General features: G+C 58.1%; 2 protein-coding genes and 1 long non-coding RNA gene across 3 annotated transcripts; 1 reads left to right on the top strand and 2 right to left on the bottom strand.

The window, feature by feature from the left end:
• Positions 1-27,379: 27,379 nt before the first annotated feature.
• On the bottom strand, positions 27,380-31,288 carry LOC130834905 (spondin-2-like). Its single transcript, XM_057705968.1, has 6 exons — positions 30,658-31,288; positions 30,034-30,256; positions 29,472-29,695; positions 29,211-29,402; positions 28,908-29,082; positions 27,380-27,819 (listed from the first exon to the last, which is right to left on the bottom strand). The coding sequence occupies exons 2-6, from the start codon at positions 30,251-30,253 to the stop codon at positions 27,602-27,604; spliced, it is 1,029 nt and encodes a 342-aa protein (XP_057561951.1). The 5' UTR covers positions 30,254-30,256; positions 30,658-31,288; the 3' UTR covers positions 27,380-27,601.
• Positions 31,289-34,593: 3,305 nt separating this feature from the next.
• On the top strand, positions 34,594-35,657 carry LOC130835261 (uncharacterized). Its single transcript, XR_009048852.1, has 3 exons — positions 34,594-34,744; positions 35,239-35,363; positions 35,524-35,657. It is a non-coding gene; the product is annotated as an uncharacterized LOC130835261 (long non-coding RNA).
• A 4,649-nt stretch (positions 35,658-40,306) lies between these two features.
• LOC130834529 (collagen alpha-1(III) chain-like) lies at positions 40,307-44,967 on the bottom strand. Its single transcript, XM_057704668.1, has 7 exons — positions 44,787-44,967; positions 44,301-44,574; positions 42,885-43,692; positions 42,643-42,769; positions 42,168-42,397; positions 40,673-41,007; positions 40,307-40,565 (listed from the first exon to the last, which is right to left on the bottom strand). The coding sequence occupies exons 1-7, from the start codon at positions 44,965-44,967 to the stop codon at positions 40,307-40,309; spliced, it is 2,214 nt and encodes a 737-aa protein (XP_057560651.1).
• Between the last annotated feature and the right edge of the window lie 10,014 nt (positions 44,968-54,981).

Here is a 54,981-nt window from a genome sequence, read left to right as displayed (position 1 = left end):
AGAGCAAAAGATCTAGAACAGCTAATCTAGTATGGAAGGATTAGAATAAAGTCAGGGGACTGACACTCCCGATTTCAAGACTTACTATAACCATATGGCACAGGGAATTCTACTCAGTGGCCTGTGGTGACCTAAATGGGAAGGAAATCCAAGAAAGGAGATTATGTATACGCATGGCTGATTCATTTTGCTGCACAGTAGAAACTAACACAACATTGTAAAGGAACTGTACTCCAATAAAAGTTAATTTAAAAAGACAATATAAAACTATAGTAACTGAGATAGTGTGGTATTGGTGAAAGAAAGACAAATAGATCAACAAGGCAGAATAAAGAGCCCAGAAACAGACCCATGCGAATACAGAGATCTTTGACAAGGGAGCAAAGGCAACACAGTGGGAAAAGGTGGTCTTTCCAACAGACAGTGCTGGAACAACTGGACGGCCCCGCGCAGAGAAATGAGTGTGGACGGAGACCTCACACCTTTCGCAAAGATTAGCTTAAAATGGAGCATAGGTCTAGATGTAAAATGCAAAACTGCAAAACTATTAGAAGGTAACGTAGGAGAAAGTGTAGAAGACCGTGGGTGCAGTATGAGTTTTCAGGTACAATATCAAAGGTGCAGCCCATGAAAGACTTGAGAAGCTGGACTTCATTAAACATGTAACATTAATGTCTCACAGTAAACACTGAATTTTATTAAAATTAAAAACCGCTCTGCAAAAGAGAGCTCTGTCTGTCAAAGGACTGTTATCCAAAATGTGCAAAGAATTCTGAAAACAAGGAAGTGAACAAATTAATTGAAAAATGGGTAAAAGATCTGAACAGAAACTCAGCAAAGAAAACATACAGATGGCAAATAAGCACACGAACAGATGCTCCCCATCATGGGTCATTAGGGAATTGCACATTAAAAAGAATGAGACTCTTCACACCTATGGGAATGGCAAAAATGCAGAACACTGACAGCACCACGTGCAGGCGAGGGTGTGGAGCCCAGGAACCCACGTCATTGCCGGCGGGAACACAACATGGTGCAGCCACTTTGGGAGACAGTTTGGTGGTTTCTTACCAAACTAACATACTTTTACAGTATAGTTCTGCCGTCGTACTACTTATTTACCCAAATGAGATGGAAACTTATGTCCACATGGAAACCTGCACACAAATGTTTATAGCAGCTTCATTGATAACAGCCAAAATTTGGAAGCTACCAAGATGTCCCACTGCATGTGAACGGGTCAGTAAACCATGGTTTATACTCTGACAATGGAATACTGCTCAGCGCTAAGAAGAAATGAGCTATCAAGCCATGAAAAGACAAGGAGGAAGGTTAAGTGCATGTTTGTAAGTGAAAGATGCCTGTCCGAAAAGGCTACGTACCATATGATTCCAGCTACGTGACGTTCTGGAAGAGGCAAAACTGTGGAGTCAGTAAAAGGATGAGTGCTTGGCAAAGGTTAGGGAGGGGGGAGGGATGAACAGACAGGTTCCAGAAGATTCCTACGGGAGTGAAACCCTTCTGTATTGATAGCATGATGATGGGTACATGTCATTACACGTTTTGTCAAATCCACAGAATGTACCACGCCAAGAATGAGCCCTGACGTGAACTGTGGGCTGTGAATGATGGTGACGTATCAGTGCAGGTCCTCGGTTGCAGCAGCTGCACCATCGGTGCTGCTAGCGGGAGAGGCTCTGTTTGCGTGGGGCAGAGGGCTTACGGGAACTCTGTACTTGCTGCAGAGTTTTGCTGTGAACCTAAAACTGCTTGAAAAGATAGTCTATTAAATCAGTTTAAAAACAGGTACATGTTATACATAGAACAATGCAACCAAGATTCTCCTTTTTTTTAAGTCTTTCAATTTTGATTTGGAGAAAATTAAAGGATCTTGCCATGTACTTAATTTCATTCAACAGACTGTTGATAGGGAAACTTTGTTAAATAAAACTGTATTCAAGAATCAGATTTTGCCATTGATTTCTAATTTTTTATGAATAACGGAGTACTCTTCCCTGAAAGATCCAGGGATGACTCCACACTTGGTAAATTCCGTCTCTGAGCCTCAGTCAGCACTACCCCTGACTAACACGGAGGTTGTGTCAGGCTTCTGCAGTCTGCTTCCAGTGAATGTTCAAATCAGCAAACACGTTTTGAATGACTTAATTTGGTGTGTTGGAAGAAGACATGCTTTAATTTAAACCTCTGTGTTTCCATTTGCTAATGATGTGATCTTGTGTAAGGCCTTTTACCTCTCAGGACCAGTTTTCTCTTCTACGAAATGGAGTAGGAATATTGGACACAGAATACTGGAAAATGGAATACAAAACGCGTAGTTAGAATGGTGCGTGTATGTTGTCATTGCCCTGCCTCCCCTACCAGCCACGTTATCCCCGTGGCCTGCCAACCACGGGCCATAGGATGGGACACGTGCTCACGCTACACCTGAAAGGACCCTGTGTCCCAGCACGTCGGCCCAAGGAGGAGCAGTCAGAGTGCTCGTGGGGCTGCTGACCGGGGTCTCCAGAGGGGATCTTAGCTTGTGAGAGATGGGGAAACCAGAGTCCTGTTACTTTCACTTGGAGAGGGCCTTGCTGAAAATCAGGGCTTTGGGGTGATAATTTTCTCTCTCCCAGGCCCGTGGCAAATATTTGTTGGATGTCTGCAGAATGAAAATATTTCTTCTCCCATCTAGAAAGGAGTATTGTTTCAGGTAAGTGTGATTTTTGGAGAATGAAACGGCTCTGTCTTTTAAAAACTGAACAGGTTTTTCTGTGACAGTGTTTAGCCCAACTAAAATTTGGGTTCTGGGTTTAATAAGCTGTGGAGACATTTCAGGAACGATTACAGGAAAGGACGGCAGAGAACTGTGTTTTGGTTTAACTGGGCAGGAAGCGAAGGAGGCAGGGGTGTCAGGAGGAGAAGGTAGGTGTACTAGAATTAGGAAAATGGCCCCAGTGGAACTGTTGTCACGGAGGGGCCCAGTGCACCAGGAGAAGGTTGCTACAGTGGACAGGAAGCAGGTGTCCAGCAGTCCAGTTGGAACGGCATCTCCCAGCATCTGCGTGAGTGCGGGCGTCACGTGTCTGGCTCTGGTGCAGCCCTCGTGCGGACGGAACATGGGCCCGTGTATGTGGAGCACCCACTCCTTGCTGGCTGGAGAGATGCCTGTCTGCCCTGTGAGGCTGTGCTCTGTCCTGCTACCCTTCCGAAGGGAAGCAGTTCCTGCAGTCGAGTTTGGATTATGGGGCGGAGCAGGTCACTGTACCTCGGGCTGGCCCGGTGGGGAACAGCGTCTGCTGCGACCCCTGGACGGGGAGAAAATCGAGGGCTCAAGCCACGAGACTCAGCTTGCAGGGGGCGTCTGCACTTGCACTTGGCTCCGACTCCAAGATCCAGGTTCTTTCCTTCTGACTGTGGTGGCTTTGCTACTTTGCCAGCTCCCAGTGAGGAAGCGCCCTGCGAGGCCAGACAGGCCCAGAGGCCGCCCATCCCCGCACCAGGCAGGAGGAGGGAGAGGCGGCCTGTCTGACCCCGGTTGAGGGAGGCTGCGGCGCCTGCAGAGCGGAGGCTGCCCGGCCCCCGCGAGCCCAGAGGGGTGCCCTGGCCCCGTGGCTCCCTCCTGCCCAGCGAGGCCAGCACACCCCGAGGGAGGCGAGTGCCAGGCCTGCCCTCTGTGCTGTTCCTGACCGCCACGTGGAGGGGCTCTGCTCCCCAGCTAGGCCGTAGGCGCCTCAGAGGCAGGCGCGTCCTGTGTCTCAGGGCCGTGCCTCGGCCAGGGCTGCGCACGTTAAACATGAAGTGCCGGGCAACGCGTGCTTGCGTAGAGATTTAAACAGTTTGTGGGCATACAAGACCCATGACCTCTTAGAAAATAAAAACATGTCAGTAACAAGAAGAAAGTGTGTGTTACCTCATCGTTGTAAGTTGTGACGGTCACAAACATTCCCAAACCAGGAGCAGATTCAAGGAAATCGTGTCGGCCTAAGTCCCACTGCTGTATCTTGAAAGTCCCTGTGTCAAAGATACGACGTCTTTATAAAATAAATAGTTACATATGATTATTGATAATTGATTTTTTCAAATAATCCAAATTGCAAAATACTGTTATTTTGAACAGCTTATATCCTGGTGATTAGCTCATGTAGCAGAATAAGAAGATTCTGGAATATAGATTTCTAGGTCCAGTTCTCACTCTTGTTTACAAGTCACTTCACCACTCCAAGCCTCAGCATCCTATTCAGAGAAGTAGGTGTACCACACCCCTCCTGAGCCTCAGAGGTGTGGGGACTGTTGAGAAGAATAAAAGTTAGCCGATGCCAGCCGTGCCCCTGGAATGTACGAGTCCTGTGGCAGGGGCGCGAGGCCTTTCCCCGCACTCCCCCACGGCTCTCCTGCCTTCAGCTGCTTCCTCCTGTGCCTCAGCCCTCGCGCTCCGGCACGCCCCCTTCCTGTGGAGCAGCTGTGCCCACCACCCTTGCCGTGGCTGCAGCCAGAGGCTCGCGCTGACGCGCGCACGGCTGGGAGCGTCTCCCACTTTGTCCCTTTGGGATGTGACGTGTGGCTTCACTTCCCCCTTGTGCCCTTGAAAGGTGCAGTGGGGAAGGGAAGAGGGCTAATGTTTATTGAAAATAGCTAACAGTGCCTGGGGTTGCCCTTGGCACCCAGCGTGCGTCATCTCATCTAATGTGCTCTGAGGAAGGACAGCCGACGCTTGACAAACGCAGGGGCTGGGGGCGCCAACCCCCCAGCGGTTGGAAATCCACGTGCAACTTGCCGGTGGCCCTCCGTGTCTGTGGTCCCACGTCCCCCGGCTCAAGCAGCCGTGACTCGTACAGCAGTGTCGTATTTACCATTGAAAAGAATCCCATGTCCAGTGGACCTGCGCACTTCAGACCCGTGGTGTCCGAGGGCCACCTGTATTTTACAGCTGACAGGTCATTCGACAGGTGTATAAAGGACACCTCCCGAGGGGTTAGGATAGCACAGCTTTAGGAGCTGAGGACACAGTGAAGAAAACAGTGCCTTTGTTCCCATGGAGAAACAGCGAGTAAACGTATAATGTCGAAGGTGTTAAATGTACTGTAAGAAGACGTGAGAGACAGGCAGGAGTGGTAGCGGCTTGGGACTATTAACGTGGGGAAGTCGGGGAAGGCTTCTTTGACGTTCGAGCAAAGACCTGAAAGGACAGAGGAGTAAAAAGACATGTGATTTTATAGTATTTGTGTATCACATAAATGCAAATTACATCTGTATGGATCTGTCTGTATGTCACATTCAGTGCTCATTGTGTGCCCAGCACCCTTCTAAGAAATTTACACGTATGAACTGAATTTTCATGACGATAGTGCTTTGTAGGTAGATACTGTTGTATGATGATTTTACAGATGATGAACGTGAAGCATAAGTCGTTTGCCCAAGGTCAGATACCTAGCGAGCAGCGGAGTCGAGATGCAGACCTAGGCAGTGTCGCGCCGTTTCCCTGACCCCCCCCCGCTGCCCCCGCCAGGGAAGGGTGCTTCCGCGCAGGAGCACAGGTAGAGGTCCTGGGGCGGGAGGGCGCGTGGGGCACTCGAGGGACAGCCGAGTGGCTGGAGTGAAGTGAGCAGGGGGAGAGCACGGGGGGTGAGGCTGAAGGGGTAGCAGATGCAGGAGGGCCTACAGATGCTTTGTCAGATTTGGGGGAAGCAGGGGGTGGATGAGTGGTGATGTGGCTGTCCTTGTAAAATCTTATTCACGTGGAGTGAAGAATGGGGGAGGGTCCGGAGGGGAAGCAGGGAGGCGCTCGTCCTCGTCTAGGCGGCTTGGACCGGGTGCTGGCGGCAGAGGGCGTAGAAGTGTTCGATTCTGTATGGTCCCTATTGTACAGGTTGGAAACAGAGTGTCAGAGAAGGTCACAGCCCAAAGTCACACAGCTAATAAGTTGTAGAGGTGGAACTGGAACCGAAGTCGTTGATTCTGGAGCCCAGAACTACAACTCCAGAGCCACACGGACGTCCTGGAAGGCGAGAGGGGGACAAGTCCCTGCCCGGGACCCGGCTTGGGACCTGCGTGTTGGACTCAACCCCACAGGGCAGACCTGGGGGGAGCATGTGTCTGCTGGGGTGGGCAGGAGGCAGCACCCCCAGCCCTGCCTGCACTTGGGAGTGACTCCAGTTCAGGCCTCGTTTGAACAGCCCTGGCCCCCTTGCCTTCAGAAGTTTGTTAACTACACATATAGTGTATGTTATATACTTTTTAGAATGTTCCAGCGGAAGAAGATCTTTTAAAAAGGTATCATTGATGATCCCAGAAAAGACGGAGTAAGTCCTTTGCACCCTGTTTCTCCTGCTCATGACAACAGAAAACCCTGGGGAAAATGTCTGAAGCAACTATCAGGAGACTCCGGAAGGTGGTGACTGCTGGGGACCTTGGACTCAAAGTGCGGCTCAGCTGTGGGTTCCCTGCTGGTGCCCCACCCTGAGCCCTGGCCTGGGTGCTGGAGCACACGGCAGCCCCCGCCAAGTGGAGGGACAGAGGGAGGAAGAGAGGACCTGCTCAGAGAGTTCTGTGCGAAAGGATCTGGGACAAGCGACCCCGCTGGGGGGGCCCCCCGACTACACCTGCCCTGCTCCAGACAGACCCCATGAGAGAGACTGCACCCTCTCCACGGGCTGCTGCACGTGGGGGCTGGGGTCCTGCGCTTCGTGAAGGAGAATGGAGGGGCAGGGTTGAGGAGGATGACAGAGAGCCGGGAGCTGGAGAAGGCGCCCTTCACGTCTGCACGCGGGGAGTCCTGGCCACTCCTGTGAGCAGCCTAGACACACAGCCAGCGTGGGCGTGCACGCAGCCGACCAGAGCAAACAGAGCAGATGCCTCGAGAGTCCAGCCATGGTGTGGGAAACACCCAGGTTTCAGACTGGCTTCCGGGCGGCACACAAGCAGGTCGGCCAGGATGGGAGCGCAGTCTCAGAAAAATAGTGTCAGGGTGTGTGATCTGAATCTAAATGGGTTGACTACTTGCTAAAATGGAATATTTAAATAAGAACCAGAGTTAGAACATAATACTCAAAATGTCCAGGATATATTACGAAATTATGCAGCATACCAAGAATCAAGAACACCTCAACTTGAGTGAGAAAAGGCAGCTAATAGACACCAGCACCAGGATGACACAGACATTGAAATGACCTGACAAGAGTTTTAAATTCATCATAAAAATGCCTCCGTGAGGAGTTTGAACATCCTTAAAGGAAAAAGTAGGAAGTATCAGAAAAAGAGTAGAGATACAAAAAGAAAAAAAAATGGATACATTAGAACAGGACAAGTACAATATTTGAAATTGAAAACTAACCAAATAGACTCAATAATACAAGAGAGTTGACAGAGGAAAGAGTTGGTGAACTTGAAACTAGACCAATAGAGACTTCCCTGGCGGTCCAGTATTACGACTCCACGCTTCCGCTGCTGGGGGTATGGGTTCAATCCCGGGTCGGGGAACTAAGATCCCGCATGCTGTGCGGCCAGAGCAAACAAACAAAACAACAACAAGAAAACTACAGATTAATAGAGATAATCAAATGTGGTCAATGGAGAGAAAATAGATTGAAAAAAAAAATAACCTCGTACAGCCTCATGAACCTGTGGGACAGTCGTCAAGGGCCTGTAATTTGCGAGTCCCAGAGGCGAGGAGAAAGCGTGCAGAGCTGAGCAAACACGGGAAGGAATGATGGCCAAAGACTTCCTTCCCAAACTGGGTGGGAGACATCAGCCTACAGATGGAAGCTAAGGGAACCTGCGAGGCCAGACTGCCCCAAACCCACCACCAGATACATCGTGAGTAAATTTCTCAAAACCAAAGACAAACACACAAACCAACTGTAGCAAGTAGGCAGAGAGACACGCTGCATTACTGACAGGAGAAACAAGCGGAGTAACTGTGGACTTGTCATCAGGAACATGGGGCACCTTTCCAAGTGCTGAGAGAAAAAGAATTGTCACATAGAATTCTATATCCACCAAAAATACCCTTTGAACGAAGGCAACGTATTCTTATGTCAAGGAAAGCTAGGAGGATTTTTCACTAGAACCCATGCTGTGAAACAATTGCTAACGGAACTTCTTCAAACAGAAAGAGGATGGTAAGAAGGAGACTTGGAGTAGCAGGAAGGGAGAACAATGGGAAGGTCCACACCGGAAACCACCGGAGAAACCATTCTTGTCCCCTTAAAAAAGGTTGTTTGACAGGACTTCCTAGGTGGCGCAGTGGGTAAGAATCCGCCTGCCGATGCAGGGGACATGGGTTCGATCCCTGCCCCAGGAAGATACCACATGCCGCGGAGCAACTAAGCCCGTGTGCCACAACTATTGAGCCTGCGCTCTGGAGCCCGTGAGCCACAACTATTGAGCCCATGTGACACAACTACTGAAGCCCACATGCCTAGAGCCCATGCTCTATAACAAGAGAAGCCACGCCAATGAGAAGCCTGCACACCACAATGAAGAGTAGCCCCTGCTCGCCACAACTAGAGAAAGCCCGTGTGCAGCAACAAAGACTCAACACAGCCAATAAAATTAATAAATTAATAAAAAAAAGAAATTTATGAAAAAAAAAAGGTTGTTTGACAGTTGAAGGCAAAAAATACATTGTCTGATGCCATTCTCAAAGTATGTAGAGTAATATTTACGACAACTGTATTACAGGGGCAGGGCCGAGGGACTCACGGTCATGAGGTTTCTGCATCCTCACAACATGGTGAAGTATGGATCCCTGCAGACTGTTAAGTGTGTGTATCGTAATCCCTGGAGCAACCGCTAATAAAAACTGTACAACGAAATACAGTGAAAAATGCTATAGAGAACACAAAATGGAATATTACGAAACGTTCCAGTGACCCACAGGAGGTACAAAATAGAAAACAGGAACAAAACCCAAAGGGAGTAAAAAGAAAACAAATAGTAAAATAGATCCTGACATAGTAACTACAACACGTGTAAATGGTGTAAACAGAGATGAGACAGAGATGGTCAGGATGGATTTTTTTTTTAAGTGATCCAATTATCATGCAGTCTTCGAGGCAGTCACTTTGGATGTAATGCTATAGGTGGGTTAAAAGTAAAAGGATAAAAAAGATGCACGATCCCGACAATCGAAAGGAAGCTCGCGTGGCTCTATAAATACCAGATAAAGCGGACGCCACAGCAAGGGAACTTACCCAGGACGGGTCAATTCACTACGAAGACATGACCACCCTACGTGCATCCACAGCTGCAAAACACACGCAGCAAAACTGCTGAAAGGAGACGCGGGCAGGTCCACCCGTGGTCGTCAGCCGGGGACAGGGCTGCTGGACGTGGGAGAACTGCCCGCACGGCCACCAGCAGGGCCTGCCCCCCAGACAGCAGGGTACACGTTACTTTCCAAGCGCATGTGGAACTTTCACCAAGTTGGGCAGCAGCACCTTTGCTGAAGCAGCCGATCGTTCCTGGAGAAACGTGCACAGCCAGGCAGACGGACGGCTTCCCAGGTGGACGGCTTCCAGGTTCACGGCCCCCCTGGAAGTGCCCGCCTTGTGATTCTCGTCCTCCCGGACGACTGGCACGTGCTGGGTCTCCCCGGGAGCCTCTCGCAGCCGCCTCCCCCGTCGGTGCTCACCTTGCCCGCGTGGGCGCACCCGGCGGCTGTCTTTCATCGCAGCGGTGACCCCGGCAGCTCACCGCCCTCCGCCTGCCCCCCCCTCAGCCACCCTCCCCTTTGTCTCTCTCCCTGTGCCGTCCGCGCCCTTCGGGTCCTCGTGCTGACTGTCCTAGTGCCGCCCGTCTGCGCTCTGAGGGGCTGGGGTCTGGGGACGTGCCGTGTCCTCCTCCGTGGGCCCCCCGGGCCCGGCACTGGGCGGGGTGCGGATTGTGGGGTGACTGGGGGTGTCCGCAGTGCCTGCTCAGCGAGGGGGTGTGAAAGGGTGTGCAGCACCGGGGCGCCGGGTCACCACGCCCGTGCTCCTGGCCCTCGGGGAGGCGACGTGCCCCACGCCCACCACCAGGTGGCAGGAGAGCAGCGCGGCGCCAGGGTGAGGCTGGGGACGCGGTGCCCTAGCGAGGACAGACCGCCGCGAGGGGCACGCGCGCCTGCCACGCTTCTCAGCAGGATGACAAGGGCGCGTGTCGCTTGGGGTGTGAGGACCCACCCAGCGCTCGTAGGCAGCTTAATGCGGAGCCCGGCACGTTGTAAGCGCTAGGTGAGCCCTGAAGAACCTGTCCTCACGTTATCACTGCGCTTTCAACATGCGTGTTTTCCGTCAAGGCCGTTAGGTCCTGCAGCCCTGGGAAGTCGGTAAAACAGGACCCACCTTTACAGCCCAGGAGCCTGAGGCTGGGAGGAGCCTGCAGCCGGAGAGGCTACGGCTTATCCAACACCCTCCGCATGATAAAAGGATGAAAAGTCCGCAGGCAGGAGTACAGAGTGGCCTCTTCCAGATGCTCCAGGCTCGCCAAGGACCTTGGTTTCCCTCCCACCTGTGAGCCTTTTTGAGATTCTGTGCGGAGGGAGCGCGGGAGGTGAGGTGTCCCTGGCTGGAGCTGCACTGCACTTCCTGCGCCTCACACCCCATCAGGGTACAGTCAGCGAGCAGCTGCCACCGGATCCCCAGCCAAAACAAGGTCAACGTCCTGAACGCCCCCGTGCCCCTCACCCCCCACCCCTGGAGGCAGCCAGCCCCCGACTCGTGAGGACACCGCCCTTTTGTGTCTTTGTGTTCTGTATAGCAGTGTCTGCTCGTGAGTGCCGTCGGCGTGTGTCGGGGGTGCGTCCGTGTCCCGTGCAGGTGTAGGCTGGCCGTGGTCGCTGCCGCTCTGTGTCCTGTCACACGCATAGGTGACTTTCTTTTCCATCTGTCCGTGGACGGCACCGGATGGGCCTGGTTTGGGCCATTTCCGGTCGTGCTGCTCTGAAGACCCTTGTGCAGCTGAGCATGTGTGTGCATTTCCGTGGGCGTCTCCTGCAAGTACCTGGCTCGTGGGGGGCGCCGCGTGGGGGTGAAGTCTGGTCTGGAGCCCCGGGCGGGGCGCACACCTGCCGGCACGCTCGCTGCTTCCTGCCCCTCGTTCTCTCGCTCGGTGAGTGCATGGCCGCGACTCCGCTGCTCCTGGGCTCACATCTCTGTCCCACGGTGGTGCCTTCGGGGCAGAGGCGCACGTCTTACACACGCGTTCTGGGCGTCGAAATCGTGTCACCAGGGAGCGTCTGGACGTGCAGACCCGTGTCCTTAGCATCCAGGGGCATCTGCGGAGGGAGGGCCGGGCGCGGGCGGGGTGCCCAGAGACGTCGGCACCTCCGGGGCGGGAGAAGGAGTGGCTGTGGCTCCTGTGCCGTGTGTGACTCGTGTGTCCCAGGCTGGAGCGGGCCTGGGAGGGGTCGAGAGCGGCAGGCTGTGTGGGGCCCGGCCACCGGCTGGCTCCTTTTTTGGGAAGTGGGCAAACTGTGCGGTTTCCTATCTACGAATTTTTAATGTTTTTTTTAAAAATTGTGGTAAAATATGTCACAAAATTTAACATCGTACCTGTTTTAAAGTGTGCGGTGCAGTGGCGTGAAGTCTGTTCACGGTGGCTGTGCAGCCGTCGCCGTCCGTTTCCAGAACGTCTCCACCCAGAAGCCGTGCACCTTCCCCTCCGCTCCAGCTGCCGCCCACCGCTGCTCTCATTTTTGCTTTTTGCATTTGACTCCTCTAGGGACCTTGTCCAAGCAGCACCACACAGTGTCTGTCCTCTTGTGTCCCCCAGGTTCACGCGTGCTGCGCTGGTGTCCGAATTGCCTTTCTATCCACTCCATTCCTTCGCACGCCTGGCGGACACCCCCGGGCGGCAGGCGTCCGTCTGCTGGCGGGCGTGGGTCGCGTCCTCCTTTGGCTGCCTGAACGTGGGGTCCGAGGGTCTGTGTGGGTCCCCGCCCTCGCTGCCCGGTGTCCTCTCAGTGGCGGGGGCGCTGGGTGGACGTCTGCAGTGCTGAGCCTGGGCCTCACCTGGAGGCTCCCCTCGCCCGGCCTCTCTCCCACCCTCTCCCGGGGGCGCCCCCTCAGTGAATCACTCATGCCTGAATCCTCGGCGTGGGGGGCTTCAGAGAGCCCCCGGCCCACGAGCCCCTGAGGTGCGGTGGTGAGCAGTGACCCTCGTCCAGCTTCTCTTCCTCCTCCTCCGCCTCCTGTTCCCCTTGAGGTCTGTGCTCTGAAAAAGAAAACTACGGAACCCCGGGCCTTCGGCCGCGTGCAGAGTCACATCCAAGGACCCTCGGGAGGGAGCAGCCAGGAGCGAGGTTTCACGGCTTCCAGATTCTGAGTCTCTTCTCTCAGATGCACAGCCTCCCGCGTGTGGTCGCTGGGTTCCACGGGACTTCTGCCCTTTTATAAGAACTGACAGCCTTGTTTAGAAAGTGTCTCCAAGGACCGGCAGGTAGGTGGTGGTAAAGCTCATGGCGGTGGCGGCGGCCCCTAGAGCGCCGGTGTCCCTCCCCTCCCTCGCTCCCTGTGTTCAGACAACCTGGAATTCATCGCTGAAGAGCGTGCCTAAGAAGAACTAAGAGAAACAGTGTAAAAGTGCACAGCATATTCGACGTTGACGTTTCCAAGCAAGTTTACGGAGCAGGGGTTTCTTGTCCTGTGTTTGGCTGCAGCGCCCTGGACCGGCACGGTTCACGGGTGCACAGGTGGGTTTGTCTCCTTTTCAGCCTCCAGCAGAGGGATTCCGGGCTCTTCTCTGCTTCTCAGAAAAGTCCTTCCTTTCGGGGAGGGGTTGGAGCCAGAATCGGGGCTGTATCTGCTTCTCTGGTAGCTTAGGACAGGCCCTGGGAGGCCAAGTTGACAAGGTTGGAGACAGAGTCCAAGAGGCTGGGAAGGAACTTGGACGCACACCTGCAGCTGGCCAGGGGCCCTGCCAGGTGCTGCCTCCAGCTCACGGGTAAGGATTCGGAGCTGCGTCATCACACTGCTGGCCACAGGGGCGACGGCCAGCACAGCTCTGTCCCCCTGCGGTGCCCCGAGCGGCCTCCCCTGGGGAGGGAGGCAGCCGACTCCTGAAACCCCTTGCAGCTTATTTTTAGTCCCGAGGAGCAAGAACACACTTTTGGGTAGGTTTGACCGAACGGCTGCGAGGTCATCTCTGCGGGACGTCCTAGGTGGGCTGGGTTTCCCTGGACCCGCTGGAGCTGTGAGGACAGACGGCACAGCTGCCTGCACTTTTCCCAGCCCGGGCAGCAGACACAGCCTCAGGTCCCCACAGATCCCCATGTTTTTCCATTTTAACAGTGATCTAAACATTCAATATCGCATATTCTGGGTTGGCATTTCTTAACCAAGTAGGGCTTGAGACATGCCTTTATGATCAAGGATCTCTGAGTGAGAGTCAGGGATCTGACAGGAGCCAAGGTTGAGCGGGCATTCGGCGGGGCGGGGCGGGGGCGCAGTCGCTCAGGGCGCGGGCGGCCAGGCGCGCAGAGCCCACGGCCGCGGGGAGCGCGCTCACGCTGCGAGCGGGGCGGGTGAGCCCAGGCCCTCGCCCTAGACACGGGCTTGCAACAGGCAGCGCACAAAAGGCAGAGGGCACACGTGCACTGCAACTGCCACAGACGGGGTCTGAGAGGGGGTGCCTGAGAGCCGTGTGGGCGCTGCGGCGGCTTCGCTGGCACGTTAAAGCAGTAGGTTGACGCTTAAAGATATGATCGTAATTAAAGGAAAAATAATGACAAGAATAGAGATTTAAGGGATGGTCCATCACGTTCAAGATTCTTTTAAAAGCAGTTCATAAAAGTAGGAAACACCTCCAAAACATCTTTCTGTTACTAAACCCAGCCTCAGTGATTTTTGTGTCTTTTTAACTCTGGTAGTATTTATATTCTTAAAGTCTACTTTGACGACACCAGCTTTTGTTCGGTTTATATTTACAAGGTATGTCTTTTTCCATCTTTTACCTTCAACCTTTCCTTATAGTTAAAGTGTTTTGTTTGGAAACAGCAGATAGGTGTTCTATTTTTAAGTCTAGTCTGACGATCTTTGTCTTTCCATTGGCGAGTTGTGCCCGTCTGCACTTAGTGTACTGGAAAGTGTAGTTTGAGTTAAGCCTACTGTGTTGCTATTTGTTTTTCATTTGTCCTATCTGTTCCTTGTTCCTTTATCCCTTTTTTCTTGCCTTTTGAAAAAAATTGAGTATTTTTTTCCATTTTCCTCCTTTACAAATTATATATTCTGGCACTCTAGGATCATATTCCCTTTTAAAGAAAAATTCAGATGCGTCACCTGACCTCTCTGCAGATCTTCCCTGTAGCTGCAGGAGACTAAGTAGCTGAGCCCTAACCCTGTGTAGCTGCTTGGGAGCGGTGGCCGAGGAGACCGCAGAGTCAGGGGACAGAGACAGAGGCTTGAGCAGGAGGTTGGGGGTGGGGAGCCGCGGGAGTCAGGGAGGAACCAGAGCAGGTCAAGGACGGGGGTGGACTGCAGTGTCCACAGGGGACAAGGACTCACAGAAGCTACTGACTCTGGATGGGGGGCCGACCAGAAAGCCCTGTTCCCACACAGCTGTCGGATGCCAAGGCTGCATCTGCCCTCCTGCCTCAGACCCCTGCGTTGAGTCAGGTGCTTCTTGGGCTCGTGTCAGGAGTGCGTGACAGGTCAAGTCCATCCAGCTGGTGGGCCGTGAGAGAGCGGGTGGGGTGGGCAGGCCACTCCCCCTCGTTCCCCCCCCCCCCCCCGCCCCTCACATGCAGGCTGAGAAGTTCACAGGTGACTGGGAAAATGGCCAGCTGCCACAGAGCCATCCACCCAGGGCCAGAGAGCCGGGCTCGGGGAACAGGAGCGGACACGGTGCATTCTGTGTGTCTGCCTGGGTTCTAGGAGCCTTACGCATGTTAATTCAGTCTTCATCCCACCCGAAAGGAATAGGCATTCTTATTTTTTATCCCATTTTACAAATGAAGCAGAGAGGCTAGGAGCTTGCCCAAGGCAGACAGCGATTCGCGGCAGAGCTGGGATTAGATCTGGGCGGTTTTGTTAACACTCCAGGGCCACAAACACAGCTTCTCCCTACAGCGACCGACCGCAGCGGCAGGGAGAGTCCCCTCCAGTGTCTTCTCTCCGTGCGCTCAGCCTGGGCTCTCCCAGCGCCATCTCCCCCTCCCACGCTGCTGCCCTTCCTCGAGTCTTTGCAGCAGGACGCTCAGAGGTAATGGCCAGAACAAAGTGAGAGGAGAGTCCCACACTGCTCAGCGTTAGGCCGAGCTGGGTGTGAAAACACATCATCAGCACTTACGAAACACACTACAGGACTGAGTTCCTGCTTCTTTTTTCCCCGTTTTTTCGATGAAAGCAGCCCCCAAGAGACTAAAGTTCAGAAGACACACTGGCTTCTGCTGTTTTGTCTTGTGTTACGGGACCAGTCTAGAACCCTCACTTATCTTTTGAGAATTCAGCCGCACAATTAGCACGATGAACGGCATCAGAGATTGTTTTGCTTAAGGAAACCTGACAACCGGAAACACAAATCAGGCTGGGATTCCTTGGTTTTGTGTCTGGGTTTCCTGTTTCCTGAACTATGCAATTCACTCCTACGGTTGTTTTCAAGTCAGTTTAGCGTCATTTGATAACCTGTCTCAAGAGAGAACTGTACAGTGTGATCCTCTCTGCCAAGTGACATGGACATCAAGACGGAACACAGCAGAAACCACAAGATCACATCTGAGCTCAGCAGCAGCAGGGCTCACGTCACCCACCTGTTATCAAGGTGTCACTTGGAATGTCTTCTATTATGCATTTCTCCTCTCGTTCTCCTGCGTGGAAATAAAAAGCAGTCGAAAGTGAAAAACAAAAACTTAAAAGGAATGTTAACATTTGCATTTCTGTTGCTCTAGCCACCCCTGGTACTACTTCTTCTGGAATGGATCAGTTGCAGGTGATACTGCTGACCAAGTGCTTGCGTTTCGTTGGACAGTTTTGTAACAATTTCTGTGAGAAGTGACATGTGGCGGCCACATGGGCAGGTGCTTGCAGCAAGTCCCAGGGAACAAGATAAAAGACGTCTGAACCCTGAGGCCTTGCCAAGCGTGATGACATGAGAATTCCTTCGGATCTGTTCCTTTTAAGGATTTCAAAGTGTTTCAGTGGAATGAAAGACACAGTGAGGCCAACGGACAAGCAGTGGGCACCCTGAAGTGCCACACCCAGCAGACACCTGGCGATGGCCCAGCTGTTCTCTTGGTGGGAGGTAGGGGAGAGAAACTCGAGGAGGGAGACTGGTGTGGGCAAAGGGGGCCGCGTGGGGTGTGGGGAGGAGGAAGGAGCCTGGAAAGAGGGGAGAGCCCGCGTTTAAGCGAGCCTTCACCCCAGTCGACTCTGAGTCTCTGTCTTCTCCTGAAAAGAAAGAGTGAAAGTCGCCCGCTGTGATTTATGTTCCTTTGGCTCTGGCATCCAGTGTTTTCTTCTTAAGCCTTTTACTTCACAGTATTTATGCACTCACAAAAAGTTGCAGAAACAGTGTCCATTGCCCAGCTCCCCACACAGGTGACATCCTAAGTGACCAACGGACTGCACAGCCTCCAGGGAAACCGGCATTTTGACAGAGCGCAACTAACTAGACTACAGACCTTACATGCATTTCACCAGCTTTTACACACACTCATTTTTTAAAATGTGAGTGTACTGTCAGAAGAATGCTTCAACAAGTAATTCTGAACACTCTTGAAACAAGTAGAAAAACGGGGAAAAAGTGCAGCATTGCTTTTGGATTAGGAGATTAGCGTCCTGTGACTGGGTGGCTTCACTGACCTGCTTTTCCGCTGTGAGAACGTGGACAGGCCAGCAGACCCAGGTTGTCATCTGTACAGCAAGGGGCCAGTGGGGCACCAGCCTCATGGCGAGGCGCTGGGGGCTTGGGGGCGGGCGGTAGTAGGAGGCTGCCGGGCGCAGGTCGCCTGCAGCTGTCTGCGCCTGCAACCCTGCCCTGGGCTCCTGACACCGGCACTGCCTTCTCCTTGTCGTTAGGGACCTCGCTGTCTCGGGGGCCTCAGCCTTTCCCTTCCTGTCGGCCCGTGTCCTCCACCCCCGTCTCCCTCCCTGACCACGGGTGTAGACTGGGCTGCTTCAGCCAAACTCCACAGACTGTGCAGTGCACAGACAGCAGACGTGCACAGACAGCAGATGTGCACAGACTGTGCAGTGCACAGACAGCAGACGTGCACAGACAGCAGATGTGCACAGACTGTGCAGTGCACAGACAGCAGACGTGCACAGACAGCAGATGTGCACAGACAGCGGACGCTCGTTTCTCTCGGTTCTGGAGGCTGGCTGGTTTCTGGGGAGGGCTGCTTTCAGGCTGCAGAGGCTACTCTGGCGCTGTGTCCCCACGTGGAAGACGAGGCAAGGGAGCTCTGTGGGGCCTCCTGTGAGGTACTGGTCCCATCCGTGACCTAATCAGCTCCCAGGGCCCATCTCTGTATATTCTGGATGTTACTCCCTTATCAGGTATATGGTTTGCAGATGTTTTCCCTCATTCTTTTTTATTCTGTTGCTAATGTCTTTTGATGCATAAAATTTTTAAATTTTCACGAAGTTCAGTTTGTCTGTCTTTTGCTGCCGCTGCCTGTGCCTTTGGTGTCAGAGTCAGGAGATCACTGCCACACCCAATGTTGCGAAGTGTTTCTACTACGCTTTTGTCTAAGAGTTTTATTGTTTTAGGTCTTAAATTTAGAACCTTGATCCATTTTGTATATTGTGCAGGTAAAGGTCCAGCTTCATTCTTTTGCATGTGCACGTCCAGTTTTCTCGGCACCATTTGTTGAAGAGACTGTCCTTTCCCCATTGGAGGGTCTTGGCACCCTTGTCAAAATCATTTGACCCCATATGTGAGGGTTTATTTCTGGGCCCTCTATTCTATTCCACTGGTCTATATCTCTGCCGTTATGCCAGTACCACATCGTTTTCATTACTGTAGCTTCGTGGTAAGTTTTGATGTTGGGAAGTCTGAGTCCTCTGGTTTGGGCCCTCTTTTTCAAGGTTGTTTGGACTATTCAGGCTTCCTTGAGAGTCCATATGAATTTTAGGATGGGTTTTATTATTTCTGAAAAAACATCATTGCGATTTTGATAGGGATTGCATTGAATCTTTAAAGCTTTTTTTTAAAATTAATTTATTTTGACTGTGCTGGGTCTCAGTTGCCGCACAAGGGATCTTCATTGCAGCATGTTTAGTTGTGGCATGCAGACTTCTTAGTTGCAGTATGCAGACTCCTTAGTCGCGGCATGAGAACTCTTAGTTGCAGCACGTGGGATCCAGTTCCCTGACCAGGGATGGAACCCAGACCCCTTGCATTGGGAGCACGGAGTCTTACCCACTGGACCCCCAGGGAAGTCCCTGTAGTATTGATTTTAATGTTCCTGCTTTCATTTCTTATTTTAGTAAGTTCAGTCTTCTTTCTTTTTTCATAGTCCATCTAGATAAATGTTTGTCTATTTTGTGGATATTTTCAAAGAACAAGCTTTTGGTTCATTGATTTTCTCAGTTGTTTTCCTGCTCTCTGCTTCGTTTATCTCTGCTCTAATCTTTATTGTTTCTTTCCTTCTGCCAGCTTTGGGTGTAGTTCTTTCTTCTTTTTCTAGTTCCTTAGATTGTAAAGGTAGATTGTTGACTTGAGATCTTCCCTGTTTTTAAATGGGTTTATAATTTTCCCTTCTTAGTACTACTTTCACCGTATTCCATACATGTTGTTAATGTTGTGTTTTCATTCATTCATTTCTAAGTATTTTCTAATTTCCTTGTGATTCCTTTTTTAATCCATTGGTTTAAGAGTGTGTTTAACGTCCACAAAGTTGTGAATGTTCCAGTTTTACTTCTGTTGTTGTGGTTGGAGAAGATACTTTGTATATCACCTTTTAAAATGTATTGAGACAATATGTGGCCAAAGGTATGGCCTATTCTGTAAAGTGTCCCATGTGCACTTGAGGAGAATACGTGTGCTGTTGTCATTGGGTGGAGTGTTCTGTGCACGTCTGTTAGATCTGGCAGATGTATCATGTTGGTCAAGTCCTCTATTTCCTTACTTCTGTCCTGTTGTTCTATCCACTCTTGTGAGTGGGATATTGAAGTCTCCAACTATTATAAAACTGTCTATTTCTTCCTTCAATTTTGTCAGCTTTTGCTTCATATATTTTTAAGAAGTAGTTTTTTTTTTCTTTTCTTTGCCACACTATGTGGCATGCAGGATCTTAGTTCCCCAGACCAGGGATTGAACCCACACCCCCCGCACTGAAAGCTTGGAGTCCTAACCACTGGACCACCAGGGAAGTTCCTGCTTCGTATATTTTTGATGGTTGGTCACTAGGTGTGTAAATGTTTATAATTGTTGTATTTTCTTGTAGTATTGAAAATTTTATTAATATATAATGTCCTTAGTTTCTTGTAACTATTTTTTAATATTTATTTATTTATTTATTCATTCATTCATTCATCCTTAGTTGTGGCACGTGGGATCTTTAGTTGCAGCATGTGAACTCTTAGTTGCATGTGGGATCTAGTTCCCTAACCAGGGACTGAACCTGGGCACCCCCCTGCATTGGGAGTGCAGAGTCTTATCCAATGGACCACCGGGGTAGTCCCTCTTATAACTATTTTTTATTTAAAGTTTATTTTATATGATATTAACAAAGCCACTCCTGCTCTCTTTTAGTTACTATTTGTAGGAATGTCTTTTGCTGTCCTTTCAGTTTCAATCTGAGTCTTTGGATTTAGAGTGAGTCTCCTGAGGACAGCATATAGTTGGATCATGGGTTTTTATCCATTCTGCCAATCTCTTTTGATTAGAAAACTTAATCCATTTACATGTAAAGTAATGACTGAGAGTGAAGAACTTCTGTCATGTTGGTATTTGTTTTCTATATGCCTTAGAGCTTTTTCTGGCCCTGATTTCTTGCATTACTGTCTTTTTTTGTGTTTAGTTGATTTTTCTGTGGCGAGATGTTTACATTCCTTTCTCATTTCTTTTCGTGTGTGTTTTGTGTCTGTTTTTTGTGGTTATCGTAGGGGTTACATTTAATACCCTAAAATCATAACACTCTAATTTGAATTTATACCAGCTTAACTTCAGTAACGTACAAAAACTCTGCTCCTTTACAGCCCTGTTCCCACTCTTTCAGTTTTTGATGTCACAGAATTACATCTTTACACATTGTGTGCCCCAAAACAGAAACTAATAATGATTTTAAATGCATTAGTCTCTTATTTCTATTATGTAGAAAAGACGATTTATTGTTACAAACCAAAGTTACAGTACTACTGGCTTTCACACTAATAATTTTTTTCTTTAAATGTATTAGTCTTTCAAATCATGTTGAAAACAAAAGTGCCGTCCCAAACTAGTGTTGCCATGATTCTAGCTTTTATCACGGCTCACGTATTTGCCTTTACTGGGATCTGTATATCTCCACACAGCTTTGAGGTCCTTTCATTTCACCTGCGGGACATTTCTTGCAGGGCAGGTCTAGGGGTCATGAACCCCCTCGGCTTTTGTTTTTCTGGGGATGTCTTAATTTCTCCATTGCTTCTAAAGGGAAGTGTTGCTAGATATGGGATTTGTGGTTGATAGATTTCTTCCTTTGGCACGTTTAGTATATTGGTCTTCTGCTTCCTTTTCCTTTTTGTGTGCCTTGTGGTTTCTTGCTGTTGTTGTTGAACACTTAACACCGGGCATTTGCATCTAACAACGTGGTGACTCTGGAAATCAGATTATCCACCTTCCCTGGGGTTTGCTGTTTTGCATTATTGTTGTTGTTTATAGTTGTAGGCTGTCTCTGTGCTGAAGACCAGCCTGAGGTGTAAACTTAAGGTCTTCTCAGGTCATTTCTGGGTCTTTCCCTGGGCATGCATGCAAGGTCACTTTCTGTTGGGTTGTCCAAAAAATTTGTTCAGGTTTTTGGAAAAAAAATTTTCCCTGCATTTGCAAGTTTTTGTTGTTGTTGTTTTGTTTTGTTTGTTAATGTTCCTGTCTTTAATGTTTGGTTTCCAAAAGGGAGAAAAGGTAAAAAATGAAGGGGTGGGGAAGGTTGCCAACCTTTTAAGTCCCCTGGAAGTCGCTTTATCTGGAGGGGGAGGGTCTTGCAATAATGGGGGAGGTGCAGCAACAGTGGCCGCAGCCGGTTCCTCTGCACGTCTGTGATCAGGAGCAGCAAGCATCAGTCAGAGCACAGACCCCCAATATCTGTACAGGGTCTTTTTCGCCCCCGCCCCCTGTTCCCGCAAGCTGTGTGCAGGCTGCTCCAGAAACAGGTGCATGGCCTCCTGGCCTCCTGCCTCCTGCTGGGGGTGGGTAGCTTCCACCGTGCTAAGAGCTAAAATTGACTGAAATTAACTGCAGTTCACCATCCAAGGCTTCTCCTGGAAGCTGGAGGCCTTCAACAGACTCCTGAGTTCCCAGATGGTTCCATCAGAGGGTTCTGCCCCTGCAGGTGTTGTCCAGGTGGGAGACGGATTCTCACCTCACAGGTGCTTCCTGCTCTGCCATCTTCCCCTGTCTTTTGGCTCCTGTGTCCATTGGACAGAATAATACTGGTTCTTTAATATGAAAGCATGGTGGAAAAGGTGTTTTTCTATTGGGCTGTCATTGCCTCTAAGCTTTTTCAGAGGCCAGAGCTAAGAGATACTTGTGTGCTGAAGCACATCTTTTAGAAGTTCCTTCAGTGCAGTTCTCTTGGTATTAAAGTCTCTCAGTTTTTGTTAATCTGAGAATGTATAAAAGCCCTCATTCTTGAACGTTGGTATTGCGGTCACAACTCGGGGTTGCCAGTCAGTTGCTCTCAGCGTGTGAGAAGTTCTGTCGGGCTGCATCCTGACTCCCTCTGCTGCTGCTGAGAAACTGCTGACCTTCCCCCAGACGCCCCTTTATAGGTGGTCTGTCCTCATCCTCTGGGTCCTCGGCAGGTCTTCACAGTGCTTGGTGCTCGGCGGTTTCCTGTGATGTGTGGACGTGCATTGGTTTCATTCATTTGTCTATTTGGGTTATTTTCTGCTTTCTGTTTCTGGAGATACCTTTTTATTTTAGCCGGTTCTGTAACTTCTGTACTGTTTATTCTTTAAATATTATCTCTTCTCTATTATCCCTATTATATCCTTCAGAGTGTTTGATTTAAAACATTTTGTAACTTATCATTTTATATCACCTATCTTTTTGAGTATTTCCAGCTCTTTGTCTCTATGTGCTGCATTCTGGGTGATATATCTTCCAGTTCACTAATTCTTTCCACAGCTATGCCTAGATCAGCTCTTCAACCCACTGAGGACTTGTCATTCCACGTAGTTTTTCCTTTCGAGGTTTATGTGTTTGTTTCTAGTTATCCCTTGTTGATTGGTCATTTTTTGTTGTTGTTGTAGTTGATATTTTATTTCTGACAGTTTCATTGTCTGTGTTCTTGGGTCCTTTTCTGCTGACTTTCAATTTTAGTGACTTTTTAAAAAAAATAAATTTATTTATTTATTTTATTGGCTGTGTAGGGTCTTCGTTGCTGCACACGGGCTTTCTCTAGTTGCGGCGAGCGGGGCTACTCTTCATTGTGGTGCGTGGGCTTATTGCGGTGGCCTCTCCTGTTGCAGAGCACGGGCTCTAGGCACGTGGGCTTCAGTAGCTGCGGTACATGGACTCAATAGTTGTGGCTCATGGGCTCTAGAGCGCAGGCTCAATAGTTGTGGCACACGGGCTTAGTTGCTCCGCGACATGTGGTACCCTCCTGGGGCAGGGATCGAACCCATGTCCCCTGCATTGGCAGGCGGATTCCTACCCACTGCGCCACCTAGGAAGTCCCTAGTGACTTGTTTAATTGGCAATTTTGGGGTTGCACTCACTGCTTGGCTTTGATTGGTGGGAGTTGGGAAAGCTTTCTACAGAGACGTTAGTGTCTGCTCTTCCCTTATTCAGGGGCTGCTGCTGACCTTGAGGGCTGAGCTTGGGGCGGGAGCCCGCTGCTCTTCCCGGCCCTGCTGCTGACCCAAGCTCAGCCGCAGCCCTCAGGGAGCCCTCACCCCCCTCTCACGCGCTTGTTGAATTTGGCCTAACCCCAGCGCCTCTTTGCTCCAGGCCCAGTTCAGTTTTTTTTTTAAGGACTTTTATTGAGATATAGTTGACATACAATAAACTGCATGTATTTATAGTGTACAATTTGAGTTTTTTTCTTATTAGTAATGTATATATGGGAATCCCAACCTCCCAATTCATTCCCCCCAACCGCCCCGCCCCCCGCACTTTCTCCACTTGGTGTCCATATGTTTGTTCTCTACATCTGTGTCTCTATTTCGACCCCAGTTCAGTTTTTTGTTTGCTTATTTTTGGAAGTGGAGGAGGAGGTGAGAGTTCTCTCCTACCTCTTAATGAAAAGGGCAGTGTCTCAAGTGGTGTGTCCGTCAGACCTTGGGGTCTAGCTGTGAGGTGGTGGTGGAAGAAGTCCGCTTGGGTGCAGGGCAGACCTAGCGCCCGAGGCAGGCATCTGGGTTATGCCACCTAACCGTGGAGTCTGGGTGGGAGCAGAGTTCGCAGTGAGTTTTCAGCCCACCGTCTGTGCCAGGAAGACCCCCCCCCACCGCCACTTCTCAGTGTTCTACCCTCTGCCCGCACCCCCCGCCCTCCAGGGCCACCACCGGCTCACGCCACCCCCGTCCCCTGCTGACTTTCTCACCATCTTCCCCCTCCTTCTCCAGCAGTGGACGTTCTGAGCACATCCGCCTCCCCCTCGGCGGGCCGGCTCTGGGTCCGGCCACCCACTGGGCCCAGCCAGCGGCCCCTGGAGCCCCAGCAGCTGCGTTTCTAGCCAGTGCGCGGGGCCCGCGGGCATGCGCGTGGAGGCCGGGATCGCTCTGCTCGGCCTCATCCGCTCAGCACGCGAGGCGCGGCAGCACCCGCAGGAGCCTCGGGGGGGCGCCCGTCCCGCGCGCTCTGCCCCCGGGCCGGCCGCGCCCGCCGGGGCCTCCCTGAACTCGGTGCCCTGCGGCCGGCGGGCCGCCGTGGCCGCCCGTGGGAGGCGCCGCTGGACGCCAGTCTCTGAGCCCCGCTGCGACCCTTACGTCGGCGTGACCCTGGAATCCGTCTCCTTCCTACCAGCTCCACCGCGTGCCTGCGGCCCCAACGTCCCCCTCCTCTGAGTCGGCGCGGGGGCCTCGGACTCGCGCGTGTGCTGCCTTTGCCCCCCAGGCTCCGCTCTCAGAGTGACCAGACGGCCGTTTACCACACGCCCTGGTGAGCGAGTGCCCTGCAGTGAGCCTTCCCCCTCGCCTCGCCTCGCCGGGAGCAGAGGCGCACAGCCGTGCACGCGCGCCCCCCGCCGGGCTGCCCCCGCGCGCGCCGCCCCGGCCCCGCCCCGCCCCCGCCCTGCCCCGCCCCGCCCACCATAACTCGGCCCGCCCCGCCCCCGCCCCGCCCCGCCCTGCCCCCGGCCCCGCCCCACCCCGGCCCCGGCCCCAACGTGTCTCTGCAGGGCCCCCCAGCTCCGCTCAGCGGGGCTTCTCGGCAGGGCGTCCCGCTAATGCAGGGCTCCCTCACAGGCTGGCTTCCTGCCCGTGCTTCCTTCGGTCTCGTGCCGGGACTGACGTTTCTTTTTTTTTCTTTTCTTTTATTGGCTGTGTTGGGTCTTCCTTTTGCTGTGTGCGGGCTTTCTTTTTAGTTGCGGTGAGTGGGGGCTACTCTTCGTTGTGGTGCGCAGGCTCCTCATTGCCCCGACTTCTCTTGTGCCGGAGCACGGGCTCTAGGGGCGTGGGCTTCAGCAGTTGCAGCACATGGGCTCAACGGTTGTGGCTCACGGGCTCTAAAGCGCAGGCTCAGTCGTTGTGGCGCGCGGGCTTCGTTGCTCCGAGGCACGTGGGATCTTCCTGGAGCAGGGGTCAAACCCGTGTCCCCTGCATGGGCAGGCGGATTCTCAACCACTGTGCCACCTAGGAAGCCCTGGACGGACGTTTCTGAGTCCACGGTAGGTCCTGGGCACTCTGGCCTCCGGGTGCTGGCCTCCGGGTGCTGGCTTCTGTGAAGGCACCTCCGTGTTGACATGCTCCAGGGCCTAGAGCACCCCACGTTGGCAGTAAACGTTCTGGCCCCAATGACAGCCCTCACCCTTCCCCCAGGCCCCACCCAAGCCTGCACTCCCAAAGGAGAAGGAGGCAACATGGGAGTGGCAGGGGCCTCCAGCTATCTTTCCTCAGCCTTTTCAGTGTCCTCACAGGATGTCCCCTGCCCTGTAAACGGTGCCTGGTTTGTCAGTCCAGCCTGCAGTCTGTCATTTGCCCAGAGCGTCCAGCCTGTTAATTCAGCTTTGACTCTGTAATGGCGTCACGGGCTCGGTTCAGCGCTGCGCTCGCACTGGCGTTTTGCGCTCAGGTGTGGAGGACACAGCCAGCCTGCTTCACTACATCTCACACGTGGTGCTCACAGCGTCTGAGGCTGTGTGCTCTGATGTTGGAGCTGGCCATCTCCTCCGATTTAGGGGTGTCACTGTCCTGTGTTTGGTGGGTTGGATTTGAGTTCATGTCACGGTGGGGATTTTGAGTCCTGAGTCCACAGCGGGGTCTCCAGGGAGCACCTATGCTTGTTTCTTCCAGGTGCCTCAGGCTGTTAAAGGGGGGTGGGGGCGGTTCAGATCTTTGCTGTGATCTCAGACCGCAAGCCCGTGAGAGCCTGGGCGCACATTCAGCAGGAATCGCGTCCTCTGTGCAGAGCCCCATGCTGGAGGCTGCGCCCTCACAGGGCTGGCCGTTTGCTGCGGCTGGTGCTATGAGTGCTTCAGACACCAGGCGGAGGGTTCAGAGGTCCGTGGGGCTGTTCGGGGTGGAGTCCGGCTCCTGCACCGCTGCCTGCCAGGGGCTGCTGCGGGGCCCCCAGCTCTTGCAGAAACAAAGTGTCTCTTCTGTCCTTTCAGGCGCTCAGTACCAGGACTCCTGCAGAATGGATGAAGCGAACCAAGCTCCCTGGTCACTCGGAAGTCCTCAAGCACCCGCCCTGCACCCCGGAGCCGCTCACTGGGCACCTGCAGGGCGGCTGCTGCCAGGGGCGGGAATGTCTGTGCTCTGGCCTCCCGAGGAGTCTGGCCCGGGTGGCACTCCCCCGGCAGGCCGGGTGGCAGGGGCACGGGTGCGGCGCCCGGTGCGGTCCTTCCTGGGCCCCCGGTGGGGTGCGGGCTGGCCCCCCATTGGGGAGTGTGCTACCCCAAGACCCTGTGCCCGTAAGTCCACGGAGCTCATCTGCTGGGGGCCTCGGGCAACACAGGTCTCCTCTTAGCGCACGTGCAGTCTGTCAAGCAGGGTGTCCGCTAGGCTCCCATCCCCTGACTGGGGGGACGTGGGCCACAGGCAGCTGCTTTCACACCTTCCTCCCCGAGGTCAAGGATCAGTGTGACCATGGGGAATAGAAATCTGTTGTGGAGAGGATGGGTGGGGGTGCTGGAGGTCGAGCTCATGGGGATGGGGGGTGTCAGGGAGGAGAGGGAGAGGCCAGTGGGGGACGGGGCGGGGGCCTGGGGGTCAAGGGCACGTGGGGGTGAGGGACAGGAGCAAGGCCATGGGCCCCCAGGGGCAGCGACGCAGTGGACAGGGCCCCGGGCAGCAGGGAGGGGGCGGGCAGCCGGAGCGACTGCCAGGAGGGGTGGGCGTTGGCAGACGCGTGAGAGCCCTTCCTAGGCGTGTCTGCAGACGGGCAAGGGAGCTGGTGGGGGGCAAGAGCGCCGTCTCCTCCGGCGAGAGGGGCAGCACGTCTGCTGGTGTGGGCACTGGTGACGGGGCCCCACGGCCGGTGCGCAGGACCGCGGCGGGGGCCCTGAGGAAGCCTCGTGGAGGGGACACGGAGGGTCACCTGTGATGATTCGTGGGAGGACTGAGGCTTCAGGGAGCCAGTGTGGCCACCCAGAGCGACCTTCGGGTAGCCGAGGTGACCCTAAGGAAATTGGAGAGGGCGGGTGAGAGGGTCTCCGTGTGGGGGAGGGGGGTGTGAGAACCGGCAGAGCAGACGACGGGCGGCCGTGGCGTCCGAGCCTAAGGAGCCCGGGCAGGAGGAGGAGCCGTCTGGGGCGCCAGGGGAGCGGGGAGCAGGCCTTCCCCAAGGGACCAGCCGGGATCCACGCCGGGAGGAGGGCGTCATGAACCCTGACCTGCGACCGGGGTCGGGGCAGGTCAACGGTGAGGCCTCGGGGCCTCCTGCGAGGTCAGGGGCCTGGGTGGTCAGGGGCCTGGAGAGGGTGTGGCTGACCTCGTGCTGCTGGTCCTCGGAGCGCCCCGTGTGCCGCGTGTGTGTGTGCCGCGTGTGTGCCGCGTGTGTGCGTGGCCCCCTGGCTGCTCCCTGGGGGTGACACCTGCCCCCCTGCTGCCCCGCCCGTGCCCGGCGCCCGCCCAGGATGCAAAGACCGCCGCACAGGTGATGGAAACGCTGGTCTTTATTCAAGAGCTGGGATGGGAGCGCCACGCAGGTGTGGGTCTCGCGCCAGTGACCCGGCGGCCCCGGGCGGCTGCCCGGCGACCAGGTCTGAGGTATTTCACGGCCGGCGTGTGGCTCTCCAGCAGCTGCGCCGGGCCGGGCCAGTCTGTGCGCAGAGGTCCCGGCGGCGGGCTCGGGGACGAGGAGGCCCCGGGCGCCGGCATCAGACGCAGTTGTCGGGGATGCACGCGGCCTCCTCCTCCAGCGGCGGGCAGGGCGCCCCGTGGTTGGCGGGCTGCACGCGGATGTAGCGTGTCCTGCTCTTGGTGCCCGGTGGCCCGCACGGGCCCGCGCACAGCCCCCAGGATGACCACAGTGACACCTCGCAATCCAGCGGTGTCTCTGGGTCTGGGGGCGCGAGCAGGGCGGTGAGGGGCGGGCCTGCGGGCAGAAGGGGGCGCCTGAGATGCCTCCGAACTTGAACTTGGCCGGAAAACCCCTGATTTTATCCGTGCGCTTCTGAGCGGTCTCCAGGGCGTCGCCCCCTAAAAGCCACCCAAGCGACTGGGTGAAGGAGTGTCCGCCTGGAGAGCCCGATGCTGGCTCGACCCGTCCTCTGGGGGCTGCGGCGGGGAGGGGACAGTGGGGACACAGGCACGGACCGACAGGGTCTCCCCTGCCTGCTTGCTGCTCCAGGAGCCGACGCTCGGGGAAGCTGAGCACAGCAGGGGCACCGGAGTCCCGCTCGCCCCTCCCCCGCAGGCAGTGCCGCCCCCACTGGCTGGCGGCCGGGAGGGCACAGAGGGGACCCACTGGGCCTGTGTCCTCCGCCAGAGCTGGCACGCCAGGTGGCGGGCTGCGGCCTCTCAGGACTGACTTGGGGCTGTAGCATCATGAAAGGCTTTCAGCGGAAAGGGTGTGCGGTTCCCTCTCCAGTCTGGTGCTGGGTGAACCAAGTCCCAGATCTCTCACAGCCTGCCGCCTGCACTGAACCCTCCAATCCCGCTCCTGAAGTTGCTCAGAGACGCGGGCAGCGCGGCCCCGGGGCCACCTGAGCACCAGTGGCCTCTCTTGGTTGGACCCGTCCTCACACACCAGGCGGCCCCCCAGGAGCCTGGCTCAGCTCTGTGGCCTGGTGACGGGGCGCTCGGCGTGGAGCGGGCTGACTGCGCAGGGCCGGGCCCTGGACCCTCGCCCCCCCGGGGGTGGGCGCACGTGGGCAGGGTCGCCTCTGTGAAAGTGGCGGCTGTCACTTCACAGGCGTTCCCTCTGGGGCAGGACTGCGGGGCGGATGCTGACTTCTGAGGGTCATTCTGAGAGTGAGAGGCAAGAGCCGGAGCAGGAGCTCAGATCCAGGGGGCGTCTGGGCAAGTCCCCAGCGGACACCCAATCCCAGCTGCGGCTTCTGCCCCCGCGTGCCAGGGGTGGGCGCCGTGGCCACCCGCGAGCCCGAGCGCCTGGCACTCAGGACCATGCGTGGGTGGCGGCGTGGCCACGGGCCCGGTGGCGGCGGCGGGAACGGCACTCACCTGGGAGACTGTCCAGGATCTCGTTGCCCCCGCCCCCCAGGCCTGGGGCGGGCGGGATGAAGGCCCTGGGGCTCTGCCGGAGCCGCACCAGGGTCACGCGGGCGATGGGAGGCAGGGACTTCAGCCGTGGGTAGTAGAAGGAGTTGGCGGGGTGGCTGGGAGAGGAGGCCGTGATCTGGAGGAGAGGGGGGCGTCGGCGTGGCCGCAGAGCCGGGGGTGGCTGCGCGTGCGTGCGCCCCAGGCCTCGGCTGTCCTCCCTGGGGGGCCACACCCCGGGCACCCAAAGAGCCGCCGTCCCCTCACCTCGGTCACCGTGTCCTGCGGGACCGTCGCGAAGTTGGGGGACGAGAAGGTGAAGCCGCTGTCGGTGCCGGCGTCGTAGGGGTGGAGGTCCACGGCCACCTGCTCCCTCCAGCGGCCGCCGTCACACAGGTCCAGGCTGTCGACGCCCACGAACCAGTCGGGGCTGGGCACGATGCGGACCACGAAGGACACCTGGGGGCCGAGCGCTCAGCGGCAGCCCCGCGCCCGCCCGCCCGCCGCCCCGCCACGCCGCCCCCTCACCAGCGAGTGCCTGGAGTGGGCCTCGAGCTCTGCGGACGTCTGCCCTGTGCCGCTGGGCACGGCGGGGGCCGAGAACACGCCGTGCACGCTCTGCAGCTTCTCCCCGGCCGCCTCCATCTCCCGCATCAGTGCCCAGGCCTCGCCGCGCTCCGCGAACTCCCGCAGCCCGTTGCTGACGTACTGGTCCTTCCTCCACAGGCTGTAGTCGGAGCTGTGAGCCGCCCCTGGGGGGCCCCCCGCCCGCGTGAGCACCAGCCCTTTGGACGCCGCCCCGCCCCCCGCGGGGCCGGGCAGGATGTCTCGCTGGCGGCCTCATACCGCCTGGCATCTGGCAGGCCCTCCGGCGACCCTGGCCCCCCTGCCCCGCCACATCCCTGGAGCCCAGGACCCTGCTGCCGGCACGCAGTAGGTGCTTAGCAAGTATCTCTTGCACTGAAGTGAATTGGATGAGGGTCTCCTCCACACTGTGAAATGCGGGCCCACTGTCGGGTGACCGTGCCATCCAGAGCAGAGGGGGTGACCGCCAGGCACGTCGGGGACGGGACGGGGGGGCTGCACTCACCCAGCAGGGATGACCACTGTGCGGGCGGGCGGAACAGCGGGTACTGCTTGGGGAAGGACGCCTGGCTCCACTTGCCCACGAAGGTGATGCTGTACTTGGCCAGGGGCTGGGCTGTGCACATGGACTCTCCCAGCGGCTGGCCGGCCGCGCGGCCAAGTGTGGCCAGGAGGAGGACCCAGAGGGCTCCTCCCCGGGAGGCAGCCGGACTCGGGGTTCCCATCACCTATGAGCAGGGGGGACCACACGCTGCACCGCTGGTCCCTGACACCCTGCACACGGCCCGGTACGGCCCCCAAGGACGCCGGCACCTCCCTCCGCGATCCCCCTCTGGGCTCAGGCTGGACCTGACCCCGTGGCCGGAAAGCCGAGCCGGGTCGGGTTACAGGAACCCAGGGTGCCTGGCAGGTTACGCCTGGCACGGAGCTCACAGCCGGCTCCGCGCCCTGTGGCTTTCCCGAGTGACACGCCTCTGGCACTGCCGTCTGAGGGAACCCCAGGAACCTGGAGGGCCGCCGTGCCCCGGACTGGGTGGGCTCCCTCTCGGGGTGCTGGAGGGTTCTGGGCAGGGGCGGCGCCAGGGGGCCTGGTGGCCGCGGGGCCAGGGACCGTGCACGGAGTACTCACCCAGCAGGAGCGACGGGAGGGCCGGTGGCCGGGCTGCGGGCAGCCGAAGGTCCCAGCAAGAGCCCAGAACTCCAATTTATGCCGCTGACGGCACCCGGCCGGCCAATGAGGCCCCAGGTCCTCCACCGCGGCCGCCGGAGAGCGAGCGGCAGATGGGACGCGAGGGAGAGGGAGAGAAAGGCCCTCAGTGCTGGAGCCTGGCCGCCCGCCTGCTCCGACACTGAGCCGCCGTTCCAGCGCTGAGGTCACTCCTCCCTTGGGCGCCGGCCACGTGCCGCACCCCTTGCTTTGTCTTTGCCTCCCGCCCACCTCCCTTCTCCCTGCAGTCCTCTCCTTTCCCAGCAGGCCTCCCTGGTGTCTCCCCGGAGGGGGTGCCAACGCCAGCGGCTGGGAGGAGAGCTGGGCCAGGGCCGCAGGGCGTGCCGCCCTCAGGGCAGGGTGGGACGTGGGGGGCCAGGCGCCGGGGTTGGGCTGGGGAGGCAGGCAGGGGCTCTGGGTTCACCGGACACAGCTGCCTGCCCCCGCCCCGCCCCGCGTACAGAGCTGCTCCGAGAGGCTGTGCTGTCCACACTGCGGCCGGGGCGTCTGCACGCCATCCCTCCGAGACGAGTCAGAGGCACGTGGTTGCCCTCCCCAAGGGCTGGGAGGCGACCGTGGGGCCCCCCAACTTCCCTCCATGGGGAAGAGCTCCAAGGACGCCTGGCGTGTGGAAGGGACTGCCAGCAGATTCTGAACTTTATATCTCTGCTTGCTGTCAAGAAAACATTTCCAGAACCCTGGTCACGGGGTCTGGGAGCCGGGAAAGACAAGGACAGCGGGGTGGTCTGTTCCTGAGAACCGCCCAGGGAGCTTTAAAGCGTCAAAGAGAGCATTCTGAGTTTTGAAACCATGTTAATGTTTTACATATTCCAAAAGAAAAAGAAACAGAATCAATAAGAGTAGAATGCAAACGAAAACAAATGATCTAAACTGTATTTGCAGTCAGTGACGGGACCTGGGGGAGCGGCTGTGAACGGCGGGTTCCGACGGCGGGTCCTCAGGCTCCCACAGGGCCGGACGCAGAGGTTCTCAGACACTTTGGCCTCTGCACCCTTTTCTCTCCGAAAAGTCACCGAGACCCCCGAGGAGCTGCTGTTTGCGTGCGTGACGTCCATCGACATCACCGTGTTTGAGATCTTGATGGAAAAGCCTAGAAGAGGCATTAACGCAAAGTAACAGAAATAAACCTATTGCACGTTGCCGTAAATAGCAATGCTTTATGAGAAACAGCTCTCTTTTTCAAAAAGAAAACCTTTGTGTAAAAAGCAGGGCGGGCAGATCTCTTTCTGTCTGGCTTCCTGGGAGACACGGGACGGTCACAGCCGCGCCGTGGTCGCTCCGAGGAGCGTGTGGTGCTGGTGGGCATCCTTGCAGGAAGGCCCGCTGTGCAGCCTCGAGCCGGAGCTTGGAAGGCTGGTCCCACGTGGACGTGCTGCGTGGCCTCTGGGGACATCCCCACACCTTCGTGAGCGCGGCAGAACGGGCAGGGTGTCCATGCTCATGCCCGTCCTTGGGGAAGTGGCTGACCTGGATTTGAGGAGAGGAGGTGGGAGGTGGGCCTGGGCGGGTTCGTGCTGGGAGGTGAGGACGGGCTTGGGCGGCCCTGGCCTTCCATCCAGTGGCTGCGGGTGGCCTCAGGGCTCGCCCCTCAGGCCCCGCACCTCTCCGAGCCCCCCACGCCCACAGCTCTGCTCCTGGGGCCCCACCTCCATGTGCAGCCAGTGAGGCCTGAAGGCGACTCTGGGTGCCCAGGGTCCCCTCGGGAGGGGCGGGGAGGGTGAAGAGGGAGGCACTCCCTTTGGTGCTGGAGTGACCCCGAGAGCAGGCCTGACAGGTCCTTGGGACACAGCAGGGCACAAGAGGGCCCGGTTCTGTGCCCTGCTCAGAGAGGGGCACAAGGAGGCCTGGGAGCCGGTGGCCTGTGGCCCCTTGGCCTGGGCTGGGTCTCAGGCGGGGAGGCTGGGCCAGCTGGGGGTCAGCTTGAGTGACCGGGCACACTGCAAACCACTCTGACCCTTGGGATCCTCCACCACCCAGGGTGCAGTGCCCCCTCCAACCGGGACCGGGTGACGTGCCTCTGGGAGGCGCGGGGCAGCCGTGCAGACAGAGGTAGCTCTGCACACAGGTGCCCAGCCCTCCCCCCAGTGAAGCCACCTGTGCCTCAACCCGTGTCCGGCCCCTCCCGGCTCTCAGCGCTGGGGACACGGGAGTGACCCCAAAGGACAGAAGCCCTGCTCCCTGAGGCTGTGGCGGGGCTGGGGGCTCGGGCGCGTTTGGTGAGTGGGATTCTCTTATTGGGCTCCTGCTTGGTTCTCTGGCCGACGCTGAGGCCAGGGTCCCCTCCTGTGAGTCAGTCTGTGTCAGTCGCTTCCGGGGACCGAGGCTCAGGGCTGTGCTGTGGCCAGCCCTCTGCAGACCCCACACTCCCTGACTGCGCCCCCTCCCCACGTGCCCCCGTGGCAGAGCCCTGTCCACGCCCCACGCCCCAGGCCTGTCTGCACGCCACCCTGTCCCGACCCCAATGGCTGCCATGGCAACCTGGACTCCGGACCCGCCCCCCCAGTGCCACTGAAGCTCAAATGCGCACAAGACGAGCCGCTGACGCCCGTCCCCTGGCGGTTCTGAGAGGCGGCTTCTAGCCACGTGTTGCTCACAGTGGGCTTAGGGTGGGGTCTGTGCTGCTCCCACTGGCCCTGGCGGGGCGTGGCGTTCACAGGAGCCCCTGTGTGAGCTGCTGAGGGTGGGCCAGGCACACGGGGACCCTGCCACCGCCCAGAACCCAGGAGGCTTGAGGGACACTGGGCTCCAACAGGACCTTCCATTTGCATCCTGGCCAAGGGGCCTTGGGGCCAGGGTAACAAGGGCTCTTTCAGGCGGGGCCCTGGGCGTGGCTAGGCCACCAGGGCTGGCTCGGCAGGGCGGCCGCAGGGACGCCCATCTCCTCTGGAGCACCCGGGCCTGGTGCAGAGTCTGGCTCCCCGGGGGCTGGCCGGCCGACAGGCACATGTTTGTTTGCTAGTCCGTCCGCTCACCAGACGTTGGCCAAGGACCGCGTTCCTGCCAGACGCCACAGCTGGCACAGGCGCACGGCCTTTCCGTCCCGAGGCTGAGCCCTGCCCACACGCGGCTGGCCCCTCACCCACCTGCTTGCCCTCCTGTCCCAGCACCTCCTCCCCGTGCACCTCAGGGCCTTTGCACTGCGGCTCCCTATCCCTGCAGAGCTTCCCGTCTTGGGTCTCAGGGAGAGCCCCTCCCGACAGGGCCCCGGGGAGCCCTGGTCGGCCCTGCCTCGTTTACACTCGCGGCTCCTGCAGAGAAGTGGGCCTGCCCGAGCAGACTGGCATTCGCCCAGCCGTCCTGCAGCCTGGCGTCATGCGGACCACAGCCCTGAGCTGCTGCCCACCTGCCCCGGGACTTCCCTCCCTCCCCCCTCACTCCATCCTGGGTTCAGGTTTCTCAGTACTTCCGATGGGTGGGGCCTGAATCGGGTCAGGGAACCGACCCGATTGGTTCCAGGAGGCGCTAGAACGGGGTCCTGGGTGAGCTTAGCCCCCAGCTGCACAGGCTCCCCTCGCTCGCTCGTGCAGGGGGGCCCGGGGGGGCCTTGTGGCTGGCTCGGCCTCAGTGCGTGTCACCCCTGCGAGCAAGTCTGGTTTTGCAGGAGGGCCAGGGGGCCGGGCTCTCACCAAGCCTCACCTTCACCAAAGAGGCCGCTGCGGCCGCCGCCCGCAAGCCTGGGAGGAGACCCGCCTCCACCTGGCTGTGAACGCGGACGGCGGCCCCTCCTCTGCACAGCAGCCCGGCTCTGGGAACACAGGGCTGTCTGTGCGGCAGAAGGTGCCGTGTGTCTGCATCCCAGTCGAGAGGCAAAATCGGCAGAGTGCGGGCCTTGGAGAACACGCCCCGTTGTAATAGCAACCAGCAAACAGGCAAACCGGTCAGAACAGACTCCTTCAGTACTCCGGAAATTAAGCAAGGGCTTGCAGCTGTCTTTAGAAGGTTGTTTTTTGTTTTCTGTTTTTCAGTCAAGAAAATTAGCTGAATCTTGGTAAGAACAGCTATGAGGTTTTTTGGTTTTTGTTTGTTTCTGTGTGTGTGTGTGTGTGTGTGTGTGTGTGGTTCTGTTTTTATCACCTTAACCACTTTTCCGTGACGGTGCAGTGGTACTAAGTGCGTTCACATTGCTGTGCGGCCGGCACCCGCCGTCCACAGAGCTCCCTTCATCTTCCGAACCTGAAACTCTGTCCCTTTCCAGCAATGCCTCCCCTCCCTCCTCTCAGCCCCGGAACCCACACTCTGCTTTTGGTCTCTGTCATCTTGACGACGCCAGGCACATGATCCGAGTGGACTCGTGCAGTGTCCGTCCCTCTGTGTCCGGCTTATGTACTGAGCGTCATGGTCTTAGGTTCATCCATGTTGTAGCAGGTGTCAGGATTTCCTTCCTTTTTTTTTTAACGTCCCTATATTTTACTTTTTCCCTGTAAGTCAATGTTTACAAAGTATACTGTACATAAAGAAAATCACATTTTTCTTTGCATACAGCCCAGCCCAGCGGATGCTCCAAAACAGAAGGCATTCACGTCATCGGTAATCGGGTCAAGGAGCAGACATTTAAGGACACGTGAAACCTCCTCTTCTGTTACCTCCCAGTCTCTGCCATCCTCAAAGTGAGCACTGCCCTAATTTCCAACGTTACTAATTATTTTTGCCTCTTTTTATGCGTGACACAACTGTTGGTGGTTGACGTCTTTCATAGCATTTCCTTCCCTCTTAAGGCTGAATAATATTCCACTGAGTGTTTAGACCACGCTTTGCTTATTCCCTCAGCTGACGACGCACACGTGGGTCGCTTCCGCGCCTCAGCTGCCGTGGCCAGCGCTGCCGTAAAGGAGGTGGCACAAGCGTCTCTTCAGGACCCTGCTTTCAAATCTTTCGGGTAGAAGTAGAATTGCTGAACCACGTGGAAGTTCTTTTTTAAAAATTTTTTTGTTGAAGTAGAGTTGGTCGTTCTGTTTTTAACATTTTGAGGACCTGCCACACTGTTTTCCGCAGCTTCTGCCCCTTCCACACGCCCGCTACCCCTGCTCAGGGGTTCCAGTTTCTCCACATCCTCCCCAAGCTGCGAGGTGTTTGATTTGCCCTTAACCCTCCAGCTCTGTAGCCTGAAAGTTGACAACCCAGCATCACGGTGAAAACCAACAGCCCACCACCCACCGGAGAGAACGGAGCGGAGGCAGGCCCCTTCAGAGCAGCACCCCCGGGACCTGGTCGTTGTGTGGCCTGTCTGGTGGTCCCCTGGAGGGCCCCACGTGCAACGCTGTCTGTATCTGACTTGATTCAGAGCCCGCCCAGGATGAAAGGCCTTTTCCCAGGGCTGCTTGTTGACGACAATTCAGGCCATCGGTGTGCAGCCAATGAGGTCATGGATAACTGGGGGGCTAATGAGAGACTAAGCAGAGCTTAGAAGGAAACCTGCGGGTGCCGACTGCCTGGCCGAGTGTCGAAAGCGTGGCCCAAGCCCCCGGAGTCCCACAGTAAAGACTGGGAGACTCTCTGGTTCCAGACATTTAAGGAAATCCCTGTCCAGTCACTAACTGACCATGAGGCTGATGAAGCAAAGACTTAGTGACCGCACGTGGCCAAGAGTACCAGGCTCACAGGCTTAATTCAGAAATGTCACCAAACAGAGAGCAGGCAGCAACAGATCCCAGGGAAAACACTAGGAAAATAACCCCAAAAACGTAGCAAAAGAAACAACAAGTGAATTAAAATGAGACACTAGAAAATCTCTCCCTAACACAGAGGGAGGCAGCATAGAGGAATAGAGGAACAAAAAAGATATAACACGTGTGAAGACAAGTAGAAAGTGGCAGGTCTATGTCCTCCTTACAGTTAGAGGGTCAGTAGGAATGAAATGCCAATTAGCCGACAGTGAATGGCAGAGTGGACGAAAAGAAAACCTGATCTTACGGTGTGCTGTCTGCAAAAGGCCGCGGTTACATTCAAAGACACGAACAGGTGGAGTGAAAGGGTGGAACCAGACGGGCCAAACGGCAAACAAAAGACAGTGACAATGACTCTGGCCGTTCGAGGCAGGATAGGCTTCAGGGCAAATATGATTACTAGAGACAGACAAGGACTTGAAAAAAAAAATTTCTTTAGGCTGTGCAGGGTCTTCATTGCAGCATGCGTGTGCATGTGGGATCTGGTTCCCCAACCAGGGATCGAACCTGGGCGCCTGGCATTGCAAGCGTGGAGCTTACCCACTGGACTGCCAAGGAGGTCCCAAGAAGGACATTTTTTGATGATAGCAGATAAATCCATCAAGAAGATGTAACCGTTATAAAGCGTAAGCATCTCACAAGAGAGTCCCAGGTTGCATGAAGCAGAAATAGACAAATGAAGCCTGAAATGGACGATTCAACAATAAGCCCTGGTGGCTGTCAGCTTTCCGCAGCCCTTTTACGATGGGCAAAGCACAAGACAACAGATCTAAAGGAAACAGAAGATGCGAACAACACTGTAGACCCAGCGTGGAGGCGGCCCTGCAGGCGTCTGAGACCACTCCGCCCGGTAGCCGTGTTCTCCAGCCCGGGGAGCGGCTCCAGAACAGACCAGGTGACAAAATGTCTCCGTAAATTTAAAATGATTGAAATCATGCAAAACGTGTGCTCTCACCACAACAGAATGAAATTAAAAATCAGTAACAGGAAGAAATTTTGGCAATTAAAAAATACGTTGAAATTAAATCTTATACTCCTTAGTAACCAATGAGTCAAAGAAGAAATCACATTATCAGTTAGAAAATACTTTTGAGATAAATGAAAATGAAAACACAACACACGCAAACTTATGGGATGAAGCAAACCAATGAGGAAATACATAAGATCTCATATCAGTAACCTAACCATCCACCTAAAGAAACTAGAAAAAGGAGAGCAAAGTAAATCCAACTCAAGCAGAAGAAAGTCATAAATATTCAAGCAGAAATACATGAAAGGGAGAATTTTAAAAATTGAGGAAAATCAATGGAAACAAAAGTTGGTTCTTTGAAAAGATTAAGAAAATTGACCAGCTAGACCAAGAGAAAACGAGGAGATTCAAATTACCAAAGTCAGGAGTGAAATAGGAGACAATACTAATGACCTGACAGAAATAAAAAGCATTATGAGAGAGCCCTGTGACCACCAGTGCGCCAATAAGTTAGGTAACCTACACGAAGTAGACAAGTTCCTAGAGAGACACAAACTGCCAACACTAACTCAAGAAGAAACAGAGAATCTGAGTAAGCCTGTAACAGAGAGACTGAATTAATAACTTTAAAATCTTACCATTAAGAAAAGCCCAAGATCATATATGGCTTTACCAGTGAAATTCATGAAATATTTAAAGGAGAATTAACACCACTCCTTCTCTAAATCTTCCAAAAAATAGCAGAAGAGGGAACACTTTCCAACTCATTCTGTAAGGCCAGTATTACCCTGATACCAAAACTAGACAAAGTCACTTCAAGAAAAGAAGACAACAGAAAGCTTTCCCCCTAAATTAGGAACAAGACAAGGATGCCCACTCCTGCTGCTTCTATTCAATATTGTACTGGAGGTTCTAGCCAGGACAGTTAGGCAAGAAAATAACCAAAAGGCAGCCAGTTGATAAAGAAGTAAAACCATCTCTGTTTGCAGACGACGTGATCTTGTATAGAAGATCAAAAGAAACCCATACAGAAAATCTTGGAGCTAATAGATGACCTCAGCAAGATCGCAGATACAGGATCAACACACAGAAACCAGATGTATTTCTATGCACTAGCAGCAAACAATCTGAAAGTGAAATTGAGAAAACAATTCCATTCACAACAGTATCAAAAAGGATAAAATACTTAGGGGTCAATTTAAGCAAAGTGCAAGAGTCGTACACTGAAAACTGTAGAACACTGTGGGGAGCAATTAAGGAAGACGTGACTGAGTGGAGAGACCTCTCACGTCCGTTGACGGGGAGAGTCAGTGTTGTCAAGATGGAAACGCTCCCCAAACTCACCTACAGATTCATTACAATCCCTATCAAAATTCCAACCCCTTTCCCCTCCAGAAATGGAAAAGCTGGTCTTGAAATGCATATGGGTTTGCGAGGGGCCCCAGGTAACCAAAATAACCTTGCAAAAGAGGCACTGAGTGGGAGAACTCACACGTCTCAATTTCAAGAATTGTTACAAAACTACAGGAATCAAGACAGTGTGGCACTGGCATGAGACAGACATAGAGACCAAGGGAACATGACTGATAGTTCAGAAATGAACCCTTACATTTGATCTTCGACAAGCGTGCCAAAGCCCTTCGCTAGAGGAAAGAACGGTGTCTTCACAGATGGTGCCGAGACAAATGGACGTCCACGTGCAGAAGAGAAAACTTGGCTCCCACCTCATACCATGTGCAAAAATTAGGTCGAAACAGAGCAAAGACCTGAACGTAAAAGATAAAACTGTAGAACTCCAAAAGGAATCTTAGGTATAAATTTTGTGACTGTGGATTTAGGCAATGATTTCTTAGATTTGACATTTGAAGCACAAACAACCAAAGGAAAAATAAATTATACTTCATCAAAATGAAAAACTTCTATGTTCAAAGGACACCATCAAGAAGAAAAGAGGGTCAAAACAGTTGGTGACCCCTGTGTGCCAGGCACTGTCCTCGGCGCCGGACACGTCGGGGACAGAGCAAAGGTGTGGCCTAGGCAGATCCTGGTCTTCAAGGCGAGATGCAAAGGAGAAAAAATGGGAAACCAGACAGGCACACGGGTTCACAAGAAACTGTGGTATTTCCGGGGAGAATAAGACCTGGAGAAATTTGTCTCTAAGATACAGCAGAAGAAAGTGCTCCTTCAAGGAAGGAAGCCCAGGACATGCAGGTTCACATGGTGCCACCAGCCAGGAGTAACCCAGAATCTGAACAGAGTCTCGGGGTGGGGGGATGCGTGGCCTCCCGGGAGAAAGAGCCCGACAGACCCGCGGGCAGCAGTGCTGTGGGAAGCCCCGACTGCCCGCACGCGGGCTTCCCCGCAGAATGTCCGGAAGACGCGCAGCCCTGGGGCTTTGCACTCAGGGCAGGAAGGCTTCCTGGGCTCCCGTGAGCACTCAGACCCCCAGTGCTGCAGCAGGGTCCCTGGAGGGTCTGGAAGGAGCTGCAGCCGCCGGCAGGCAGCACCCAGGACCCCGTGTGGGGTCTGCCCTGGTTACTGGCTGGTGCTTCACCAACCAGCCCACGACCTTGTGCCTGGAAACCACCACGGACGGCGCATGGGCAGGGCTCCGTGGGCAGCTGGTCCCTGCTCCCCTTGGTCACTGGGTGGCTGGGAGGCTGTGGCCGGAGTCACCCAGAGGCCCCTTTGCTCGCTGCCAGGGCTGCTTGCTGGGCTGGGACCTCGGTGGGGCCGGAGCCCCTGCAGTGGTCCCTGTGTGGCCCGTGCTTCCTCCCAGCACGGAGGCCGGTTCCCAGGCGGGCATCCCGAGAGCGGGAGCCGGGAGGACGTTCTGGACCTGCCCTTGCAAGCCATGGGGCCACAGCCCGGGTCACGGGAAGGGGAGCAGACCCCCCTCGCGGGGAGTGGCGTGGTTCTAGAAGACGTGGGCTGCAGGGTCTGTGGACATGTCGGGGGCGTTTGAGCTGCCGTTGGGGCTCTGCTGCCCACGCCTCTCAGGGTTCTCCAGGTCCCAGCAGGGACACCCCGGTTCCGGGGTCATTGCGCCCCGGGGCCCGAGCCTGGCGTGTCGAAAGGAGTCGAGTGCCCCGGGTGTGTGAGCAGCCCCCAGTCCCAGTGTGACCCGCCCATCAGAGGTGGGCTCCAGTGGTGGCCAGCGCCGAGCTGGGAAGCAGCTGCAGAGCAGCCGAGGGCCAGGGGCTCAGAGAGCAGGTGAGAGGCTTGTAGGGCGTTTACCCAAATGGGGGCAGGGCTGAGATGCAGACCAGGGCTGGGCCCTCACCCGTGCTTCCTGCGCGCCCACCCGCGGCAAGGCTGCCCAGGGTGGGGTCCCCCCAGCAGGACGTGGGGCGGCTTGAGGCTGCGCGTCCACGTCTGCTCTGGGTCTCGGCTGGGAGTGTAGATGACGCTGACGGGTGGGCACCCGGGAAGGACCCCGCGGGGAGCAGGAGGGCCCTCACCGCTCGCCCGCCAGCACCTGGCCTGGAGGGCCTCTTCCGGGGCTGCGGGCGCCGCCGCCTCCCGCGCCCTCTCTGGGGGCCCGTCCAGCAGAGCTAGGCCTCGGGAGGGGCTCCGAGACCCACAGAAGGCCTGGGCACCGGGGGAGGGGCGCGCCGGCTGGCGTGGACAGCAGGGGGCAGCGCCTGCATGTGTGCGCGCAGCCCGGGGGGTGCCAAAACCCCAACACACACCCCTGAAGGGGTTTGGATCGGGGCGGGTGGCGGGGCAGGGTCCCCAGGAGAGCAGCCTCTGCCTCTGGGCCCGGGCGCCCGCTCCGGGGTGGCAGCCCTGGGCTCCTGGGCTCCGGTGGGTCAGCGGAGGGTCCCTGAGCCGGAGCGGCCTCCGTGGCTCTGCAGAGTGTGGGATGCGACCGGCTCCGCAGTGGCCCGCGTGCCTCCCGCCCCCAGAGCTTTCCCATGGGGACGACCCCTGTGCGCGTGACTCCACAGGCCAGCGCGGCAGCTGTGCGGAGATGCAGCTCCGTCCAAGCTCTGAGTTAGAGGCCCTCCCTGGGCCCAGCCCGGCCGTGGATCCTGGCGAGAGGCTGGGGATTTGGGGATTTATCCTTTAATTTTCACATTTTCTTCCTCCCCCTGGATTTTATTCTGTCGCGCTCCACGGGCTATGAAGTCATTGGCTGTATCTGAAGCTGGAGGCCGAGTTCTGATGGGCTCAGGGAGCTGAGTCTCCACAGGAAAAGCATCTTTCCCTGGAAGGACATGTGATGGGGCAGGGGGGCAACTTTGGAGAGAGCCAGCAGAGGGGTGCTCCCAGCAGAGGGTGCTCCCAGCAGAGGGTGCTCCCAGCAGAGGGTGCTCCCAGCAGGGGTGCTCCCAGCAGAGGAATGCTCCCAGCAGAGGGAGTGCTCCCAGCAGAGAGGTGCTCCCAGCAGAGGGTGTTCCCAGCAGAGGGTGCTCCCAGCAGACGGGGTGCTCCCAGCAGAGAGGTGCTCCCAGCAGAGAGGTGCTCCCAGCAGAGGGGGTGCTCCCAGCAGAGAGGTGCTCCCAGCAGAGGGTGTTCCCAGCAGAGAGGTGCTCCCAGCAGAGAGGTGTTCCCAGCAGAGGGGGGTGCTCCCAGCAGAGGGGGTGCTCCCAGCAGAGAGGGTGCTCCCAGCAGAGAGGTGCTCCCAGCAGAGGTGTTCCCAGCAGAGGGGGTGCTCCCAGCAGAGGGTGTTCCCAGCAGAGGGTGCTCCCAGCAGAGGGGGGTGCTCCCAGCAGGGGTGCTCCCAGGCCTAGCAGGGGGCCCTAGGAGACAGCGTGCCCCCTGGGGCAGAGCACATCCGGCGGCGCCTGCCCCTCGTCTGCCCCGTTCGCAGCCTGGGTTAGAGGAGGAGGGGCAGGCGCGGAGGGGGAGGCACAGCCTGTCGCCTCCAAAGGCCTGGACGCCTCCCGCTGTCCAGGAGCCCCGGCCCAGCGCTCCCCGTCCGCAGCCCTACTGGCCCCGCAGGTGCCCAGCAGCCACACCCGCCACGGGTCCCGTCGACAGGGAGAGCCCTGGGGAGGGCTGGCTGAGGCCACAGGCCCCGGGTGACAGCCGGGTCCGAGCCCGCAGGCTGGACGCCCCGCACCAGAGGAGGGAGGCGCGGGGCCGAGGTGCCTGGCGGGCGCAGGGGCTGCCAGGGGCTCTGCTCTGCGCCCACCGCACGGGGGCACGGGGCGGCAGCCGTGTGCACACCGCCTGCGCACACCTGCCGAGCACCGCCCGCCGCGGCCGAGTGCCAGGCTGACCCCGCGGCTGTTTTCTAGGACGCACCGGCTGGGGAGGCCGGGCCACTGATTCCGCGGACCCGGGGCGGGTGACGGTCCCTCCACCAGCCCTGCCTGGGCCCCTCATCGTTCTGCTGGGGTAGCTGGGCCCTGCTGTCCTGAGATGTGTCCACCTGTCTGTCCAGTATGGAGGGGCCACCCTGAAGCTCAGGGACCTAGCTTTTCTCCCAGGAGCCCCTGCCGTGCCAATGGCCCCGGCCTCAGGCTGGCACGCGAGGGTGACCTCACTTGCTGTGGCCCCAGCACTGCTTGCGGGGGGCCCCTGGGGGGAAGGGAGAGCTGGGGCTCCTGGTCGTTGGGGAGACACAGTGCCTGAGCTTTGAGCACAGAGGGCGGGGCTCCCGGGGGACAAAGACACCTCCCCAGGCCGGTCCTCCTGGCCTCCATCCACCCCTCCCCCACGACGGCACGTGGCCCTTCTGGGGTCTGTGGGGTGGTGTCCAGGCCTGCCCTGTCTGGCCACGGTGGCAGGTTCAACAGAAAGGATGCCAGCTGAGGGGCCGCTTTCAGACGTGGGGGCAGCACGGGAGGAGCCACCCCCAGGGCGGGGGCCCCAGACCAGCCCCGGTGGGGAGGGGCCGCCCGGTGAGGGCACGTGGGAGGCGCACTGGGTTCCGGCCCCGTCCCCCCGCCCAGGCGGACCCCAGCTGCCCGCCCCGGCCCAGCGAGGCCGGCACCCCGCGGACCGGGGAGGCCTCCCTCCCCCTCAGGACCCGCTTCCCAGCCTGGAAATTCTGAGCCCACAGCCTTGCGGCCGGACGCCCCGGCTCCAGCCTCGCGGTGGCCTGCTCTCCGCGGCGCGGTGGAAATGTGGCTCAGCGTCTGCTCACGTGGCCCGGGGCCAGAGCCACTGGCAGGAGACACGCAGCGCGGCCCCTGCTGCGGGCGGCACCCCTGCCCCGCGGCCGCCCCGTCCCCGCTGCCACTGCTCAGACCAGGTCTGGCCGCGGCGGGGGTCAGGCCGGCCCGGCGGCCCGCGGAAGGCGCTGCACCCCTGCCCCGCGGCCCACTCCTCCCCGGGAGGCAGCTGACAGGTCTGCTCACGGGGGGGGGGGAGGACCCAAATGTGGGCGGGCACCCCGGTGTGGGGCCTGCTACGGCCCGTCCAGACCACGGAGAGCAGAGCCGGTGGGGGGCCCGGAGGGTCACGTGCCCTTTGTGACGTGTGCCCCCACGCCCGCCCCCAGCACCTCCCGAAGGACATCGTACAGGCACCGAAAGTGTGCCTTGCTCTTAGAGATTTAAAGAAAGGACCAGCGGCCCCCCCAGCATATAGACGTGAAGACGGGTGGGGAGGCCGGGCCAGCGGCTGCTCCTCTGCAGGCAGGCGGGGGTGGGGCGCGGAGCGGGCCTCGGGGCGGGGAGGGGCGGGGCGGACGTCCACCCCGCGGTCAGCCCAGGTGCCCCCCGCTGAGCTCTGAGCAGAACCGGGGTGGCCTGGGGAGGGGGACGAGCTCCTGCAGGTCGATCACAGACCCTCGCTCCAACCACCCCCATCGCAGACACTTGTGAAAACACATGGTTCCTGAAATAACTTCAGGCTTACAGAAACGTTGCAGAAATAGTTGTTTCCTGTCCCCTCCACACTATGAAGGCTCTAAGCGTCTCAAACACCGGTCAGAACCAGGACACGAACGCTGGCACCTGTCGCTGGCCGAGCCGCAGACCTGCCCAAATAGCAGCAGCTTTCTGCTGGCGTCCCCGCGGGCAGGAGCCCCTCCGGGACCCCTCGCTGCCCCGTGGGCCCGTGAGGCCCGGGCGGTTTGAAGGGTGTGATGAGGAGTCGGACCCAGTTTGGGCAGGAATCCCGCGGGCGGTGGGGAGGCCATCCGTCTCAGGGGCCAGGTCGGGGGCGCTCCTGTGTGGCCCCCTGCACTCAGGCCTGCATGAGGCCCCGGCCGGGCACCTGGGCCCCGAGCTGCGGGGGTGAGGCCCCGGCTGGGCACAGGCCCCACGGTGCAGGTGGGATTTGCGGAGAGACGGTGGCTCTGGCCAAGTTTCCCAAGGTCCCCCAGAGGGGACCTGCGCCCCCAGGGGGGTCTGTGCCTCTTGGGGCCTCGCGTCTCCCCATCTGAGCACGGGGTCTGAAGGGCTCTAAAGGGCTGCGGGGGCTCCGTCTTGACCCCTCACCTCCGCCCCTGTACTGGCCAAACGCACGGATGTCTAACGGGTCGGGGACTGTGTGAGCACGGAGGAGGGTGGGGGCATCCCGGCGGGCGCCAGGCAGGCGCGCGCCGGAGCCGCGGCCGTGATCGAAGCCGCCGGCGCCCTCCTCACCCTCCCAAACCCTCGCAGATGGGGCACGGTTCATGCTCGCTGTCAGGACAAATGTGTTACTTCGAGAGAGGAACTATGAAGGAGGCCTGCCGTTCTCGTCGGCAGCCCTGGAAGCTAGGGCAGTGAGAAGCCCGGGCCGCAGAGGGAGGGCGGCGCGCCCAGCGTCGCGCACGGGCCCAGAAGCAGCCGCTGTGGGCACGGCATCCCCAAGCCCCATCCAAGGAGAAGCCCAGCAGAGGCCAGCACGGACCGTGCATCAGGCAGAGCTGAGGACAGGGGCCGGGTCCGGCGCGGAGGCTGATGTGAGCGCTGGACAGTAACACGAGCAGTGAGTGAGCAGGGGGCGGGAAGCCGTGACCCTGTGTGCCAGGTGACACGGCGGCTACACTGAGAGGCAGCACACGGGCTGTGGACGCAGACACGGCCTCCTTCCCGGACCTCGTCAGAGTGAGGTCTCGTGGCAACTGGAAAGCAGGCAGAGGTCGGTGTAGGTACGGATCTTCACGTCCCCGGAGAGAAAACATCGCGCTTTCTATGAGGCCGTGACGTGGACTCGCCCACAAAGGAAACCTCAGTGAGCAGAAAAGTGGGTTAACCGAAATGATCTTATTATAATCCAACAAAATTTAAAATAAATTTTAAAAGGTTTCACACACATACCCCCAATCTCGATCCCTCAGAAACTAAGAAAACATTCCTAGGTAAGACTCAGATAAAGCAGGAGGTCAAATCTGGCCACGCAGGCTCTCTGGAAGGCTCAGCATCTCAGCTGAGCCCACGGGCTCAACGGACCAGCGCGCAGATGCTCTGAGGAGGGAATGGCGGTGAGGGATTTCACGCCAGCCTTAGGATGTGAGACTGAGAACAATAAGACACAATTTTTAAAGCAGAAAGAGGAAATTCTGAAGGTAAAAGCAGAAATTAGTTAAGTAGAAAGCAAATAAGTAAAAAGAAGGGATGATGAAGTGTTTTTTTCCTAAAAGAAAGTGAAATGGAGCCGCCTGGCCCTGCCCAAGAGCCTGACTAAGGAACAGCGCTCTCAGTTTAGAATTTGTTTATGAAATTTAGAAACCTGCCTATAATTAGGAATGAGAAAGGAGACTTGGGGACAGAAAAGGTGGGAAGGATGACACACACCACAGCTTGCAAATCTGGGGCAGCTGTTCAGAAACCTGAAGCAAACTGGTAATTTTCTAGTGAATGCAAATCACGAAAATAACTTAAAGTAGGGAAAACATGAGCAGACGAATACAGGAACCTGGAAAGGTGATTTAAAATGGATGAACAGGGAAACGCACCAGGGGCTGATGTTCACAGCTGACGATGATCTAATCTTAAGTTACAAGAAGAGTTATTCCAGTGTTATTTTAACTTTTCCGAGACACATAAAAAGAAGGAAAACTCTGTAATTCACCTCATGAAACCAGTATAATTTAATCCAAAAACCTGACGTGGTACAAAAAAAAAACTGTAGACAAATATTACTTATAAATGAAGACGAGGGAAAAATATAAACAAGACAGTAGCAAAGATAACCTGGTAGAGAGTGTGCAGAATTGCTTATTACCACCGGGCTGGGCTAGGCTTCCAGAGGTGGCTGTTATTCACCTCCGTAATTTCATGGACAAATTAGCACAGAAAATTCATAAAACCAAATCAATAAGCACTGAAAAGAAATGCGACAAAATTCAGCAATTACTATCAATCATAACATTAATTAAAATAGAAAAAGAAAGTAAAGACTTTGCCCACAACAGAGGCCAAGATTATGCTACATGGAAAACACAAAACTGTCTCAAAAATGCAGGAGAGAACAGTGATACACCCCTTTGTCTGTTGTAATTCTACATCTTCTTGGAGCTTCTAGCAAATGGAATAAGAGAAGAAAAATAAATGACCTCAACCTTACAAAAAATGAAGTGTTTCGTGTTGATGACATGACTGTAAGTCTAGAGCCTCCCCCGTGTCCCTTACTTTAGAAAATTGGAAGTGAATAAGAGAATCACACCAGATAAATGTGCAAAAGTCAGCGACTTCTTGAGCAAAGAGCACCTAGACGCAAAAGCAGTGGAGATTCCGTTCACAGCAGTAATGTGTGGTCGAGCAGCCCCAAGAGTAAAGGTGACCCAACGGCCAAAGGCGTCCACAGCTCTCGCACCCGATGGCCGCCCTGCTCCCCCAGGCCCAGGAACCGGACCCTCCAGCGTGCCTCACCGCTGGCCTCTGGGCCGCGTCCTGGGCTGCAGGGTCCAGCCTGCAGGAGCGGGGAGCAGGAGGAAGCAGCTGCCACCTCTTCCGAGGCTGTGCCCTGGAGGTGGCCCACGTGGTCACGGCTCGGTCAGGCCTTGCCTGGCTGCCAGCGGCCCAGGGCCAGCCTCGCCGTGTGCCTGGAGAGGACGCAACGTCACAGAGGGGCAGCACGTGTGGCAGGCAGCTGTCTCGCCACGAGATCAAAACTGTAGGAGCAGGACCGCACCCGCTGAGCACAGAGCAAATAAGACCTGAACCGACGGGAAGACTCGGCGCTCTCGGAGGGCCTGAAACCCGGACGCAGCAGGCGCGCAGGCTCCCGGGGGGAACGCAGCTTCTCCTGCGATGGAGCCTTACGTTGCCGTGGAGGGCATGTGTGGAGCACGTGGAGGGACGGAGGCTGCGGGGCAGGGGCCCTGGTGCAGGTCCAGCAGAGGGACCTCGGGCGGCCGCTGCGCCCCCAGAGCCGCGGGCTCCGCGGCTGTCGAGGCGGGCGTGGGGGTGGGTGGGGCCTCGTGAAGCATGGGGACCTGCGGGCGGTGCCCGCCAAGCAGTGTCTGCACGACAGAGGACACCCCAACGACCACAGGAACCCCAGCCACGTGCTAGTGACACGCAGGAAAGGGGCCTGGTGCCCAGAATGGAGCCCAGAAGCGGATTCTGGGACACGTGAGCAAAGCCAAACCAGCCGTCGGTGCAGAAGACGGTGGTTTGATTAAGTCGTAAGCACCATCTTGGTGAAGGAGCCGGGAGCAGTCCTCCCGCGACTGGGATGGGGCTCGACCGGGGTGCTGGCAGGGCCCCGGATGAGGGCCCGCGGCCACCGTGAGGCGGTCTGGCCTCAGCGCAGCCAGCCCGGGCCGCGGAGGCCGGGACCACGGTCTGAGGCGGCGGTTCTGGGCGGGCCCCGGACCCGACGTCCCATCGGTCTGCAGAGGACGTGTAAACCATGAGCTCAGTGCTCGGGGAATGTGGTTTCCGCGGGTGGCCCAGGGGCTGACAGCTGCTCCCCATCAGGGCGGCGCCGCCCCGCCTGGCACCCCAGCAGGAAGCGCGAGGCCCCGCAAGGCCCCGCTCCCCGCTCCTGTCCACCCCCACCCTCCCCTCGGGGCCGGAACCCACTCGGTGCGGCCGGGAGGGGCTCGCCCTCCGCCCCGCTGGCCTCCCTCTGGCCTGCAGCGTGGGGCTGACCTCGCCTGCCTGGGCGTCCCCCGGCGCGCAGGCCTGTGCCCCGCAGTCCGGGCAGAGTGTGGGATGGCCTCAAAACCCACACGGGAGGACAGAGGCCCTGCACGAGAAACGGAGGCACCCTGACCAGCAGGGCCTCGGGGGACGCTGCCCTCCTCGCAGTCCTCACGGAAGGGGAGGGGCTCGTGCCGGGGGCCGGCCCGGCTTCCCCTGTCCCGGCGCTGCTGGCCCGACGCCACCCCAAGGACGGACGGAGGACGCACGCTGGCTTTCCTAAACTCAGAGCTTTACTGAGATATAACCCGCCCTTTTAAAGTGTACAACGCAGCGGTTTTTAGTTCATTTGCAAGGTTGTGCAGCCATCACCTCGATCTAATTCCAGAACATTCCATCTCTCCCCCTGAAAAAACCCTGCGCCTGCCAGCTGTGCCCTGGCCCCTCCAGCTGTCCCTGCCCGGCCCTGCCCCGGAGCGCACGCTCCATCTCTTGGATCTGCCTGTGCTGGGCTCACGCGCACGGAACCTGCAGGCGTGGCCTGCGTGACCCTGGCCTTCAGGGCACGCGTCTTCCTGGTTCATCCCTGTTCCTGCAGCTGTCGGGACCGGCCTCCTTTTTAGGGCTGCACAGGTATCCCCGTGTGGGTGGACCACGTCCAGTTCGTCGCTCTACCTGTCGGCAACACCGGGCTGTCTCCACCTTCCGGCTGCTGCCAACATCTGTGCGAACAGCTGCGTGTGTGGACAGGTGTTCAGACTCTCTCGGGCTTGTGCCGGGGCGAGGAACAGGTGGGCTGGCCGGCGACCGTCTGACATCCTGAAGTGCCCACGTGGGCCCCCAGAGGCCGCCGTCCCGGTGGGTGTGAAGCCCCGACTCACGGATTTTCTTTCCCCGATCGCCCCAGACGCGGAGCAGCCTTTCACGCGCTCGCCAGCTGTTGGTATAAATGACCAGGAACTGTGCGCACAGGGGCTCCGCCCGCCCTCGGCGGTTCATCGTTTGATTACTGACTTGCGGGAGGTGGTCAGTACATCAGTGTATCCCTGCCTCACCCTGGGTGACAAACATCGCCTGTGTCCTTGGCCAGAAACAGTCACGTGACCTCTTGAACCCAGCCTGAAGGGGGCACAGGGCGTGTTTGCGGGTCCCCGCTGAGCGGAGGGGCCGCCCCGAGCCCCCCGTGTCCCTGGGCCGCCGGCTTCCCTGGGCCCGGGGACGGGCGTCAGCCTCTGGCGGAGGCCGGCCTGCCCTCTCCCTCCAGACTCTCTGTAGCGGCTCTCACTTTGTTTCCCAACAGTAGAGACATTCTTTGGCGCTCTAAGTGGCCCACGTCACGTTCAGGTGAGCGCAGGATGGAGCCGCGTCTCTGGGCTGCCGACCGCCTTCCGGGGCTTTTCCCACAGGGATCGGGCGCGCAGGTTGAGCTCAGCCGTTCCCGGCGTTCCGGCCGCCAGGAACGCCGCGGCCTCCTCGCCAGTCCCGCTCCCCCGGAGCCGCGCCGCCCGCTGAACGCTAGTTTCACGCACGGCGGCCCTCCCGGCCCCCGGTGGCTTCGGGCTGCAGCCGCGGGCTCCAGGCCTGCACGGGGTGGCGGCGTGGCCCCTGCGTGCGTGCATCTGTGCGTGTGTGCGCACGCGTGGTCGGGGGGCACGTGGACAGGGCGCGGTGGGCTCTGAAGGTCGGGCCACGTGAGGCCGGGGCCCGAGCTGGCACCACGGGGGAGGGGCCTCCGAGCGGGAGCCCCGCTCGTCCTGCTCCTGTCCGGCGCTCTGAGGAGAACCGCCGCCCATGCCGTCGGCGCCATCTTCGCCAGGAGCGCCTGGCACCCGGGGGCACCGGGTGGGGGTCAGAATTTGGGGTCACGAACAGGAGGCTGAGTCTCCCTTGGGGAAGCCAGGCCACAGCCCAGCACCCACCGCCCCAGGGGCCGCACCTGGCCCGCGTCCTGACGCGCGGCCCTGCAGGGATGGCGGCCTGGGGGGGGGCGGGGTGGCCGTGGGGGTCAGCGTCCTCACTCAGCCGGACGCCTCTTCCGTCGGCGCCCCGGGCCGCCCACCGCCCAGGCCCCCGCGAGCTGCCCGCCCCCCGCCTCCCGCCACGGGTCGCCCGAAGCCAGGCAGCCTTTCACAGGCTGGGGAGGCTCTGGGCTCGTTGGCCAGCACGAGGGGGGTCCCCAGGCCCCGGGAGGCGACCGGGTCGCTGGCCGCACCTTGAGCTCCCCCGGGGGCACCGGGCGGACGTGTAGACCCTCCCTCCCTCTAAACCCCGCGCCCGGCCAGGGAGGGGCTGCAGCGGGAGCGGCGCGTGGAAGCCACCCGCGGGGCCGAGGAACCGCCGGGCCCCAGCCCGTGGCTTCGATCTGGGGTGACAGCACCCCCTGCCGGAATCTTCCTCCCCCAGTCCCTAGGCCGGGGGCCCCCAGGGTGACCCCGCTCTACCCGGGGCCAGCACGGGGCCCCGGATAGGAGGTGTCCCCCTCCCGCATCCCACCACACGAGCCGGCGGGCAGCTCCGCACCTCGGCCACCTCTCCGGGCGCCTGCGGGCCGGTCCAGTGCCGCCTCTGGAACTGAAAGGGCCCGGCGTGGGGCACATCGGCACTGCCCCCCCACTTATCCCGTGGGGGGCCCGGCCACAGACCCCAGTGTGTCCTCCGTGGCCAGGCCCCAGCTCCCCCGGGCTGCCCGTGGGCAGAGCAGCCACGACTCTGCCCGGGCAGAGGGGCCGGTAGCCAAGGCCACCGGGCTAGCGGGTGATGCCGGCCCGCGGGTCACGCGGCCACCCCCAGGCCCTGACGGCTGCGCGTCCCCATCCGTCCATTCCCTCGCGCCACCAAGGGAGAGCTCAGCGGGGACCACATCCCAGGGGCAGGGACCAGAAATGAGAGCTGGCAGGTGATGACGGGCCGCAGGCCTGGGACCCACAGCTGACACCTTGGCCCTGCTCCTGCGTGGGCGCCAGTCTCCCCCGCGGAGGGCCGCTGGCTTGGCCCGGACACCGGGGCTGCGGGCCTCCCGGAGGAGGGGGTGCCTCTGCTGACGGGGGTCCCGGAGCAAGAGGGGTCTCCTCCAGAGCCAGGCCCCGGGCACGCAGATGGGCCCGGCAGCGCTCGCGGTGGCTCAGGATAGCAGTGCCCCGCCCCCACCCCCCGGGCTCTGCACTTGGCCCAGCTCTGGGGAGAGCCGGGTAGGGGTCCCTGAGACGGAGCAGGCTGGCCTGGGCGTCTCGGCCACGGGGCAGACGGGCTGGGGCGTCCAATGAGGTGGGTGGTTGCACCCCAACAGGAGCCCGGGGGCCCCCCCACGGATGCCTGGCCCCAGGGGTGGGGGTGAGAGCAGGTAGCTGGGGTCCCTGGCAGAGGGGGGGGGGGCGTGGTCAAGGTCCACTGGGGGAGGACACAGAGGGCCCTGGCCCGAGTGAGGACGTGAAGGTCGGTACGGTGAGCTGCTGGCTCGGGGTGGGTGGCCCGAGTGGCAGGCAGACCTGTGCGCCCCCACCAGGGCCTCGGACGGCGCCCGCGGCCTGGGGAACGGCTGGGGGTCCAGGGACCGAGCTTGCGGGGCCCAGGGGTTCCATTCCAGGCAAAGCCGAGTGCCCACAGCGAGGCCGGGGGCAGTGGCTCCAGGCCCCGTCCCCTCAGAGGCCACCTGAGCGCCCCCGCGGCGCCCAGCCTGCACGCCTCTCCTCCTGCGCGTCCAGGGAGCCGGGGCAGCTCCCCTCCCCACGGCCGTCCCAGCCAAGGGTGATGCGCCCAAGGACCGGTTTTTTCCTCCGCGATTTCCAGGATCTTCCATGTGTTAAAACACTCACCCCTTTACTGGAAAGCTGGGCCCTAGCCCCGCGCTTGGGCTGCCACCACGCGCCTCCCCCCGCTCGGGGACCAGGCCCCCCGGGGTGGTGCGCTGGGCAGCCTGCCACAGCCCTGGGTGGGGTGGGGCAGTGACCACCCACGGCTCAGATGGGGACACGGAGACGTGCGGGGGCGGGGACGCACACGGGTGGGTCCAGCTCCTGGAAATCCCCATGTCCCATGCGTGGGATGGAGGTGACCTCTCGTCCCAGCCTCGTGTCCCCAAGGGCCCTGCCTGGCCCCCACCACAGAGATCTCCTCTGTCCGCCCCCTGCCCGCCCAGCCCCTGGTCTCGTCCTCCCGGTGCCCGGGTGGGAGGGGGCAGGACGAACTCTGGGTCTGCCCCCCCCGAGCTGCAGCCCCACAGCCAGGGGACAGGCCCAGCTCTCAGCGGATGGGATGCCCTGAGGTCAGCTGGGGGCCAGGGGCAGGTGAGGAGGAGCGGCTGGGCCGTGGAGGGGGTAGGGTGGGCACGCTCCTCTAAACGATGAGGGGCTGCGTCGGGGCTTGGGGGGCATGCCCTGGGACAGCCAGGAGACGCACGGCAGGTGGGGGCCGCCCGTGTCCTGTGAGACGGGACGTCTGCCGAGAACAACGCATTTCACCCTTGAGGACAGGAGAGAGGGGGTCTGCCCCGTCCCCACCTCTAGGATTAGATTCTGGACGCACTTAGGACCGTCAGACATCAGCTGCCCTGGACAGAAGCCCCCGGCGTTCACCAGAGTGAGGAGGGAGCCTGTCCTCCCGAGCGGGGGCCTCTTGGAGGGCGCGCCTCCCTTCTGGTCCCCAAAGGGCCTGCCGGTCTCTCTCTCTGGGCCCTGCCCTGGCCTCCACCCCGGCGACCTCCGGGGCCCTGGGCAAGGAGCGTCTCACCTGAGCCTGGGCCCGGGTCTGGGTGGGGCTCCAGGAGGCCGCGTGCGTGGGGTGGCGGGACCCTGGGGCTCCCAGGTGAAGAGGCCACGGTGCCGGGGCAGCCAAGACACTGCCTCCCCCCACGGCCAAGCCTCCCCACGAAAGCCAGTAAATGTGCATGTAAACAAACAACAAGTGAGGAAACTATATTTACAGCGCGTGTCATAGGTACGTTTAATTAATATATAAAGAGCTCTTACAAATCAATAAGGAGAAGACCAGCCGAAACTTCCCAGATAGAAAATGAACAAAGATCCCTCCCTGGACACGGGGCCACAGGAACGACAGTGTCACCAGTACCAGGAGACAAGCACACAGGTGCCCCTTCTCACCCGACACTGGCGTGGAGTGGGCAGTGTGATGACCGGGGGGTCTGGGCAGCTGTTGGGGAGCAGCTCACACGCGCTGTTGGGAGCGTGACCTGGCCGGTGGGCCACTGTCTCCCCAGATTACACAGCGGCGTGTCCCGGAGAAACTTTTTCCACTCCTGGGAATCACCCAGGACAATGGCCTGAGGACGAGCCCAGGCTGAGCCGCTGTTTGTAAGAGCAAAGACGGGAAGGCGCGAGGAGGGGACGAACAGTGACTCAGCCACACAGACATCACCAGATCCCTGGGCGGCAGGAGAGAGCAGGGGCGGCCGCGTGAGAGGGGCGCGGGAAGCATGGGTGTCCCGGGCGCGGGGGGTCATGCCTCCGGCCCTCCCCTCTGTCTCTGCACCTCGCGGAGTTGGTTCCAAGCCATCTGGGATGCCTGCCAGAGGCATCCCTTAACCCTGCAACGAAGCCCCTCTGGCTGCCATGAGAGGCAGCCCGTGGGGCCCGGGGCCCGAGGGGGGGGCGGACTCGCGCTGGGGGGTGGGTGCTTCGGGTCTGAGGCCAGAGGGTCGGGGACACGGACGGGGGCTGCTGGGCGAGGTGGCCGAGGCTCTGTGCCATGACCCGGTCAGGCCTGGACGCCGCGTGCCAGGGGAGCGGCCGAGAGGGCAGCGCAGGGAGCAGGGCTGGTCACGGGGGCCTGCGGTCCTCCTCTGGGGGCCGGGCACCGGCCCAGAGGACCAGATGGTTCTCTTTACGAGGGAGTGCTGGCGGCCGGGGACAGAGAGCCCGGAAGAGCCGGCAGCTGGCCCTCGTCTCCGTGCTTCTCCCTGATGTTGTTTTTTGCTGGAAAATCAATTCTGCAAATCCAGCTGGGCCCGCGCCCGGAGCAGCTGGGGCGGTACGGCCAGTGCTTTGGCAGATGCGACCCGATGCCTCTTCCCGACTCCTCTGAGCCTCTTCTGGGCCCAGAAGGGGGAGGCGGGGCAGGAGGGGCCAGCCCGGTGGAGACTCAGAGGCCACAGGATCAGAGAGCCTGCCCCCTGCCCCGTGTCCTGCTCAGGCCACCGCCAGGACAACGGTCCCCCGACCCCTTGCTCGGGGCCCAGCGCAGGCACAGACCCTGGCGACGGGCTCCCACTCACTGTCCCCGTGGCCCCGCGCCCCAGAGCGAGGGCAGGGGCCTGAGGGCAGCCACCGCTGGGCTCCTCAAAGGACCACAGTGGGGGCAGCCTGGAAGGAGGGGGAGGCCGGACGCCCGGGCCTGCGTTAGGTTCCGATTTCTTCTACGGGTCGCAGGACTGCCGGCGGGTGTGCCCTGACCTTGCGTTGTCCTGGCCCGTCCTTGGAGCCCGCCACGCAGACCCGCAGACCCAGCTGTTTTCTCTGCCGTGGTCTGTGCTTTTGCAGTCCCGATGTTTCAGAAGCTGTTCTGACCCTACTCCAGCCACAGGGAGCTGCTGTCCACAAAAGGGCGTCCTTTCCCAGAGACTCGTGTCCCCGTGACGTCTCCAAGTCCCACGCACATGTACACA

Source organism: Hippopotamus amphibius, chromosome 13, assembly GCF_030028045.1.
Source record: "Hippopotamus amphibius kiboko isolate mHipAmp2 chromosome 13, mHipAmp2.hap2, whole genome shotgun sequence".
In the NCBI taxonomy this organism is placed as follows: Eukaryota; Metazoa; Chordata; class Mammalia; order Artiodactyla; family Hippopotamidae; genus Hippopotamus; species Hippopotamus amphibius.
The sequence above is the reverse complement of the archived record's forward strand: the minus strand, read 5'-3'. Positions and strand labels throughout refer to the sequence as shown.

What these genes read in the sequence shown, in the direction of transcription:
- LOC130834905 (XM_057705968.1), bottom strand. Translation starts at nt 30,253, where the DNA reads ATGGGAACCCCGAGTCCGGCTGCCTCCCGGGGAGGAGCCCTCTGGGTC. An exon ending in CCCACTCCAGGCACTCGCTG is followed by an intron (nt 29,403 to 29,471) that starts GTGAGGGGGCGG and finishes CTCGGCCCCCAG; the next exon opens with GTGTCCTTCGTGGTCCGCAT. An exon ending in GATCCTGGACAGTCTCCCAG is followed by an intron (nt 27,820 to 28,907) that starts GTGAGTGCCGTT and finishes TTCTGCCCGCAG; the next exon opens with GCCCGCCCCTCACCGCCCTG.
- LOC130834529 (XM_057704668.1), bottom strand. Translation starts at nt 44,967, where the DNA reads ATGAACCGTGCCCCATCTGCGAGGGTTTGGGAGGGTGAGGAGGGCGCC. An exon ending in TGGCCCGGCCTCCCCAGCCG is followed by an intron (nt 42,398 to 42,642) that starts GTGCGTCCTAGA and finishes CTGTGGCCTCAG; the next exon opens with CCAGCCCTCCCCAGGGCTCT. An exon ending in TGGGCGCGCAGGAAGCACGG is followed by an intron (nt 40,566 to 40,672) that starts GTGAGGGCCCAG and finishes GCTGCTCTGCAG; the next exon opens with CTGCTTCCCAGCTCGGCGCT.